This window comes from Pelodiscus sinensis, chromosome 2 (genome assembly GCF_052426305.1).
Source record: "Pelodiscus sinensis isolate ZL-2025 chromosome 2, ASM5242630v1, whole genome shotgun sequence".
NCBI classification, from domain to species: Eukaryota; Metazoa; Chordata; order Testudines; family Trionychidae; genus Pelodiscus; species Pelodiscus sinensis.
Window position 1 is genome coordinate 25,449,846 of NC_143053.1, and position 72,089 is coordinate 25,521,934.

Sequence of the window (72,089 nt, forward strand, 5' to 3'; positions counted from 1 at the left end):
AGGAAATGCAAATGAGAACACTGCATATGCAAATGAGCACTCCATTTGCATTTGTTCTTCCGCAAGAGGCTTGCAGTATAGACAAAGCCCTGGTGTCTCTGAGGGTGCGTCTAGACTACAGGGACTATACCTGCATTTGCACCGCCGAGTTCTGTCAACATAATGCTGACATAACTTGGCAGTTTTGTCGACAGCGGTAAACCTCATTCTACAAGGAATAACACCTTTTGTCAACAAAGTTCTGTTGACAGAAGGCATTATTGTATCTACACTGTCCTTTGCGTCTACACTCTCATGTCAACAAAGCGACTTGCTTTGTCAACAGAACTGGTTGTAGTCTAGACGCTCTTAGTCGACAGAAGCTTTGTTGACAGTATGTCGACAAAGCCTCTGTCAACAAAAGCCTGTAGTCTAGACGTACCCTGAGAGCCCTGCTGCCATGCACAAAAAAATACCTACTGCACTTTGATATATTCTTAGAATCATAGAATCATAGAACTGGAAGAGACCTCAGAAGGTCATCAAGTCCAGCCCCCTGCTCTAGGCAGGGCCAATTCCAACTAAATCAACTCGGCCAGGGCTTTGTCAAGCTGAGACTTAAACACCTCTAGGGATGGAGACTCCACTACTTCCCTAGGTAACACATTCCAGTGCTTCACCACCCTCCTAGTGAAATAGTTTTTCCTAATATCCAGCCTGGACCTCTCCCACCACAACTTGAGACCATTGCTCCTTGTTCTGCCATCTGTCACTACTGAGAACAGCCTCTGTCCATCCTCTTTGGAACCTCCCTTCAGGAAGTTGAAGGCTGCTATCAAATCCCCCCTCACTCTTCGCTTCTGCAGACTAAACAGACCCAAGTCCCTCAGCCTCTCCTCATAAGTCATATGCTCCAGCCCCCTAATCATTTTGGTTGCCCTCCGCTGGACCCTCTCCAATGCGTCCACATCCTTTTTGTAGTGGGGGGCCCAGAACTGGACACAGTACTCCAGATGCGGCCTCACCAAAGCCGAATAAAGGGGAATGATGACATCTCTGGATCTGCTGGCAATGCTCCTCTCAATGCAACCTAATATGCCATTAGCCTTCTTGGCTACAAGGACACACTGTTGACTCATATCTAGCTTCTCATCCACTGTAACCCCCAGGTCCTTTTCTGCAGAACTACTACTTATCCGGTTGGTCCCCAGCTTGTAACTATGCTTAGGATTCTTCCGTCCCAAGTGCAGGACTCTACACCTGTCCTTGTTGAACCTCATCAGATTTCTTGTGGCCCAATCCTCCAATTTGTCTAAGTCATTCTGTACCCTATCTGTGCCCTTAAGCGTATCTACCTCTCCCCCCAGCTTAGTGTCATCCGCAAACTTGCTGAGGGTGCAATCCATCCCCTCATCCAGATGATTAATAAAGATATTGAACAAAACCGGTCCTAGAACCGAACCTTGGGGCACTCCGCTAGAAACTGACCGCCATCCTGACATCGAGCCATTGATCACTACCCGCTGGGCCTGGCCTTCTAGTCATCTTTCTATCCATCTTACTGTCCATTTATCCAATCCACAATCTCTTAACTTGCTGGCAAGAATATTGTGGGAGACTGTATCAAAAGCCTTGCTAAAGTCAAGGTATATCACATCCACTGCCTTCCCCATGTCCACCAAGCCAGTTACCTCATCATAGAAGCTAATCAGATTGGTCAGGCACGACTTGCCCTTTGTGAATCCATGCTGACTATTCCTAATCATTTTCCTCTCATCCAAGTGCCTCAATACGGATTCCTTAAGGATCCCTTCCATGATTTTTCCAGGAACCGAGGTAAGACTGACCGGCCTATAGTTCCCTGGATCATCCTTCTTCCCTTTTTTGAAGATGGGCACTACATTTGCCTTTTTCCAGTCATCCGGGATTTCTCCCGATCTCCATGACTTTTCAAAGGCTCCACAATGACATTTGCCAACTCCCTCAGTACCCTCGGATGCACTAAATCCGGACCCATGGATTTATGTACGTTTAGCTTTTCTAAATAGTTCCTAACCTGTTCTTTACCCACCACGGGCTGTCCATCTTCATCCCATCTTGCGTCACTTGGCGCAGAAGTCCAGGAGCCGACCTTGTCCGTGAATACAGAGGCAAAGAAAGCATTGAGTACTTCAGCTTTCCCCACATCATCTGTCACTAGGTTACCTCCTTCATCCATTAGGGGCCACACACCCTCTCTGATCACCTTCTTCTTGTTAACATGCCTGTAGAAACCTTTCTTGTTATCCTTCACATCCTTAGCCAGTCGCAATTCCATTTGCGCTTTTGCCTTCCTGATAACCCCCCGGCATTCTCGAGCTATACCTTTAAACTCCTCCCTGGTCATTTGTCCAAGTTTCCACTCTTTGTAAGCTTCCTTTTTGTGCTTAAGTTCACCAAGGATTTCCCCTGTAAGCCAGTCCGGTCTCCTACCATGTTTGCCTCTCTTGCTACGCGTCGGGATGGTTTCTTTCTGTGCCTTCGATAAGGCTTCTTTAAAATACTGCCAGCTGTCCTGGACTCCTTTCCCCCTCATGTTAACATCCCAGGGGACTCTGCCCATCAGATCTCGGAGGGAGTCAAAATCTGCTTTTTTGAAGTCCAAGGTGTGTATTTTACTACTCTCTTTTCTTCCTTTGGTCAGGATCCTGAAATCTACCATCTCATGATCACTGCTTCCCAGGTTGTCACCCACCTCCACTTCCCCTATTAGTTCCTCCCTGTTTGTGAGCAGAAGGTCAAGCTGCGCACGGCCCCTGGTCGGATCCTTCAGCACCTGTGTCAAGAAGTTATCCCCAACATTCTCCAAAAACTTCCTGGATTGCCCGTGTACTGCCATATAGGTTTCCCAGCAGATGTCAGGGTGATTAAAGTCCCCCACGAGAACCAGGGCCTGCGATCTGGAAACTTCGCTCAGTTGTCCGAAGAAAGCCTCATCTACCTCATCCACCTGATTCGATGGCCTGTAGCAAACACCAACCACAACATCAATGCTGTTGTTTGCTCCTTTAAACTTCTTCTTAAATGGGAGTAGTTTAAAATGCATTAGGGAACTTTTAGTCCATAAAAGTAGGATCCAAATAGGCACTTAATGTGTGGCAGGCTAGTGCAGGATAGATTTAGACCCCTGGCTTCCTGCAAACTGAGTGTTCATGTAGACAATCCCAAGTAAATGGGAACCATTCACAGGGGAAGCTGCTACTAAAGATGGTAAGGACATCTAAATCTGTCCCTCACAGAACCTTGAAGAGCTGTGCATATCAAAAATAGAGAGAATAATAGTAACTTAATTGAAAAGCATAGATTTAATTAATTTTTGTAAATGCAAGAATAAGTTTAACAACATAGAGAAATAGTGAGAGTGCTCTGGCACTTATGCTATGTCTACACAGCTTCCCTGTTATGCAAAAGCCTATGCAAATGAAGCACGGATTAGCATATTGCCACGCTTCATTTGCATAATTAATTAGGAGCCATTTTGCGCAAAACCCCCTCTTGCGCAAGAGCCATTCTTCTTCATTTTTCAGAAAGAACAATTCTTGTGCAAGAGGGGGGTTTTGCGCAAGAAGGTGCTGTGTAGACGGTGCCTTTTTGCGCAAAAACCTCTTGTGCAAAACCGGCTCCTAATTAATTATGCAAATGAAGCATGGCAATGTGCTAATCTGCACTTCATTTGCATAAGCTTTTGTGGAACAGGGAAGCTGTATAGATGTATCCTTAGTAACTACTTACCTTTTCAGATAAATTGCCTTTGCATTCACTACCTCATCCCCTTACATGCACCAAAACTGTAGCATAGTCCTCTAAATTAGTTGAATTAGCAGCTATCCCGATCCTCTGAAAGCATCTCTACTGCTGGTGGAAAAGAAATAGCATAGAAACTGTATGGCACATAGCTGCTGACTAAAGCCCAGAACCTCAAAAATGAGTGAGATGCCTAAATACCTTTGAGAATCTGAACCTAGATTATTAAAATGTATGCCTTGGATAGAAGAAAACAAAAAGTCTACACTCCTGATTCTCAAAGAGATCTGTGATGTAATTGGGAAGAGACCATCTAGTCCAGTGGTCACCAACCAGTAGATCGAGATCTATTGGTAGATCTTGGAGCCTCTGACAGGTGATCCTGACTGGTTTGGCCAAGAGGCTACCAAGTGCCGCCACTTCAGCTGCCCCTCCTCCCATTGCTGTGTACCTCCTGCCCTTTGTCTTGGAGCTGACCCTACACCTGAGGAGTCTTCTGCTTTCTGTCTAGGGCAGAGGAGGAAGAAGAGGGTGCTGATGTCAAGATGCCTCCTCCCACTGTGTATCCTATCTCCACAAAGCAGAGAGGGGGCAAACAGGACTTGGGATGGAGTTTGCTGGCTACTTTAGGGAGTGGTGCAGGGCCAGGGCAGGGCTGAGCCTGCCTTAACCCCGTTGCACCACCAACCAAGAGCCACCTGAGGTAAGAAATGCCCACTGGAGCCTACATCCCAAACACCTATCCCAGTCATGAACCCCCTTCTACATCCTTACTGCCTTATCCAAGAGCAGCTCAAAGCCCCTCTCACACTTCAGATCCCTTAATCCAAGACCAGAGCCTGCACCCCAACCCTCTGCCCCAGCCTGATGAAAGTGAGTGAGGATGGGCAAGAGAGGGAGGACGGAGTGAGCAGGGGTAAGGCCTTGGAGGGGGAGGGAAGAAGGCGGGGCAAGGATATCTATATTTGAGGTAGATCTTGGATTGCATTTACATTCAAAAAGTGATCTCGTGCTTAAAAAGCTTGGAGACCACTGATCTACTCAGATCCTTTTGCAGGATCAGGGCCCTACTCATGACTATTAAGATAGCACAACTTTAAATAAGTATGTTTCACTGCACAACCAGGTAAGCTATAAGTCTATGTACAATACAGCCTTCCTGTCATGTGTCATTTGAAGGCTTAAGTCCAGATCAAAATCCCATTAAATTCATTGGGAGTCTTTCTATGGACATCAGAGGGCTTTGGATCAATCCCTTGCAGAGTGTAATTTTTCATAATATGATCAAATCAAAAGTGATTTTCTCTGGCACCATTGAAGGCACTTCCACTAAATGAGAGCTATTTTCTTGCCTAATATTAACTTTCTACTCCCAGTTGTTTTGGAACTAGAGCTGTTAAAAAAAAGAATCAGAGGATTTTTTCTTTAATGGGGAAAAGTGTATTTTTCTTTCCACATCACTAATTTTCAAGAACAGTTGAATTGATTTTCCCCAGATTTCTCAGTGTGAATCATTTTTAGGAAGAGAGCAAGCTCTGAAGATTTCATCCTGAGAAGTGAGAAACTTTTCAAAAGTTTAAAGCACTGAAAAGAGGATAGAAGATGGAAAGGCTTGTAAGACCCAAATGTGAGCAAATGGTGCTATAATATTGATAATTATACTGTAAGTATGTGTGTCCTTGCCTCATAGTAGTAAAGCAAGATGGCAGAGACTCTGCTGTACACCAAATCTGATAATGTCTTTGGGTACATCCACACAACAGTGTTATTTTGGAATAATTGACGTTATTCTGAAATAACGTAGTCCGCATCTACACTACAAGCAGTTATTTCGACATAATGTCAAAATAATGTCGAGCTGGAGGACATCTTACTCCGACTCCTGTAACTCTCATTTTAAAAGGAGTGAGGGAGAGTTCTCTTCCTCAGACATCCTGCAGTGTAGACAGCACCAAAAGCTGAAATAAGCTATTTCGACTTAAGCTATGCAATTGACGTAGCTCAAGTTGTGTAGCTTATTTCGGCTTCAGCCCTGCTGTGTAGACGTGCCCTTAGAGAGTAGGTCAATAACCCAAGGCATTACTGTATTTGGGAATATAAGATCGGTATCCTTGTTGGATTATGTTTCTTTCAGCTTCATGCCATTTTGTAAAAGTTTTCAGGAGAATGGAATTGATCCCTAACTATTCACAATAATTGAATCTTTTTTTAGTGTGTCTATTTTTATCAATATCTATATTTCTTGGTAATAAAAAGCAGTTTGGCCAACCAAAGCAGAAACAACATTTCCTGCTGCTTAACTGAAAACACAGTTAAGTCAGAAACAAATAGAATATGGAATTTATTTGGATACAGCTTTTTCCTTTTGGGGGCGGGGGGAACGGTGTTCTGAAGGCCCAGCAGTTACAAAACCAAGCATGTGTATTTATAGCAAATAAAGTTATGATATCTTGAGTATCAAACACTCTGATTATGATGTTTCATGAGATGAGAGACATGGAAATACTGAAAAAGGGAAAAAAAGTGGGCATAGATCCAAACTTAACTTGATTTTATTGGAATATTCTTCACTTTTTATACTGAACTGTGGCATGCTACTATAGAAATATAGAATCATAGAATCATAAAAGTGGAAGGAACCCCAGGAAGTCATCAAGTCCAGTCCTCTGCACTCATGGTCAGGTTCTCAAGCACCAGAGACTATCCCTGACAGGTGTTTGTCTAACCTGCTCTTAAAAATCTGATGTGATGGAGATTCCACAGCCTCCTCTAGGCAATTTATTCCAGTGCTTCACCATTCTGACAGTTTAGGAAGTTTTTCCTTATGTCCAACCTGCACCTCTCTTGCTGCAATTTAAGGTGAAAGTTTCTTATACTTGAGGTTAAGGAGAATAATTTTTCTCCCTCCTCCTTGTAACACCCTTTTGAAAGCTGTTATCATGACTTGAAAGCTGTTATCATAATTATTAGATAGCTATTGCATTATTATTAGATTATAAGAAAGCTATTGCACTCTACCCCAAAAGCTAATATATTTCAGAGGTGGGTGAAAGTTAATACGTGTTGAAAAAAATCTGTCAAAACTTTTTTTTCAGTTGGAAAATTGGGTTTTTAACAAAATGGGAGCTTTCATGGGAATTGTGTATATTTTCTTTGGAAATGTTTCATTTATCAAAACCCCCTAATTGAGAAATTTTCATTTATAAAACACAAAAATGGGGTTTTACTTTTTTAATAAAATGCCAACATTTTCCAAGGTAATTTCCTCCCCCCAAAATATCTCAGCTGTAATTAAAGTGATTGCTGAATATGTACTGTGTGGACATGACACGCCTCTTATTCTGCTGGAAAGCTGTTGGCCTGGCTTTAGTGAAATTGTTTGTGATTGACACTGCCATGTATATACACACACCGTCTAAGTGTTAGATAGTGTTCCACAAAAGTGCCAGCCTCATTCCTGTTTAGTGACAGCATGCCAGAACTAGACATTCTTACTTCAGCAGCACCTGTCATTATAAAACTATTGCTGCTTCCTGCCGTATCCTATTATTTTCTTGCTGTCATTGGCAGTCAAAAGCTCATCCATCAGTGTTTCATTTGATGATTGCTAGAGTTCCTGCACCAAGACCATACTGTCAGCTTGTCATCCTGAATGTGGAATAATATGTCACCTTCCACTGTGGTTGGGATTTCTAGAAGCTCAAGACCTGTAGAGTTAGTGCTGAAACTGATAATCATACAGAGGTAAACAGCCCTTATCTCTTCCAGTTTCTATTTATTTAATTGTCCATTTGGTCATTGTCTCTTCTGGCCCATTCTTCTGTTGCCCACTTGATAGAATCTCTTATTGAGGGATTCCTTTTGCAAGAATTTAACATTATTATATTTATCCCTATTGTCTATAATTAGCAGCAAAACATCATCCTATTTGCATCTGTTCTATTTGCTAAGTTAATGCCAGCAAAATAATGGTGTGCATATCCAACACATTGGAGTTTTCTTTAACTTGCCTTTTAGACAGTATTTGCCTCAGTCCTTCTCTATTTTTATCAGCATGTTTTGAAGGAGTGTTTTGTGTACACATAAGTGGATGCTGATATCTAACAAAAAATATACATGTCAAATATATTAATCATTGTCAAATATGCTAATCACACCATGGTGATTGATGTATCACAGCTACTTGGATCAAATATAGCACCCGCCGGTGCACCAGGATACATCTCTGTCTCTGAACCTAGATAAGGAATAATGGATTCAGGGACTGGATGAGTTTAATTTGCAGACATCAAATTAATTTAGAAACAACATGCCACAATATCCCTTCGGTAATCAGCATCCCTTCTCAGGTGTACTAACAGGGGCAAAGGATCAATTTTTAGGGCAGGGGTGTTAGGCTGCACTCCCCTCCCCCACCTTACTACATCTGTGCCCTAACCACCACAGGGCCAACAGTGGAACCTGCACGGCCGGTGGCAGGGCTGGCAGCTGGGATCCCCTGGAGTTGGTGTCTGGGATTCCAGACAGCAGCAAGGCCTCCAGGCATGGGCTGGCAGCTATGACATTGACAAGGGGCACAAAATCTGGGAAGTGCTGCAGTACCTCCTTGAGCCCCTACTCTTTGTGCCTATGCATATTATTTAAGGATAGACTCTATTTGGGCTTGGGACTCTATTTGGGCATAATGAGTAGGGTCCTGAAGGGATCAGATCAGGATCCAGTTCTGCTTAATACCTTCACCAGTGATTTAGATAATGACTTAGTTCGAATTAACTGTTACTCCTCACTCCTCATGATATTTAAATCCCGGGCTTCCTTTGCAACTCCGGTTGCCCTCATTTACCTACCAAGCTCGAACTAATGAACTAGTGTAGACATACCCTTAGAGAGTACACTTACAAAGTTTGCAGATCATATCAAGCTTGGAGGTGTTGTAAGTGGTTTGGAGGATAAGGGGTAAAGTTCAAAGTGATCTGGACAAACTGGAGAAATGATCTGAAGTAAATAGGATGAAATTCAATACTGAGAAATGCAAAGTACTCTATTTAGGAAGGAAAAATCAGTTTCACACATAGGGTATGTCTACACTACCCCGCTAGTTCGAACTAGCGGGGTAATGTATGCATACCGTACTTGCTAATGAAGCCCGGGATTTGAATTTCCCGGGCTTCATTAGCATAAGCGGGGAGCCGCCATTTTTAAATCCCCGCTGCTTCGAACCCCGTGCAGCGCGGCTACACGGGGCTCGAACTAGGTAGTTCGGACTAGGTTCCTATTCTGAACTACCGTTACTCCTCGTGAAACGAGGTGTACCGGTAGTTCGGAATAGGCACCCTAGTCCGAACTACCTAGTTCGAGCCCCGTGTAGCCGCGCTGCACGGGGTTCGAAGCAGCGGGGATTTAAAAATGGCGGCTCCCCGCTTATGCTAATGAAGCCCGGGAAATTCAAATCCCGGGCTTCATTAGCAAGTGCGGTATGCATACATTACCCTGCTAGTTCGAACTAGCGGGGTAGTGTAGACATACCCATACAGAATAGGAAGTGACTGTCTAGGAAGGAGTACGATAGAAAGGAATCTAGGGGTCGTAGTAGACCACATGCTAAATATTAATTCCTAATTGCTAAAGGAATTTAAGGGCCCAGTAGCGTTAGTTTTATTATTATTTTCTCTGTTTTGTTGAGTAGCTTCAGCAACTCTTTACGTTTCTCAAGGGGTAAAATACAATGGCTACAAACATTGTTAGTTTTAGTGACTAGTTTTCTCCAGAGAATTTGACATTCTGCAGAAGCATTCTTTGGCTGATATAATGCCATAGAAGTTCAACCTTAGGACAGGAGTTTGTCATTTCACAGCCACTGGGGCAGGAAACTGCACCATTAGAAAAATACCCATCTCCAGTCTCATTATGTTTCTGTTCGCTGAGCCACATTCTGCTTTCATTTATAGTTGTGAAAATGTTGAATAATTTCACTGACGTTCATGGACTCATCACAATGAGAACAGAATTTAACTATCTTTTGGATAATTTTTTACTCTTTCTTTCATTTTTGGGGGGGTCTTTTCTGTTTTATGTTGTAATCCATTGTTTCTTCCCCTCCCACACCCATGTTTACCATCAACAGCCCTTCCATTCTTTCACCTCTTCACTGTAGCACCAGTTTCTTCTGAACTAATTTTGAGATTTGAGCTATTGCTTGTGCTGGTTATTAATGACCAGTTGGTTGCCAGCCAATCTGACAGTGGGATTCTGCATACTGATAAAGGGGTCAATCAAAGGGTGCAGGGCTTAGCAAAAAGGTTTATTAAAATTTAAGTGACCTCAGTGCCATGAAAATGCCTTTTATTTGTTCTGACATCTTCACCATCAGCAAGAAAGTCAATGTGTTCATCATTTAATTATTTTCTGTGTTTCTTATGGGAACAGTACAAATTTAGCTGAGGACAGAGTATAATCATAGAATCATAGGGCTGGAAGAGACCTCCGGAGATCATCAAATCCAGCCCCCTGCCCAAAGCAGGACCAACCCCAACTAAATCATTCCAGCCAGCCCTTTGTCAAGACGGGACTTAAAAACCTCTAGGGATGGAGTTTCCACCACCTCCCTAGGTAACTTATTCCAGTAGGTCACCACCCTCCTAGTGAAATAGGGTATGTCTACACTACCCCCCTAGTTCGAACTAGGGGGGGTAATGTAGTCATACGGAGTTGCAAATGAAGCCCGGGCTTCGAATTTCCCGGGCTTCATTTGCATAAAAGCCAGCCGGCGCCATTTTTAAATGCCAGCTAGGTCGGAGCCCGTGCCGCGCGGCTACATGTGGCATGGACTAGCTAGTTCGGATTAGGCTTCCTAATCCAAACTAGCTGTAGACCTTGTTCCATGAGGCATACAGCTAGTTCGGATAGGAAGCCTAATCCGAACTAGCTAGTCCGTGCCGCGTGTAGCCGCGCGGCACGGGGTCCGACCTAGCCGGCATTTAAAAATGGCACCGGCCGGCTTTATGCAAATGAAGCCTGGGAAATTCAAATCCCGGGCTTCATTTGCAACTCCGTATGACTACATTACCCCCCCTAGTTCGAACTAGGAGGATATTGTAGACATACCCATAGTTTTTCCTAATATCCAACCAGACCTCTCCCACTGTAACTTGAGCCCATTGCTCCTTGTTCTGCCATCTGTCACTACTGAGAACAGCCTCTCTCCATCTTCTTTGGAACCTCCCTTCAGAAAGTTGAAGGATGCTATCAAATCCCTCGCCCCCCACTCTTCTCTTCTGCAGACTAATAAGCCCAAACCCCTTAGACTCTCCTCATAGGTCATGTGCTCTAGCACCCTACTGATTTTAGTTGCCCTCTGCTGCACCCTCTCCACTGCGTCCACATCCTTTCTATAGTGGGGGCCCCAGAACTGGATGCAAGACTCCAGATGTAGCCTCACCAGAGCAGAATAAAGAGGAATAATCACTTCTGCTGGCAATGCTCCTCCTAATGCAACCTAATATTCCATTCGCCTTCTTGGCTACAAGGGCATACTGTTGACTCATATCCAGCTGCTCATTCACTGTAATCCCCCGGTCCTTTTCTGCTGAACTACTACTTAGCCATTTGGTCCCCAGTCTGTAACAATGCTTGGGATTCTTCCATCTCAAGGACAGGACTATACACTTGTCCCTGTTAAACCTCATCAGATTTCTTTTGGCCCAATCCCCTAATCTATGTAGGTCACTCAGGACCCTATCCCTGCCCTCCAACTTATCTACCTCTCCCCCTAGCTTAGTGTCATCTGCAAACTTGCTGAGGGTGCAATCTATCCCCTCATCCAAATCATTAATAAAGATGTTGAACAAAACCAGCCGTAGAACCAATCCTTGGGACACTCTGCTAGAAACCGACTGCCAACCTGACATCGAGCCATTAATCAGTACCCGTTGGGCCTCACATTCTAGCCAGCTTTCTATCCATCTTACAGTCCATTTGTCCAATCCATACTTCCTTAATTTGCTTAATCAATCATTAAGGTTACATCATGGTGCCCTTGGTCACTGTTGAATGACAGGCTACTGGACTGCATGAATTTTTTGATCTGAGCCAGTATGGTCATTCTTATGTTCCTATGTTATGTTCCTGTTCAGTGCTGAGGGCAGGAGGAGGCCTCATCTGCAGAAAAGTTATTTTACCAATATATGACACAGTTACTCAGAATACACTGTCCCCTCCACACACATTTCCTACCTCCCCAAACCAGTTCATAATAGGATTTTTTATGTTTGCATGATGTATACTTTTTTTACTAGCAACTAAAATTTTAAAATTAGAGTCAGTCTGGTATTGTTGGAGTCATAAAAGTAAATGCCATGCTTAGAGCTGTCCAGAGGCACTTCTCTGGGATCCAGCACCTCTGAGGAAATATTTTAAAATACACTTAAATAAGGAGAAAAACATTCCTAGGAAAGTGTCCAGCACAGCAGAGGCAAATTGAAACAGCTCAAATTCAGTGTACAAAGTAAAACAAAAAGTTAACTGAAACTAACTGTTGAACAACAGATGCACCAAGCTGAGTGTGAACAGAAGTCATGCTACTCTGTAAAATAGTCCAACCGCTAGCAGGCTCTTTGAAGATGTAACACACAGAGCAGTGACTTTGATGCTTACATAGAAGTTATATGCTGATGAAGCTATAGAGGACAACAACAAGTAAGGTAAACCTATTATACGATGAGAAGACGTCCTTCATAAAGGTGTTTGTCTCTGCAAGAAGTCTATGTTCTCATCTGTGAATAAATTATCTTGATTAAAAGTAAGAAGGATAAAGTCTAACGTCAGTCCCGGGCTAATTAGTTGAAACTATAGTAAATAATATAATTATCAGACACATGGATGAACATAATTTGTTGGAGGAAAGTCAACATGGATTCTGTAAAGGGAAATCATGCCTTACTAATCTGCTAGAGTTCTTTGAGGGGATCAACAAACATGTGGAAAAGGGGATCCAGTGGACATAGTGTACTTAGATTTCCAGAAAGCCTTTAACAGGTTCCTTACCAAAGGCTCTTAGGTAAAGTTAGTTGTCATGACCTAAGAGGGAAGGTCCTCTCATGGATTGATAACTGGTTAAAAGACAGAAAACAAAGGGTAGTTTTCTGAATGGAAAGAGGTAGGTTCCCTCAAGGGCCTGTCCTGGGATCAATCCTATTCAACTTATTTATAAATGATTTAGAGAAAGGTGTAAATAGTGAGGAGGCAAAATTTTCAGTTGATACTAAACTGCTGAACATAGCTAAAACCAGAGAAGACTGTGAAGAGCTTCAAAAAGATCTCACCAAAGTAAGAGATTGGGCAACAGAATGACAAATGAAATTTAATGTAGATAAATGTAAAGTAATGCACATTGAAAAAAATAATCCCAACTATACATACAATATGATGGGGACTAATTTAGCCATCACTACTCAAGAGAGAGCTCTTGGAGTCATTGTGGATAATTCTCTGAAAACATCCACTCAGGCTACGTCTACACTGACCCCTTTTCCGGAAGGGGCATGTTAATTTCACCTATCGTAGTAGGGAAATCCGCGGGGGATTTAAATATCCCCCGCGGCATTTAAATAAAAATGTCCGCCGCTTTTTTCCGGCTTTTAAAAAAGCCGGAAAAGAGCGTCTACACTGGCCCCGATCCTCCGGAAAAAGCACCCTTTTCCGGAGGCTCTTATTCCTACTTCAAAGTCTCATTGCCTCTATATAAAACCATGGTACGCCCACATCTTGAATACTGCATACAGATGTGGTCACCTCATCTCAAAAAAGATATATTGGCATTAGAAAAGGTTCAGAAAAGGGCAACAAAAATTATTAGGGGTTTGGAATGGGTCGCATATGAAGAGAGATTAGAAAGACTTGGACTTTTCAGTTTAGAAAAGAGAAGACTAAGCGGGGGATATGATAGAGGTCTATAAAATCATGACTGGTGTGGAAAAAGTGAATAAGGAAAAGTTATTTACTTATTCCCACAATATAAGTACTGTTGGTCACCAAATGAAATTAATAGGCAGTTTAAAACAAACAAAAGGAAGTTTTTCTTCACTCAGCACACAGTCAACCTGTGGAACTCCTTGCCAGAGGATGGGGTCACGGTTAGGAGTTTAACACAGTTCAAAAAAGAGCTAGATAGATTCATGGAGGTTAGGTACATTAATGGTTATTAGCCAGGATAGGTAGGAATGGTGTCCCTAGCCTCTGCTTCTCTGGAGGTGGGTGATTGGGGAGGGATCACATGAGGATTATCTGTTGTGTTCTCTCCCTCTGGGGCATCTGGTATTGGCCCCTGTCGGCAGACAGGATACTGGGATGGATGGACCATTGGTCTGACCAAGTATGGCTGTTCTTATGTTCTTAAAGATAATGCAGCCAATTGGTTCTCTGCCAGGTGTCCAGGGCCTATGGGTTGTAGTGGACAGGTTTTTAGGGGGTCTGCCAGGCAAGGCTGGCTTTAAGCTTGCTGGGGCCCAGGGAGAAATCTGAACCCCCTACCATCCAGGACTGAAGTCTGGGGCTCCAAGCCCAGGCACCCAGGGATTAAGCTAAAGCTTGAGCAATTTAGCTTCACAAGGCCCCATGTGGGGTGGGGCCCCAGGCAATTGATTTGCTTGCTACCTGTAACTCGGGCTCTGGCTTTTCTGTGCACACACACAAAAAACTTACACACATTATTGTGGCACAGGTGGACTGTGGAGTTTGTATAGCCTTTTGGGAGTAGCTCAGAGAGAAAAAGTTGACAACCCCTGATGTTGCCCAGTGTCTCAGCATGTGCTATGTCTCTTCTAGTGGCTTGTCCACATAAGAGAATAAGGCTATGTCTACATTGGCATGATTTTGCGCAAAAACTTGCTGCCTGTCTACACTGGCCGTGTGTTCTTGCGCAAGAATACTGACGTTCTAATGTGTGAAATCAGGGCTTCTTGCACAAGAACTATGATGCTCCTGCTCAGGAATAAGCCCTCTTGCGCAACTGTTCTTGCGCAAGAGGCCAGTGTAGACAGGCAACATGAATTTCTTGCACAAGAAAGCCTGATGGTTAAAATGGCCATCAGAGCTTTCTTGCACAAGAGAGTGTCTACACTGGCACGGATGTTCTTGTGCAAAAGCAAATCTTTTGCACAAAGGCACATGCCAGTGTAGACACTCTCTTGCGCAAATACTCTAACGCAAAAACTCTTGCGTTAAAGAGTATTTGCGCAAAATCTTTCCATAAGAGTTTACCACTGCTACCAACTAATGCAGTTACTATTTTAGCTCGGATTGCAGAGGCTCATGCTTTCAATGTTGAAGGTCCTGATTTCAGACATCAGTGAAAACTCACGGGCGGGGAGTCGTTCTGTTGTCCTAAAGACTCTATTCTCAGTTGTCCAAAAGTTCAAATTAACCCATAAATTACCCCCCACCACACCTTTCCCAGGTCCCTGGAGAGGCAGTGGGTTCCCCTGAGTTTCAGCAGTCGTTAATTAAAAGCCATGTCCCTGCTCTCTGCTTCATCCCTCCTCTTTGGGAATTATTCATATTTTAATGCAGAATGAAGTGGGCTGTGCCCACAAAAACTCATGATACCATCTACATGTTTTGTTAGTCTTTAAGGTGCTGCAAGACCATTAGTTGTTTTTTAAGTTTTTCCAGTTACAGACTAACTCAGCTACCCATCGGAAGCTAATATTTTAATGCATTTCTCTTTCATACTCAGCTTTCTTAGCCCTACATAATTCTTGTAGAGCCAAATCTTCTGGCTGTATTCACATGAATAGTCCCATTGGTATCATCTAGACCTGAGGTTCTCACACTAAGGGAAGCTGCGGAATGCATTCCAGGGTGAGGAAAAGGGCATGGGAAGCTTTAGGAAAAAAACTTACTGTGTACATTTTACCTACAGCAATGAATGACTAGCAAAGCTGATTCCTCCAGGAATATCAGGTCCCCAGATGGTGCTGTTTGTTTGATTCTAGGTAGCACTATGCATTTCAACAGATTTCCACATAGTTTGCATAGAAATATACAAATTCATTGCCCTCTGGATGCCACTCTGCTCATCTGAGGAAGTGGATGTCGCCCACTAAAGCTCATGATATTAGTCTGTAAGGGTATGTCTACACTACCCCGCTAGTTCGAACTAGCAGGGGTAATGTAGTCATCTACAATTGCAAATGAAGCCCGGGATTTGAATTTCCCGGGCTTCATTTGCATGAAGCCGGCCGGCGCCATTTTTAAATGCCGGCTAGTTCGAACCCCGTGCCGTGCGGCTACACGCGGCACGGAGTAGCTAGTTCAGATTAGGCTTCGTGGAATGAGGAGTACAGCTAGTTCGGATTAGGAAGCCTAATCCGAACTAGCTACTCCGTGCCGCGTATAGCCGCGCGGCACGGGGTTCGAACTAGCCGGCATTTAAAAATGGCGCTGGCCGGCTTCATGCAAATGAAGCCCGGGAAATTCAAATCCCGGGCTTCATTTGCAATTGCGGATGACTACATTACCCCCGCTAGTTCGAACTAGCGGGGTAGTGTAGACATACCCTAAGGTACTACAGGACTACTTGTTTCTTTAAAGACCTAGCACAGTGCCTTCAGTTCCCCTAGCCTGCAGTGCAAGGAGTCATTTATAGGCTGGAATAGAATGCTCGCATCACAGAAGTCTCTACGCAGCATGTTAACTAGCAGTCTGATTACATACTTGGTGACAAACAAAATCTCACTGTCACTGTTTTGCCTCGCATCTGCATTCAAGGAACTAATGTGTACATCCTTCCCTATTCCCCTCGGAGAGCCCAGTGTCCCAGGCAGGAGGGGTGTGGGGTGGAGGGAGCGAAGCCAGAATACACACCTACTCCAGTGTATGCTTAGCAGTGGTCTCACTGATGTTGCAAGCATTCTGCTCAAGGAGCCAGAATGCCTGAGTGGAAAGAACACCTTGCAGTGCTGCTACTAGAGCAGCACAGAACACTCTTCCATACTGTTCTGTTCTGCATCATTTCAATGCATTACTTACCATAGCACAGAATTTGTGCTGCACTACCACAGTCACTGTGGCATGAGGTATAAATGCTAAGTACCAAGGGCAGCAAAATACAGGCTGTGTCACATAACATCAGTGAATGCAAGCAATTTCACCTCCCTGAAATTCTATTATAGACCTGAATGACTTTTAGAGCAACCGAAAGCTTACGCCTGACTTTACAGATCTGGGCAATCACAAGAAAAGTAAAGTAGATTTTCCAGATTCTTTGTGACTGAAAATTGAAAGGTAGCTTGCCACTTGCTTGAAGCTGCTACACCAGCAAAAACAGAGGCGGCCGAAGCATTACTCTGAGCAGGCTGAAGTGATAACAACGAGCTCTCTTATCATCTGCAGTTTCAGTTACCATTGAATAGTCTCATTGGGAGGATATTCATAGCACTTCTGAATGTTCAGCTTTAGCAATCAGAAACAGAGCTGGGCAAAGTTCATCAAATGCTGACATTTCAGTGAAAATTTAAAATGTCAACATTTAAATAAAAATCAGAAAAAAATCACAAATTTAATGAATGTTTTGCCTTTTAATCTAATAAGAATATGAGATTTACAAGAATTGTATAATAAAAAGATTTCCCAGTACCCCATAGGACAACATTCTTTACATCCAGATATGTGCCAGAACTGAAGTATGTATTTGTTTTGCATAAGAAATACCAGGAATATCAAGTTTTGTCTTCTGATGTAGGTTTTCTTGAAACACCAGGAAGCCTCAGCCTATGACTGAAGATACAGAGTTATTGCATCTTTTCATTAAAGCTGGTGTGGGCAATAAGTGGCCCACAGAGCCGGATGTGGTTCACCATAGTTTACTACTGAAAGGCCACCAGATGCTTTGTTGCTCTTACTGTCCGCAGGTATGGCTGCTTGCAGCTCCCTTTGCCGAGGAACAGTCAACTGCAGTATCTGACGGCCTACTGGGGCAAATCCCTGGCAAGCTGTGTCCCACCTGTGGGCCACGTATTGCTCTCCTCTTCATTAGACGATCCTTTCTCACAGCTGTTAACTAGCTATTTGAGTTCCATTAGTGGTAATAAAACAAAAGCAACATTTTAAAGAGCCAGAAGAAAAATATTTTTCCTGCTCAGTTGATCTAGTGTCCCTTCACTTGCACCTGTGATGTCATAATCCTATCCATCCTCCAGTGGCCCATAGATTTCTGGACCATCAATGATCATTTTCAGTAAGTACCTTGGATGTTTCAGAAAACTAGAAGGCCATGTCTACACTGGCGGCTTCTTGTGTAAGAAATCTTGCACAAGAGCACATCCACAATGCCATGTGCGAGGTGTGCTTTTGCGCAAGAGTGCCCATGACAATGGCTCTTTTGCGCAAGAAACTTCTGATGGCCATTTTAGCCATAGGGCTTTCTTGTTCAAGAAACCCCTGCCACGCATCTACACTGCCATCTTGCGCAAGAGCTGTTGCGCAAGAGAGTTTACACCTGTTTGAAAAGAGCGTAGCTCTTCCACAAGAAGCCCTCTCTTACAACCCTTTATTGTAACTCTTCTTGCGCAAGAGCGGGTGGGCAGTGTGGACACTCTGCAGAAGAACAGACGTTCTTGCACAATAACTGGCCGGTGTAGACATAGCCGAAGAAAGCTAATGTTTTGCCAGCATTTAACAAGAGTAAATGGCATGACCTGAGTGATTATAGGACTATCAATCTGACATCAATCCTGGGCAATATAATAGACCTGCTGATAGAGGAGTCAATTAATAAAGAATTAAAGGAGGTTAACATAATTAATGCCAGTTAACTGGGTTTATGGAGAACTGATCCTGCACTAATTTGGTATTTTATGAAGAGTTTAGAGGTTGGTTGATTAAAGCAATACTGTTGATGGAATACAGTTACACTTCTGTAAAGCATTTGACTTGGTACTGCATGACATTTTGATTGAGAAATTAGAATGATATAAAAGCAACAGGGCACATATTAAGTGAATTTAAAGCTGACTAACTGTTAGGTCTTAACATTGTAATTGTAAATGGCTGTGTTTGTAGTGGGGTATGGGCCCTATGTTATTTAAGATTTTCACTAATGATCTGGAAGAAATAACTGAAAGTTTGCAGATGAGACAAACACTGGGAGAATGATAAATAATGAAGGGAACAGGTCACCCTGGGGTGGAAGAGACTTTCCCTTCAGCATTTCTGTGCATGCCTTTTTTTGGCCAAAGCTGCCTGCAGAGTAAGTTGCATTTTGGCAATGAGGGCACTGAAGTTAAACAGAAGAAGAACGGCTACTTTTAAATCCAGGGTTGAGTATCCAGAAGGTTAAAATGTTCCCCTACACCAGGTTACGTGTGATACCATTCCTGATGTCTGATTTGTGTCCATTTATCCTTTGTCATAGAGACTGCCCAGTATGGCCACCATACATGGCAGAGGGGCACTGTTGGCAATTGGTGGGATATATCACATTAGGGGATGGGCAGTTGTATGAGCCCCTGATGTTGTGGCTTATGGGGTTAGGTCCTGTGATGGTGTCACTTGTATACATGTGTGGACAGAGTTGGCAATGGGGTGTGTTGCCAGGGTAGGGTCCTGGGTGAGTGTATCTGAGGTGTGGTGTGTGGCTGCTGGTGAGTACTTGCTTCAGGTTGAGGGGTTGTCTGTAGGCGAGGACTGGCCTGTTTGCCAAGGCCTGTCAGTGTGCGGGATCTTTTTCCAGCAGAGATTGTAGAATGTTAATGATGCGCTGGAGGTTTTTAAACTGGGGGCTATAGGTGATGATCAGTGCTGTTCTGCTATTTTCCTTTTTGGGCCTATGTTGAAGTAGTTGACTTCTGGGAACTTAGTTCAAGCTCTTCCTACGTCCTTGCATGAACTAAGCTATCATGCAAGAAACTATTGACCATGATACAGGGCTCATAGTAGCATCTTTTCCCCCTCCCATCAGCCCTCCTATAGAACCAGAAAGACACACATCCCATCACTTTCCAAAACCCATCCTTGCAAGCATATGCTTTGCCCATACCGGAAGGGTGACTTTCCTTATTCCTCCTTATCTAGTTTAGAAACGTTGGCTACGTCTAGACTACAAGCCTCTTTCGAAAGAGAGCATCTATAGTGCAAGCACTTCTTTCGAAAAAGCGAGCCGATTTTTCGAAACAGAGCACCCAGGCAGTCTGGATGCTCTCTTTCAAAAAAGCCCTGTTTGCAGTCAAGAATGCCTTTTTTTGAAAGAGCACTTTCGAAAAAAGACGTTCTTCCTCATAAAATGGGGTCGAAAAAACCTGCCGCGTTCTTTCAATTTAATTTCGAAAGAACACAGCAGCAGTCTAGATGCAGGGGAAGTTTTTTTGAAAAAAAGGCCACCTTTTTTTGAAAAAACCCTGTAGTCTGGACACAGCCTTTGTGTCGGATTTTCACAGGTACTGAGCACTTGCTACTCCAATGCAAATCAATGAAAGCTATGGGTACTCAGGAATTCTGAAAAGAAGGCCCTTAATAAATACCAAACACTTTTGAGACAGACCTTTTCTTTTTTATAAGGTATCAGACAGTCCCTCTGAGATCAACCATGAACAATTTACAGGGTTTTTCTCTTCCATCTCCCAGTAGTGAAAGAGCCCTTTGAATACAAACTACACCCGTAAGAGATCTCAGGAATTATGAGGTGGGATAGGGTAGTGTGGAGGGAGCTGGCTTCGGAGTTAGGGGATTTAGTTTTTATTCCTGGCTCTGTCACTAACCTGCTGTAGGACCTTAGGAAAAACAAATCACCTCTCTGTACCTTGTTTTCTTTCCAATGCATTGTTGGTCTGTAGGACAAGGACTGTCTCTCAGGGTATGTCTACACAGCAAAGTTATTTTGAGATACCAGAGCTATCCCGAAATAGCTACCCCGTGTCTTTTGAATGCATCTGCTATTTCAAAATATAGCGGACGTGCTATTTTGCCATCATCCCTGCAAACCTCATTCTACAAGGAGTAAGGGATGGCTCAAAATAGTGCTCTATTTTGAATTTGGCACTTTGTAGACAGCGCCAAATGACAAAATAAGCTATTTCAAAATAGACTCGAAATAAGCTATGCAATTTGCGTAGCACAAATGGTGTATCTTATTTTAAGTTTTGGGTGCTGTGTAGACTCACCCTCAGAGTGTTTGTCTAGCACAAATCTTGATCTGCTATGTAATACAAATAATACATCCAGTCCCCGAGTTGCGAACAGTTGACTTACGACCGTTCGCATTTATGACCGAAGTGGTCGTAAATGGCGAAACCCCGAGTTACGAACACGATCCACACTTACGAACAGCACGGTTGCATGTAACTCTATGGAGTCCGACTTACGAACAAACCAAGTTACGATCAATTGCTTGGTCCGTAACCGGTTCGTAAGTCAGGAAGAGGCTGTAATATTTAAAGACCAAATTGGCTCACAAGTTTAGTCCAGCATGAGAATCTATCCATTCAGTAAGAGTTATTTGTCACATTCAGTGTTGCCCTTGAGTCAGACTCCTGCTGTTTAAACTCAGCAGGTGATTAAGGGTGACTAGCTGATGTCTGTTAAAATAATAGCTTCAATAAATGTGTGTGGTGGATCAATTTTAAAAGCTCTTACAGTAAGACAAAGAAAAAAGATAAAGCCCAAACCTTGTTCCTTTTAATAGAACATATTTTGTAATCCCCGATACTGTATTTAATTGGTAAATGCGGTTTAATTGGACAAGGGAACTCGTTAACTTTCATTTCACTTTCAGCACGACACTCCAGTGTAATTCCTATTGGATGATACATATGCACATCCATAGGTGAGAAGACCCCTCTGTATTAGTTTATACTTTTTCAGTTCATTTCTAGGCATTTTCCTGATGCTAATCACCATAGTATCTGAGCCTCCTAAAGATATCTCTACATACTACAAGGGAAATCCTACGATGCCAAGTCTCAACACTTAGGTCAATTGACTTGGTTTCATGGTGATCAAGCTACAGGGATAAAAATAGCAGTAACGAGGTTTCCAGTGGGGATGGACCCCAGGCTCTGAAACCCAGCAAGTGTACCATAGGAGAAGAAGGCCAGCCCAGAGAGAAGAATACAAGCAGAAGGCAACCAATTAACAGTTCCCATGAGGCACTGCAGTAATATTTCAGATTCAAAATATTTGTTTTAGGTCATTCGATTTTTTTTTTTACAAAAAATCAAGATTTCCCATAGAAAGCACACACTGTTCATGGAAAATGCTGTTTTAGTCAAATACTTAGTTTTCCAATGAAAAACAGTTCTGACAGAAATTTTTTGACCAGCCCTAATTTTAAAAACCCAGTTAGGAGAAAACGGGGATTGGAACAAATTTGAAAGATTCTGTATAATGATTGCTGTAAACCTGAATATAACTGTAAAAAAGTAGTGGGTATAAAAATGTCCCCATATCAGAATTCTTCCGTCACATTACTGACATTAATATCCACTTTGAAACTCTCTGAATAAGGTAAGCTATTATTCAAGGTGCAAGACAACAGAGAAATCATAAACCGGGGTGCAGGAAAGATATTTGTGGGGATACAGAAAGTTAAGGAATCGAATGGGAAAAACTGAGATGTAAAATTGCCATGGAGAGCCAGATTCTAATCTTCATCCACAGAAATGACAAAGAAATCCAAGGCTCTAATTTGGATTTACTCCTGGCCTACCGATGGGGGGGAGTGGGAAAGGGGCAATTTGCTATTTATTTTTTCATCTCAGATTTCATCTATTTTGCAGATTATTGATTATAGTTATTCAATTTATTGATTTCATTAGGACAGGATTCATAGCTGTGTTTTAAAAACATAGTTCACATTGGTCTCTGAGTGCTCACAGCATCTATATAAAACCTGTGCTAGGTTTCCATTTGAAAAGAATAGTGCTTTTCTAGCACACTTGCTAGGATATTCAGCTGATCTCCAAATACCTCTCTGCCTGTGATACATTCTTGCTAGACACTGCCCTTCTGACACAAAGGATTTTGAAGGAATCCACATATTTACTGAGTCAACTGCCCTTTAATATTTCTCTCCTTTCTGTAAGCATTAAATACCGACACACGAGATCCTCTGTGTAATGAGAAGTAATGTAGTGTTGAATAACCTCTTACTCCTCAAGAATGGTGATAAGGCAGTTAGGCAAGCGAGTGCCTCCAATTCTTTGTTGCTTACTGAGGTGGGAAGAGGATGCTATTTTTCTTAGCTGAAAGAAAACATCAACAGGCATTAGCACCCTGAACAGCTGCTTTTGTTGAAACTGAACAATTCTTGCCTGCTGGAACACATCAGTAGGCAATTCTGAGCATTCTCAACTGGCTTTGTCTACACTTACAATTTTAAAGTACTTTAATGGGGCAGTGTGGCCATGGCAGGAACGCTAAGAGGGAGCTCTCCCAGCCCTCTAGGTCAGTGTTTCCCGTTCCGCGGAGCAAAACGAGGGGTTCCGCGAGGAGCCGGCGCTCCCCCACCCCCTCTGAAAAAGAGAGAGAGAACCGGCTAGCCAGCATGGAGCTGGTCCCGACCCCGCACGTGCGCACGTCCTCCCAGCCCGGCCCCAGAGTATCTCTCCCCCGGACCTGTCCCTGCCATGTGCGACCTTCCCTGAAGGTGAGCGCTGGCCCTGGGAGCGCCGCAGATTGGCCGCTCGCGCTCTGTGGGGGGGGGGGGAGGGCGCCGGCCCCGGGCACGTGGCACTTGGGGGGGGCACATACAGAACAGACGGGCAGCTCAGCTGGGCTGTGAGGGGCTGCAGGGAACTGGTGCTGCACTCCCTTGGATTGTGAGGGATGGTTTTGAGGGAAGTGCAGGGAACCAGTAGGGGTGGGCAGCTTAGTTCAGTTGCAGGGGATAGAGGTGCAAAGAAGCCTAGTGGGGAAGGGGGGGGGGGGACCAAAAATTCCTCATCTGGCACCAGTCAGGTCTAGAGGGTGCCAGATCAGGGAGGTCGAACTCCTACTCAAGTCCCCTCCTCGCACCCTCCCTCGTAGCCAGACACCCTACATCCAGCCTGCTTCTGCACCCTACCTATCTGGTCTGCACCCTACCCAGACCTTGTCCCCTTCCGCCCCCCAGCTCCCTCCCAGATCCTGCACCCCATCCCTATCCCGCTCTTTGGCAGCCCTGCCATCCACCCTAGCACCGCCCTGGCCCCAGCACCTTGCCTCATACCCCAGGTCTCAGCACCACCCTGGCCCTGGCCCTGGCCCCAGGCCCAGCACCCTGCCATCCACGCTAGCTCCCAGCAGCACCCTGTTCCTTGTCCCAGCACCCTGCCAGTCACCCTAGTGCCCAGCAGGACCATGTCCCTGACCCCAGCACCCTGCCACCTGCCTGTCCCAGCTCCTTGCCCCAGAACCCTGCAACCTGAGCCAGCATCCTTCCACCCAGCAGCACCCTCTCCCCAGCCCCAGCCCCAGCACCCACTAGCACTCTGTCCCCTTCCCCCACCAGCACATTTGGGACCACATTAGTGAGGCGTGGGGTTTTTGGAGGAGCTTTTTTTTTTTTTTTTTGCATCTCACTTGTGTGGCCCCAACTGACTTTTCTGTGGGTCAGTGACCTTTGACTCAAAACAGGTTCCTCACCCCTCTCACATATAAAGACAGTGCTAAAACCTTTTGAGTTTGACATAATATTTTATTTAAAAATGAAGCCTGGCCAACAAGCCCCCAATTGGGACCAAACCCCCATTTCACTGCAACATCATAACACTCCTGCACCACCTGACCCCAAATCTGAGCCTATCATACACTGGGACCCCCGTCCTGAGCCTCTTATATCCCCACACTCCTGCATCCCCACATCCTCAGTCTTCTGCCACAACATTCCTCCACCATCCACACATCACAAATCTGTGTCCTGAGCCCATCATACTCACAACCTTCTTGCCCTGAGTCCCTCACATATCCAGCCCAAACTCCTGCACCCTCATATCCACAAGCCCTGGCTTGCTCAGCACCCCAACCTTCCACCTGAGCTCAACCCTCCCCAGCCTAGAGCCCCCTCCCTGAGTCAACAGCCCTTTCTCCTGCATCCAAATTCCCTCCCAGAGCTTGTACTTCTCACCCCTTCCCACACCCAAATCCCTCATTCCCACCCCACATCTCACTCACTAGGTTGAGACAAGTATAAGGGCTGGGTATAGCAAGTGATGGAGAGGAGGGGAACAGAGCGGATGAGGCCTCACAGAAAGGAGATGGGGGGGGTGTCTTGGGTCATTAATTGGTGGTTCCCTCTCTCCTCCCCCACCCCCCCTTTTTTTTGCTTGACAAACCTAGGGGTTCCTTGAAATTTTGAAAAGCTGAAAAGGGTTCCTCAGCCAAATAAAATTGGGAAACACTGATCTAGGTAAACCACCTCCGTGAAGGATGTAGCTAACTGTGCACAGCTCCCAGTGCTGTAGTCTTGTTTAAGTTCTTTACAGCACTATAACTTGCTATACTTGGAGAAGAGGTAATGTGTTTTTTCACATGCCTGATCCAGAAAGTTGCAGTGCAGTAAAGTGGCAATGTAAACTTAATCTTAGCTTCCTAAAGTTTTAAATAATTTCTATGCAAATTAAATGTGTAGTCTGTGCTAGAAGTGGGCTAATCATATAGAATGGCATATTGTCCATCTTAAAGCCACATTAGTATTATTATGTTATTGCCTTGGAGCCAACTGAACTCCCATGGTGCTGAGCATGGTACAAATATTGTGGGAAACAGTCTTTGCCCTAAAGATCTTACAATCCAAAGAAGTATGGAAGTCAGGAAAGGGATGGAGATAGAGTGACAGTTGGCAAATATCACAGTAGTGCCATGATGAAAAAAATTGGGTGAGAGGAAATTAGCTGGATGGAAAGAGAAAAGAATGAAGGAACAAGGAAAAAAAGGAGGGGAGCACAGTGGAGTGAGATGAAGAAAATGTGAGGAAGAGTAGGTGGGGCTTGGAGCAAGCTGCCAATTAGAGGAGGGGAGAGAACATACAGAGTCAAAACTATAGAATGTACTCTGATGACAGTAGTGAAAATGATATTCCAGATAGAAATATTGCTTAATATTTAAGCTGCCACTCGCTTCCACTGGGGAAAAGGGCCTATGATGTGGTCTGTTCTCAAAGATTAGCAATATAGAAATTGCTATACCGGATGAGGCTGATTGGTTCATCTAGTCTAGTGTCATCTCTAATACGTTCTAGTACCAGATGCTTCCGAGGAATGTGAAAGAAGCTGCCCTTACATACCATAATGGACAGTTACGGACTAATCTACTTATAGGGGAAGTTTTTTCTTACCCTCAGGGTACATCGACACTATAAGTTTTCTTGGCAAAAAATATGGTAATGAGGGACTCATTTTCATGAGTCTCAATCTCATTTGCATGTTTTCTGGAGATCTGTTTTTGCGCTGGGGTTTTTGTGCAAAAACAAGCAGTGTGTATATTTTCTTTTTGCGTAAAAAACCTTTTCCGCAAGATCCTGCTGATCTTGCAAAAAAGGGGTTTTTGCGCAAAAAGAAAACGTCCACACTGCTTGTTTTTTAGGATCTTGCAGAATAAGTGGGTTTTGCGCAAACATAAAACATCCACACTGCTTGTTTTTGCACAAAAAACCCAGCGCAAAAACAGATCGGCAGAAAATATGCAAATGAGATCACGACTCATGCACATGAGTCCCTCATTAGCATATTTTTTGCCGAGAAAACTCGTAGTGTAGACGCAGCCTCAGATATTAGTGGTAGACATTAGTTTGATCAACCTTGCCACCTTTACCTCAGGCCCTGCAGAGAGTGTTAAATTTCAAACCTGAATTTTCTGTAGTAAGTGAAAGATAGCCATTCAGTCTTTATATAATATATAAGCTGTAAAAAGTGAAAGTGCCCCTTCAATTGCCAAGACTTTTTCTGTAGCATCTATGGTTCCAACTCCTAGTGAGGCTACATCTATACTATAGGCTTTTTTCGGAAGAAGCTTTTTTCGGAAGTTTTTTTCGAAAGAGATCTTCCGAAAAAACTTCTTCCGAAAGAGAATGTCCACACTGCAAAAGTACATCGAAAAAGCCATCTGCTTTTTCGAAAGCAGATGGCTTTTTCGAAAGATAGCATCCAGATTGAATGGATGCTCTCTCTCACATGTAAGCTGTGATTGCTATGGACAGAATGGCCACCAGAGCACCTGTGCTTTTTCCTCTTTCCTCTTCTTCTGAAAAAACTCCCTCTTCCCCATCCACACATGTCTTTTTCAGTGGGAGGTTTGTCTGACTAAGATCTTCATGCAAAGCAGAATACTGTTTCCATCTCATCTAAGCAAGAAATGGCAGAGTAATTTATCAATCTGTACTTTGCAATTACATACTCTTTATGTTACCACAACTGAAAAAAAATCTTATAATGGCAAGAACATTGTGTTGTGCTCTCTTTAGGCCGATCCAATTGAAATTTTACTTTAACCTAAAGCAAATCTTGTCCATATTCCATAAAAACAAACAAACATTCAGGGCCAAGTTCTATCCTCATTGAACTTTAATAGCACAATGCTCTTTCCAGTCATCAGCTCTGGAACACAGTTACACTGAACATCAGAAAGCTTGTTCTCCATTAACAAGCCTGTTCATAGAAAGAGGCTGTGATGATAGCAGCTGTGGAATGTGCAAATGTTAGATCAGTTATGCACTGAGATATGTAAGGGCAAAATTGGGACTGTTTATGTAGAAGCACATGGGCATTTATTTGCAACCACACCACACTTTTTTGGCAGGGCTGGTAACAGACATTGTTGGGCCCTGGGCAATGCGTGTGGGGGCTCGGCTCCAGGCCCATCTTGGGCAGAAGGGGCGGGGCTAGTAGAAGCAAGCCCTCAGTGCCACTCGGCCAGCCCTCAGCACCACAGGGACTGCATCACACAGGGCTCTGGTGGCAATTTAAAGGCCCTGGAGCCCTGGGCCCTTTTAAGTCGCTGGGCCCTATGGCAAGTGCCCTCTTTGCCCTGCCCCACATCAGTGGCCTTGAATTTTGGTGAGGGGTTGAGAGTCTGAATAAGTAGGTGTAGCTGGAACATGGGGATTGCCAAATGGGATAATCCATCCAGTCTGATGATACCCAGATCCTAACAATGCCCATTACCAGAGGTGTGACTGGAAGGTGAAAGAAACCCATTTGGGAGACAGTTATGAAATAACCTGCCCACAGAAGAGGTATCTTTCTAAACCTCATTCAGACTGCAGTTGGTGTCCCTTAATAACAATCTAGGCTCAGGCTGGCCTGTGACCTAGCAACCCCAGAGCTGAGAATGTAGGAAGCTAGTACGGGCCAGGAGCAGCAGGAGATTGCTGCAGGAGACAGCCAGAGCCAGTTTAGGGTGCTCTCGAGTTGTGCAATCTGTCAATCTTTCAAGGAGCATGACTCTAAAAGGGAGAGAGTAGGGGAACGGCCAGAAAGGCTGAGATTTTGTGTTTAGCTGTTATGACCCAAGAACGCCTTAATGCCAGCTAACAGGGGGGTTCGAAGGAGTAAAGGTACATCCTGATTCTGGTACGTACATTCCAGTTCACCAAAGAGTCTCCTGTGAGCTCTGAAGCTAAAGCTGGTGTTGTGCTAGTCATTAATATTGTTGTAAAACATATGTCCGGAGGTGATGCAAGGAATATGTGTAAATAAGAAAATATGTTTTAAAGACAGAGGTGGAAAACATAAGTTTTCCTCCAGACAGGAGGCAATATTTGTAGGCCTGTCAGGATGGAAAGGGGCTGTGGGTGCCCATTTACATACAAAGCGGAGGAAGAGATCTGAAGTAAACAGGGCAGCAGCACATAGGAAAAACAAGTCGCAGGGGTAATCCTATCTGGGTACAGACAATGAACTTTAGAGAGATAAGTAGAAGCCAAAGTAGACATCCCACTCATCCTGTATCTGGGAAGCAGATTTATTGACATTCATGAAAGTGGGAGCTCAGCCAGCCTTGATGCTGCAGTCAATTTAGGGTGAGATATTCTCTTGTCTAAAGAATCTTAACTGCTTGTTAAGTTTAGTATCTAGAAAACCTGTTATGATTTGTTTCATATGTAACTACTTGTTTCCAAGCTCTGGACTCACTATCTCTCGTCTTCCACAATTAACTTACTCGTGCTTTCACTATAAATACCTTAGTGCTGTGATATTAAACGAGAAGTTAAATTTGAGCTGAATCATACAAGCAGATGTGTGCTATTCCTTTGGTAAAAAAAAAAAACAGCCTGGGTAATTTGGTGTGTAGCCGGTGATATCACAGGGGAATGATCAAAGGGACTCTGGAACTAGATGCAGCTATTACCTTGCATGGCAAAGTAAAGGATGTCTTTGTCCACAGGAGAATGTTAGACTGGTTAACAGGCAGCTGGTGGCCAGGAGCTGACACTCAACCAAGCGCAAGCAGAAGGTGATAGGGTGAATCACAGTCATACAAACAGTCAGAACCAGGGACAGTGGAAGACAGACTTCACAAGCAAGGAGGTGGTAGATGGGGGGGACATCTACACAGCAGGGCTAACATCGAATTAAGTTCCGCAACTTGAGCTATGTCAATTGCATAGCTTAAGTCGAAATAGCTTAACTTGGCTTTTGGCACTGTCTATACAACAGGAAGTCAAAGGAAGTGTTCTTTCCTTTAACTTCCCTTATGCTTCATAAAATGAGGGTTTCAGGAGTTGGAGTATGAAGTCCTCTGGCTTGCCATTATTTCAAAATAATGGCTTGCAGTGTAGACACACTCTTTGTTATTTTGGAATAACATCAGTTATTTCAAAATAACACTGCTGTGTAAACGTACCCTGGGTGAGAGCCTTTAAAGCAGCCAGACTTCAGCAAGGAAGAAACTGTGCCACCAGTGAGAGGCTGAGATGAAAGAGGCCTTTTAAATAGGGCTGTTTATTAATCACAGTTGACTTGTGATTAATTAAAAAATTGATCATAATGTAAAATATTAAGTGTGATTAATCACAGTTTAAACATACAGCTAAACAATAAAATAACAATTGAAATGTATTAAATATTTTGGATTTTTTTTACATTTTCAAATATATTGACTTCAGTTATAACATAGAATACAAAGTGCACTTTATAATATTATTTTTATATAAATATTTGCTCTGTGAAAATGATAAACAGTTTTTCACTTCACCACATGCAAGTATTGTAGTGCTATCCAAGTACTGTAGTGAAACCTTTTTATCATGAAAGTGCAACTTATAAATGTAGATTTTTTTTGTTACATAATTACATTAAAAAACAAAACAATGCAAAACTTTAGAACCTCCAAGTTCACTCAGTCCTACTTCTTGTTCATCCAATTGCTAAGATAAACAACTTTTATCTAGTGTTGCTCTCTTCCTATTTACAATGTCATCTGAAAGTGAGAACTAGTGGTTGTATGGGATTTTTCTAGCTGGCATTACAATTTGTCCAATATGCTAAATATGTGTATGACCCTTCATACTTCTACAACCATTCCAGAGGACAAGGTTCCATGTGGATGACCTTGCTTTAAAAAGTGTTAATTACATTTGTGACTGAACTCCTTGGGAGGGAATTGTATGTCTCTTGCTCTGTTTCCCCACATTCTGCCATATCTTTCATTTTATATCAATATCCACTAATGACTGAGCACATGTTCATTTTAAGAACATTTTCACTGCAGATATGATAAAACTCAAAGCAGGTACCAATGTTAGATTACAAAAAATAGCTACAGAACTCCACCCAAAGTTAAACATCTGAAATGCCTTCCAATATCTGTGAGGGATAAGATGTGAAGCTTGTTTTCAGAAGTCTTACTAGAGCAACATTCTGATGTGAAAACTATAGAACCTGAATCTGTAATTTGCATGCATCAGTCCACACTGCTTTGGATCATTATCAAGAACTCATCATCAGCATGGACGCATGCCCTCTGAAATGGCAGTTGAAGCATGAAGGGACAAATGATTTTTTAGCGAATCTGGCATATAAACATCTTGCAAATACCCATTACAATAGTGCCGTGCGAATGCCTGTTCTCACTGCAGGTGAACAAGAAGTGGGCAGGATTATCTCCTGCAAATTGTCAGAGCAATTGGCTGAACAATAAAATAGACTGACTGAACATGGAGGCTGTAAAGTTTTACGTTGCTTTATTTTTGAATGCAGTTATTTTTTATTTGTAGTTCTACATTTGTTAGTGCAACTTTCATGGCAGAGATTTCCCTAAAGTACTTGTATTAGGCTATTTGAAAAATACTATTTCATTTGTTTTTTACAGTGCAGATATTTCTAATAAAGTATATTAAAGTATAACTTTTGTATTCCTTGTTGTAATGTTGAAATCAATATATTTGACAATGCAGAAAGCATCCAAGAATAAATGATATTCTATTAACAGTGTAATTAATAGTGTGATTAATTGTGATTAATTTCAATTACATGATTAAACACTATTAATCACTATTAATGTTGAATAGCTGGACAGCCCTATTTTTAAAATATTGTACACTTATAAAGTAGCCCCCAAAGGGGGTGCCATTATATGATTCAGTCATTGGTCATGTACTGTGAAGTTCAGTGGAGAATGGAAACTGAGGAAAAGTGCTGCAGAGCTACCCAAGACCAGTAGGGCATCTTGCATATCCACAGCAGAGTTACATAGTGAAACTATATTCTATACACTCTAACATAATTTTACATTGAGGTTCAATGTCTTTCCAAAAGACATGAAGAAACTCAGTCAAGAGTCATGGATTGGCTGTAAAAATCACTGTATGAAATAATATGGCCTGTGTTACACAGGAGCTCAGAATACGTGAATCTAATAGTCCCCTTTGGCATTAATCTGTGAAAAAATTAATGTTCTTTTTATTTGTATAAATGTCCAATCTTTCATGACCTCATTGATATCTTGTGGCAATAAATTTCCACGGGTCAGTTATGCATAGTGCCTTCAACCCTGCCCCTTAATGGGTTATTTACTGAAGATTGAGCCTTTCTAGTCCAGCACCCTCAGGACCTAACCAGTGCCAAACCACGCTACCAATGCTTCCACTGATGTTAGAAGACATTTAGAGATAAATTAGAGCTAAATAATAGCACAGAACATTGAGAGGCAGGATTGTTGTTGATATACAAACTTTATTGGACCGCAAGAAACTTGGCCACACCCAAAATAAGTGGACATCTGACTAACTAAAACCATGCCGAACTGTGGATGTTGCTGGACCGCAGTTGCCGGATTAGAGAGAATCGACTGTTTTTCTATGCAACAACTATGGAGGATACGCTTCTAATCTCACACAAAAAAAAAAACCCCAACAAAAAAACCTTTAGTTGCTGTAGGCTAACTGACAATTACACAAATTCACCTGATATGTATAGAATTAGACATTTTTGGTTACTGTTATAGAATGTGCCACATCTGTTACTTGTCTTAGCAGGCAACATGCAGGATATCCATTAGGCACTGATCTTTTTTATTCTTTGTGCTTCTTTCTCCTGAGTAGTGGTATTGAGTTTTGCTGTGACAATTGTCAGATTTCAACCAATCATGGAGGGATAATTCATCTGAGAATAATTTGAAGGCTGCATAATTTTTGTGACCTTTCTTTACAAACAGATATTCTTAAATGTTATTTTAACTCCAGCCAGTTGTCTTTAGTCAAGAATAATTTAGATACACGTTCTTGTAATTGAATGTAACCACTGGCTCACATATCATCCAACTGACAAATGGCCTGAAGGCTTGGTCTCTTCATGGTAAATGGCACCAAAGAACAAGTGAAAGTGTGTACTGCACTCTGTGACAGATCCTGTCAGTTCAATTAATTATGGTTTGTTGCCTAGCTGAGTATGTGCAACCAGCACACCGCACCCTTTGACCTATTAAATGTGTAATTAATAGTTCAACAAGCTGCACTGGCTGCTTTAATCCTTTGGATCTTGACAAAAGATGCAGTCAGGCTTCTGATTTGCTTGTGATTCAGTCTGAATGGTGATGGAGTGGAAGGTGAAAGTGTCAAAGAGAACTTGAGTAACTTCTTTCAGGATCTGGTGATTGTCCACTGTGTCTTCTGTAGAAGAGGAACAAAAAATTGCCACACTGGAATGCTTTTAAGACTGGGTGATTAGTGAAACTATTTGCAAACATTTGGGTGATTTACTTCTGTTTCCAACTTACATTTTAACAACTATATTAAAACTCACACAAACAAAGAATCCGGTGGCACCTTAAAGACGAAAAATGTGTTGTTTTTGCTGAAACAGACTAACACAGCTACCCCTCTGAAACTATATTACAACAGTCTGAACAGCAAGCTTGTGCCCTATGTTGTTGTAGACAATCCAAATATTTTAACAATAATATTTGATAAAAATATTAGGAGGGTTGTTGTTGCTTTTATTTCTTTTAAAATGATAACATTTGTTTCAACAAACACTAGATACAGACAAGCAGTTGTATCGTAATCAGGAGAGACTAACCTGTCTTGGCTTCAGCTGAATTATTATTGCCTGTTTACAGAAATTTACTGACCTGTAACAACATGAGCAGACAGAATAACTTGATTCATTGTTAGAGACCAGAGATGAAGGTTGTGGATAGACTCTACTTTGTTGACAGCTAGAATTCTCTCTCTCACCGCATCATAATTAAATCCCTTGGGTGTTCCTATAGAGGATGAAATATGCCTTTTGATTAAATAAGAACTATATTTAACTAGAAAACACACAGATAGGCCCCTGAATTTTTACTGAATTAGGTTTGTTTTTTCTTATAAAAACAACAGGGACCATAGAGGGCTCTATTTTTGTGTGTAATATGAAGTTAAATTTTGTCTGTGGTTACATGTAACCCTTTAGAATATAGCTTGATGGAGCAATAAATGCAAATAGATTTTAGAGTTAGGCTTATGAAAGTCTGCTTTATTTACAGGAGTAGAGTGTTTATTAATCATTCCATTCATCTACTTTGACACCTTCCAGGGTATTTATACCATAGTAACTGAGCAACTCGCAAGCATTGGTGTCTTTTTATCTTCACTAACCCTTATTTTACAAATAAGAAGTAACAGGTCAGATTAAGGCCATGTCTACACTAAATGGAAGATCGCTGCTGCCACCATGATTAATCTTTTAGAGTTCAATTAGCAAGTCTAGTTAAGACTCTCTAAATCGAACTCAGATGGCACACCTGCTGGTGGCTGGCACTCCTGCTTGTGTAGGAGTAAGGAGAGCCAACAGGAGCAAATGCTCCTGTCAGTCTCCCACTGTGGGGATGGCAGGAAACACAAAATAAGGTACTTCAACTCCAGCTACATAATGTACTTGGTGTTGTGTATCTTATTTGATGTTCCCTATGATTGTAGACCTGGCCTAAGTGACATGCCCAAGGTCACATGGATTTAGAGTGGCATTGTGATATTTTGTTTTTCCCTTTCCTGATGGCTCCTAGTATTGCTAAAACTGCCACTGCACATTGAACAGATGTTCAGAGAAGTATCAAAACCTTCTGTGAATGGTAAAAGCCAATTTAGAATTGTTGTATTAATTTAGATGGAATATATGGGCTCCAAGTTTTAGCATAAGTCAGTCAATGTCCAAATTAAACAGTGTTAAAATGCAGGGCCAAATTATTTTCTCCAATATGTTCACATAACTCACACTGCAGAACTATATGTAAACATTTGAGAAATTGAAATTGAAAAAGGGAGTCACATGAAAAGCAGAATTAGCAAACTATTTTCTAAGTACTTTCACAGATATGCTTTGTCTTGTTCCCTTGTCCAGCACCCTCAGGACTTAAGTGGTCCTGAACCATGGAGTTTGTTGGAAAAGGGGAGGTCAAGGCTTCCTACCCCACTGTAGGCTCTACTTCCAGCTGGGGCTGTGCTCCCTCCTGCTTGCCGCTGCCTCCAGCCCCTGAACCATGCCATTCCTAACCGGGGCTGCATCCCCCAGTGCGCCAGCCCTGGATAAGGACTGGCCCCATTGACTCCAGTCTTGGCTGGGACTCTTCTCTCTGCATCCAGTCCTGGCCAGGACTATGCTCCTGGCTGCCAGCCCTGCTACCTCCAGCTCTGACTGGGACTGCGCTCCCCACCACCAGCCCTACCTGGGGCTTTGCCAGCCCTGAACGAGGCTGTTTCCCCCACTGCGGCAGCCCTGGGCGGGGATGTGTTCCCCCACCTCACCAGCCTCAGGAGGGCTGCACTTCTGGCCACTGGCTGCTGACCCTGTTGCCTCCAACCCCGACTGGGGCTGCGCTTCTTGCTATCAGCCCTGGGCAGGGCTGTGCTCCCCACTGCCAGCCCAGCCCAGGCTTCCCTTCTGAACCTGGCCAGCTGAGTCTCTCTGGTCCAGCAATATCCGTGGTCTTCCCGGACCACAGATGTTGCTGGATCAGAGAATCCCAGATTTTAGAGGTTCAGCCTGTAGAATAATTTACCATCTAGTATCCATTAAGTTCTCTAAACATTTATTTTAAAATAGAGTTCAATTCAGATTTTCGTGTTCACCATCTAATGCACTAAAGGTCCAATTTTTAAAAAAGTCAAATATCCAGTTGCACTTCTAATTTTCATGCACAGTTGCCAGGAATATATGTATTGACTGGCTATTTGAGCACCTAGATGACCAGATAAATGTGAAAATGGCCACTTTAAACATATGAATACCCAATTTATGCATACAATTTAGTAACTTTCTGTACAAATTAAGATTGTAATTTAGGGCTTGAAATTCAAAAATTCAGTGCACTTATAATTTCATACAATTTCAATAACTAACATTTTTGAGATTTTCAACACAATGTACATATAGAAAAAATGTATTTCTTCCATGAAGAGTGGTGAAGATTTTCTTAAATAACGAGTGCCTAAAGTTGGTTTTCTGAATGCATTTTTAGGTACCTGGGCAGAAATCAATGGGAAATGTTCTCTGTCCAACATTTTTCAAATTAAGGCCAAGTATTTAGAGGACTAAACCTAGATTTAAGAGCCCAACTTATCTATTTTTTAAATCCTTGGCTGTGTTTATAAGTATTAGAGAGAAAGACACAGAATAATATTTATTCTAGAAATAACTAGTGTGCATATAAAAGTTCTTACCTTCCATTAACACAAGCAAAATGTCCCTTAAAATTGTGATGGTTGTTGCCAGAACAAAGATAGAGAACACAAATGTGCAGATTGGGTCAGCTATTTTATATTCTGGCTAAAAAAATATAAGTACATCACTTGATTAAAATTTCAGTTTCTGGCTGACAGTTTAAAAGAACTAATCAAAATCTAATATAATCCATTTATCTAACACAATAACCATTGCTAATATTCTCAACCAGTACAGACCCAGCACAGCTGAGTTAACAGACAGTTTTCTGATTGAATTATTCTTTAAGATCTCAGGCCGCTAAAGATGAAGGAGGAAAAACACACAATATGTTCCTTCTGGCTTAACCCCAGGAAAAAAATGTTGTGCTCTCAACAGCCATTTTATTCCCAGAAATGAACATAACTTGATTAAATTACAATATATATCAAGATAGAGAAATATATATATCATTAAGACAGAGAAATAATGACAGTGTTTTGAAAATAACTGCATCCTTAATTGCTATGAAGGTGAGTAAACCCAATAAAACTGACCTTAAAGAATATTATAAGTGCACTAATTAGCACACTAATGCTCTGAAATAGATCTCCGATGGCATGCACAAAAGCTGCCCTCACACTGGCATTGGCCAAAGCTGGCTTCTGTTGAGAAGCTGAAATATGTTCATTGGCTTGTGTTGTGTGACTATGTCCGTGCTCAGTCTGGTGCAAAATCAGACTTAATCTGAAAGAGAAACAATACAATGCTCCAAACATCAGTGAGATCAGACTGTCTGATAGAACAGCAACAAACACTTCGGTATCACATTCTTTAGAGAAAAAGGTAAGCGGTTGCCACCTTACGTGTAAATATATGTATATATTGCCAGGAAATCTCAGAATGGTTAAGTATTTTGTATACAAAAAAGACAACTTACATGATATTGGCTATCACTGCACAACCAGAAGTAATGAGCATCACTGTAGCTTCAATCTCATAATTTGGGTGCAGCAGTCTCATGCTAGCCAAATATGTCAACACACCAGTCACCACCCAAACGATTAGCATCGACATCAAAGCACCCAGAATTTCTAGGGATTAAAATAATTGAATTTCAAAGGCATATAAAATAAAATGCAAGAATTTAGCTAACGGATTAGTGCTACCACTTTCAGGCTACCTCCAGACCTCCGGCTTCTTTCAGTAAAAGCTTTTCTGGAAGAGATCATCCGAAAAAACTTCTTCCGAAAGAGAGCGTCCACACTGCCAAAGCACATCGAAAAAGCGATCTGCTTTTTTGAAAGATAGCGTCCATACTGAATGAATCTCGCATTTAAGCTGTGATTACTATGGATAGAATGGCCACCAGAGCACCTATGCTTTTTCTTCTTTCCTCGTCTTTCGAAAGAACTCCCTCTTCCCCATCCACACATCCAGCCTTTCGGAAAAAGGCTTCTTCCTCATAGAAAGAGGTTTACCAGCGTCGGAAAAAACCCTGTGTTCTTTTGATTTTTTTCTGAAAGAACGCGATTGCAGTCTGGACATAAATGAAGTCTTTTCTGAAAAACTGCCATTTTTTTCGAAAAAAATTCTGCAATGTAGACATAGCCTCAGAGTCACAATTTTTTCACCATTAGAAGTAATGCTGATGTGTTTGCAGGTCCCAACCCATGTTGGTTTCAAATAAATCCAGTTTCCTCTGGGTCGACTCTTGTTGCAGGCATGGTTTGGGAATTATGGATTTGTAATGGGCTGGCAGAATGTCTGCTGGTTCACAAAACAGGATAATGTGCAGTGCACATTGGGTTTTCTGCCCAATTGCCCCAAAAACACCATGTGAAATTAAAATGCAGTATAGAATTGAAAGCTCGAGTTTGCAGATATCAAATGGAGCGCACAATTGCACAAACCCTTAGACTGTTCCTGAATGCAAGTCAAACTCAGATAAGGCTGGTTTTGAGGGATTTTTTAAAATGTTATACTCTTTGCACAGCTCTACTTGTTAAATACATGTGGCAACAAATGTGTACTAAATGCTATCATATATACAGTTGCTATGACCTAAAGAAAATTTGTGTGGCTATTTAATTTACACGTGTGTTATATGCGTGAATAGTGTGTTTGTAAATTAAATACATGCGCAAATTGTGTATGTATTTCCAAATACATATAGCTGGAGCTTATACCTTCAATTCGCCAAGATATAGGGGAAAATCAGAACCCTAATAAAATCAGTGGGAGTTTTGCTATTGACATCTGTAGAGCCGGGATTTCATCCATAGTGGGTTTGGGGTTTTTTTGTTTGTTTTTTATGGTCTCGACTCTCCTTTGTTTCCATTTTTATGATTCCATGAAAACGGAGGGAAATAGAGAAAAGTCAAGATGATTAACTCGACTTGAGAGGAAATGTATGCTAGTATGATATACATAAGTCTTGATTTTGCAAATCTTAAGTATGTACTGAACTTTAAGCAATTGCATAGTCTGGTTAATTTGTATGGGAACATTCATAAGAACATAAGTAAAGCCATACTGGGTTTGACCAAAGATCCATATATCCTAGTATCCTGTACTCCAAGCTGAAAAGTCCCAATTTTATTAATCTCTCCTTATATGGCAACCAGTTAATACCTCTAGTCATTTTTTTGCCCTTTTCCAAACCCTTTTCAATTCTGATATATCTTTTTTGAGATGAGGTGGCCATGTCACATGCAGTATTTAAGATATGAGTAGCAAGTCCTAAATAGTGCTTTTTGTCCGTAATGTTCTCCAGTGTTATACTCTACTCTTCTCTGAAATTCCATAATGTGCTGTTTTAAATTTCTGATGCATCTTTGGAGCTTTCAGAATATTAATGGATTAGCTTCATGAGCCCTGTGGGCTTGTGCCTGATCTCAGAATACTTTCCAGTGTATTTGTTATGATGAATTGCCTTTTCTGTTTTACATGGTCATATGACAGTACATTTGGTACCTGCTCTGTGCCATCCAAAAGTTAACCGTTTAGTGGACGGTTTAGAGGATAACCACAATGAGAAAAGGCTGATCAGGAAACTTGTCAAGTCAACCAAGATATGTGCTGCATCAGTTATCACGGCAAGACTTCCAGCAATTTGTCCACCTGCATAAAACAAAAACGTGCTTATAATAGGCCATATATCCAAGATCTTATTTGCTGTAAAGCTAAGGAAAACTTCATTTATGATGTTAATGTATGGCATAACAGTATGTAAGCAGAGTCTGAACCACTGCTTTCAATGCAGCCAGCTGAAAGGGGAAAGGAGTCCCGGGTGTGGTTATGCTCACTTAGTTGTCTAGCCCAGCAAGGTATTCAACTGTTGATATGCTCATGCTGGAATGGGAAAGAAATCCTGGCTGTGGTTATGTAAATCCAGTTCAGCCACTGCCATAGGCCTGAAGAATGGTCAATTGTTAGAATGGCATTTTGCCTATTGTATCTAATTTGGCTGTTGTAAGGTCACAAACCGTGTTAACCCTAAATGTAGGGATTGTAAAATATGACCACCAGTGCTTGCAGGAGAAACACTGTCATTGTAAAGAGTCTAGGATGGACAAGCTTTTCCCTTTCAGACTCAAGTGGATTGGATTGGGGGGAAGGATCTTGGACAGGCAGGCTACATGCACTCCAGGTGTGAGCTATAAGACTGGTTCAACCTGTCTCTCTTCCTCCCACCCCTGTTCTAAGGATAGAACTAAAACAGATTCCATAGGGGGGGGATCTTTTTATTATTTTAAATAAATAATCTTAAATAAATAAGTGGCAGGAATCTTTTGGCTAGCCTATGTGGTGGGCCAAGAGCTGAAGTCACTGAGAGCTGAAAGCACTAGGGCTAGGTCTACACTGCCCCCTCTTGCGCAAAAAAATGCAAATGAGGCAAAGCGTGGAATATCACCACATCTCATTTGCATAATTAATTAGGCTCCATTTTTGCGCAAGATGCTTTTCCACAAAAATCCCCTCTTGTGCAAGAGCCGTTCTTCCTGAAAAAAAGAGGAAGAGCAGCTCTCGTGCAAGAGGGGTTTTTTACGCAAAAAGGAGCCATGTAGACGGCTCTTTTTGCACAAAAGCTTCTTGCCCAAAAGCGGAACCTCATTCATTATGTAAATGAGATGTAGTGATATTCCACGTTTTGCCTCATTTACATATTTTTTTGCACAAGAGGAGGCACTGTAGACATAGCCTAGGTTTAGCCCAGAGCCAGACCCATCATGGAAGAAGCAGCAGGATGGCTGGCAGGAGCAGGTGCCAGCAGTTGTGAGAGCAACAGCAGGCAGCCAGCAGCACAGCTGGCAGGAGCACATGGCCAGCAGGCAGCCAGAGGGAGCAGAAGCAGGTGGTCAGCAGGGAGGATGTCAGCACACAGCCAGCAGGCGGCCGGAGGGAATGGCAGCAGGAGGCCAGCAGGGTAGTTGGCAGGAGGAAGCAGCCGGCAGGTGACCAGTGGGAGCAGCTGGAAGGAGCAGTGGTGAGTGACCAATGGAGTGGGTGAGATGTCTCCTATTGCCACCCCCCCCCCAAGGGTGGGAGGTGAGCTCTGAAAATCACCTCTGAGCTCTGGTCTGCCCTGACCAAGGGCCGCAACTAGGAGTGGGGTACGGAGAAAGGTTGTGAATGGGACACTTATAGTGCTGGATTTGTGAGCCTGAGAGGCACAGCACATTGCTCAATCCACTTGAGCTGGGACATGTACTTGTGGTTTGGTTATGAACTCTGTTTGTGGTGTTTTCCCAAGTTAATGTCATGTTACTTCTCCCTCTTTTTCATTAAAAGTTTCTTTCCTACACTCAGACTCTGTGTGTGCGAGTGGGGAAACATTGCCTCTCAGAGGTGCCCAGAGATGTGTGAATTTCCCAGGCTACTGAAGCAAAATGCAGGACAATGTAGCACTTTAAAGACTAACAAGATGGTTTATTAGATGATGAGCTTTCGTGGGCCAGACCCACTTGCTCAGATCAAATAGTGGAAGAAAGTAGTCACAACCATATATACCAAAGGATACAATTAAAAAAAATGAACAAATATGAAAAGGACAAATCACATTGCAGAACAGAAGGGGGATTCGGGGGGGTGGGAAGGGGGAGGAAGGAAGGTAAGTGTCTGTGAATTGCTGATATTAAAGGTAGGGAGAGTGGGATGTTTGTGAGTTAATGGTATTACAGGTGATAATTGGGGAAACTGTCTTGGTAATGGGTGAGAAAGTTCAAATTCTTGTTAAGTCCTTGTTGGCAAGTGTCGAATTTTAACATGAATGACAGTTCAGAGGATTCCCTTTCAAGTGCAGATGTAAAAGGTCTTTGTAGCAGAATGCAGGTGACTAAGTCATTGAGAGAGTGTCCTTTCTGGTTAAAGTGGCAAGAAACTGTTTTCTCTTTGTGATCTTGTCTGATATCTGTTTTGTGGGCATTAATCCTTTGGCGAAGTGTCTGAGATGTTTGTCCATGGGTTGACTGGGTGCCAGGTTTGTTCTCTGGCATAATTTAGAGCAATTCAAAGACAGTGAACAATGGTAAATAGGAAGGATCCAAAAGAAAGATAGTAAATTCTGAGCCCTATTTATGTGATAAACAGTATAGTATTTTTGATAGGGGAAGGGAGTTTTACATTTGTCACATTACACTTATTATTAAACTTATTAAAACTTTAATTAAACTTATTTTATTTCAGTAGGACTTGCTTTCAGTGTGTGACACCTATGGGCTATAGCAGGAGTCGCTGGATCTGGCCAGCCACCCTAGAGCCTCAATCAGGCTCCCTGCCTGCCTCACCTCCGCACACTGCTCAGAGAAGCCACTGCAATGGCCATGTGTTTCTGTAAGACCCCGGCACAGTCCCACAGCTCCCACTGACTGGAAACTGGACAATGGGAGATGCTTGGACCAGTATGCAGGGGCATGGAAGTCAGGGAGCCTGGTTGAGGAACTTGCTGGGCTGCAGGCCAGGAGCTGCCTAGGTAAGTGACTCCTGGCCAAAGCCTACTTATGGCACCTCGGTCCCTCCCTCCCCTGGCCCTCCTCTCCCACAAGTTTTCAGTTGTGATACATCACCCAAAGATACACTATAGACATTTTCTAGGTAAACGTCTATTTAACACAATGACATGCCACATCTTCATGCAACATGTTGCAACCACAAGAAGCTGGAATATGAGATGTTTTTCTCTTAACCTGTCATACAGACCTCAAAATGCTGCAACATCCTTTTACACCCTATTTTCCTCCAGGGCATGCCAGAAACTGCAGGTGCTGTGAATCCTCCAGCTCCTCCTCCCATTCCTCCCTGGCAGTGTCTTCTATTTGCAAACTGGACTCTGCAATCTCCAGCAGCCCCTAGTGGTGGCCAGCAGCTTTGCAGTCCATTTCAAGGGGTGGAAGAAAAATTCCATGCAGAACATTAATTTCTGCACAGACTCTGTATTTTACAGTGGTGCAGTATTCCCCCACAAGTAATCCCCTTTTTAGCTGCTTACATCAGTTTTGCCTAGAGGAGTATTTTCCTCTTTCACTGGCATAGGTGATGAAGCTGTCCCAGGATTTACAAAAATAAATGCATCCACACCTCTGAGATGCATATCTATGATATGGAGAAAGATGAGATTTGCTTTACTGGGGAATATTCTAAGCAGCCTCATAAAACTATTTAAGGGCTGGAAAAACTGATTTCTAAGGAAATACTGAAGAAAATATATATAATTTGGCTAACCCAGTGATTCCCAAAGTTTTCAAGCATTCGGATCCCTTTTCAATCTATTCAAATTCCACAGACCCCTCTCAAAGATCCATTTTTGCTAGCCCAACTAAACCCTTCCCACCACTCTAATAGCTTTTGAAAGATTAGAGGGGGGTGACATCAAAAAGGAGAAAAAATGATAAAAAGTGACTGACGTTAATAAGCCAACTCCAATGTACAGTCACAGCTTGTCAGCAGGACAAGCGTGGGCTGAGGGTTGCTTGCGCAGACTGCAGGGCATGGAGCTTCTCACGTCCCATTGATTGCTATTCACCTGCACTGCTTCCTCAGCTCCTGTCTCTTCTGTTCACTGCTCATCCATGGAGCAAGGAAGTTCTCATTGCCAAAAGGAGCTTTGGAGCTACCAGCTCCTCAAGGGTGAAATATTGGGAGGCTAAGGGGCAAGGGCGGAACTTCAGAGGTGTGTGGTTGGGGGGAGAGGAGGAGGAGGGGAGAGCCATGCCCACCAGAACATGGCTTGATCCTATTCCCCGGATGCTAAGGGAGTGAAGGGAAAGTACGTGCATCCTGTGCATGCCTCTCACACACTAGCCAGGTGTGAGAGGCATGCATGGCATACAAGTACTTTCTGCATGCTCCCTTAGCTTCCAGAGAACAGGATCAAAATCAAGCCACATCCCGGTGCACATAGCTACTGCCTCTCCCTGCCCTGGTGCTGCGTGGGGGAGGGGGAGCAGGGAGAAGAAAAGGAAAAGAAAAATAAGGATTGGGCCCAATGTGGTGGTCTTGATCCTTACTTTTAAAACTTTTCGTGGACCCCCTATTGGGGGGGTCCATAGACCACAGGTTGTAAACCACTTGGCTAAACGAACAGTTAAAAAGAGGTAAAGAGAGGATGGGAAGATAAAATGTTCTTTACTTTCAAAAGGAAGTCTTGTACTATAGTTATGCAGTTTATTTATTTGTGGTAATACTCCCAGCAAATGGCTTTGTGACTGATTAGTACTCACAGTGGTTGTTTATTGCTTTGTATACTACAAAGCAATATAAATTTTCAGTCATTTAGTGGTCAATATTATAGCACAGGCTGTCTAGCCTAACGATTAAAAAAATTAAATGTATGGTTCATAATTGCCATAATCCCCATAGACTGCTGTCTGTAACTGCAGTTAATAACTGGTTTGTCAGAGTTTAATGTTCTGAAACAAGCCTGTTACTTAGCTGTCACTGCAAAAATCTGAACAATTCATTAAGAAAAAGGAAACATTTTGTTAACATATCATCTGTCCTTCCAATTATCCTCTAGCATTGCTGTATTCACCAAACTTAAGCCAACTGCTTAAATGGCTTTGTTAACAAAGCATTACTTCTGTGTCTGGATATTATTGCATGGAGACAAATAGCATGCACCAATTTTCACCTGCTGAAATACACCTGACCCACAAGAAATTTATTCACGTAAAGTGTATGTGTGGGAAGACGGTAAAAAAGTTGGGGAAGATAATTCACCCTTTAATGGACAACAAAGACAGAAGACAATACAAGTTGAACCTCTCTAATCCAGCACTCTCAGGGCCTGACTGATGCCAAACCAGAGAATTTGCCGAACCACAGAAGGAGGTCAATACCGTCTAGCAGCATTACCCACATTTCCACTCCTTTCTGTGCCCATCGAAGACATTTAGGTGTAAATTAGAGCTAAATAACAGCACAAAATACTGAGAGCCAGGGCGGGTGGCTGTAAACAAACTGTATCGGACTGCAGGAAACTTGGCCACACCCAAGATAAATGGATATCTGGCTAACTAAAATCATGCTGGACCTTGGCTGTTGCAGGACCAGAGAGTCCTGGAGTTCAACCTGTAGTTCAGTTTCTCAATACCCACAGCTCCAGACAGTACTGTAGTCAGAGGTAAACAGAGCTAACCACCTTTTCATTTTGGGAATACAAAGTGTGGTTTAGGCTAAAAGTCATAGAGGGGTAACTGTGTTTAGGTTAGTTTATCTACTTTTTTTTAATAATTAAACCATTGGCTTCATCCTAAAGACATGAGGGCTAGAATAGCAGACAATCCCTGTAATTTCATGGGGTTTCAAGGGGTACTAGATCTATGTAAGCATGGATTCCATAGTCCTTCCCTAACTGTCCCCTACTATACTATGTGGGACAGGTGTGGAAAAAACCCTTTCAAGTGCACAGGTTTCTAAGCATGCTTCCTCATGCTACCACAAGATATTGCTGATATGGCATGCACCTTGTGCTCACCTCACACACAGCATCATCAGTGCACCCTACCACATCTCCAAAATCTCTCACTGGCATAGGCGATGAAGCTTTCCCTGGATTTATAAAAATAAATGCATCCGCACCTCTCAGATATCTTTATTATGGTATGGAGAAAGTTGGGATTTGTTTTATTGGGGAAAAGTCAAAGCAGCCCCATAAAACAATTTAAGGGCTGGAAGGACTGATTTCTGAGGAAATACTGAAGTAAATAAATATATATAACTTAGCTATACAAACAGCTAAAAAGGAGAAGGTAAAGAAGGGATGAAAACATAACTGCACACAAGTATCAGTGGGATATAAATATTAAGGAGGGAGAGAACTTGTTTAGAGTGACTCCAGGGGACATAGTTGCTATGGGAGATAGCTAAGGAAAAATTAGTATGACTATCAGGGGACAGGTCCTATGAACAAGGCCTCTTTAATTGTGGAATAAAATACTGCCAGCTGGACTCACTTTAGAGCTGGCTGGAACATTTTTGACAAAATTAAACTTTGCCAGAAAATGCTGCTTCATCAAAACTGCAGACATACCAATTTAGACAATGTTTCCATTGAAAGAGTGCTATTGATTCTCCCATTCTATGTCCTGGTATTTAAGGGCTAGTGATTGGGAGGTGTGAGACCAAGTTCCAGCTCTCTGGTCTGTTTGATTTAGAGTAAACTGATTCTCACAGGCCTGTGTTCTAACAAGCATGCCCCTTTCCACATTGAAAAGCTTAGGTTTTAGTCTGAAGGTGGACATTTCAACCCAATTCTGTGTTCATGAAAACCTTCACAGGGGGTTGCTTTATTTTTAATGCAGAACAAATACAATATTTTAAAACTTTCAAAAGTTATTGCTAAACATAATTGTCATCCTCAAGCCACCTCCAATCCACTCATCCAACAACAAACCAGCAGTCAAATCTGATGCTTAAATCCATCCTGATATAATTATTGACTTCTGTGGAGTGACACAAATGATGAATATGACCCTAGAGACTGTTACCTTGCATCTGTTTTATATAAAATCTTACTGGTGGGTGATCCTCAAATGTTTGCAGGCCTGCCAAGCTTGGATAAACATCAAATTCTGAATCTGATCCAGAGGTGATAAGATTTGGAAATAGGATAGGAGACTGTCTCATAAAAATTCTACAACTCTCCTGGTTTGAGACAGGCTTAAACTATCAAACCAGTGCAGTATTCGGATTGTTCCCTCCATTTCCAGATCCCACCTTAATCCTTAAAACACAGTCACACCTAAGTTTTGAAAAATTCACTAAAAAAGTTAACCCTTTTTTTTTAACTTGGAGATGATGAGATGTCTGGGATTAGTTATTTTTTTCCCAGCTGGTTCACCCTTCTATAATGAAGAAAGGGCTCAACATCACTGACCTTGAGAACAATATGAAATTTCCTTGATGGCAAAACACAGAGTTGTACTCACCTATAATTTCAGCAATCATGAAGATGAGGCAAATTATTGATGCTGCATAAAGCTTCCGCTTGGCTTGACATTGTTCTATTTTTCTGTTCTCATAGGCCGTAGAGTGGCTATGGCAGTGGTACAGGGGATTATCTTCAATATCCTCTGATTCTTCCTGGCATTCCCCTTTATTTAAATTATTCTGCTGCAGTGCTATCCTAAGAAATTGAAAGAACCAGAAGATGACAAAGCTATTACTATTCAGGGGTATACTCCTGCAATCCCATCGCTATGTGCTAATCACTGAAGCCCAACGCCTCATTGAATCTCAGTTGGACAACTCACATGAAAGTTTTACTCACATGAGTAAGGGCTATGCAGGGAGAGGGTCTAAGAAATTATGAACTTCAGTTTGTTCTGCATGAGATTTCCATTTTTATGTCCTGCTTCAGTGCACTTTTCATTACACACATAAATGAGCCACGCACAGTGCCGCCTTTCTAAGATGTGCACATTACAAGCTAAGCAAAAAAACAAAACAAAAGGCTCCATGCAAATGTACAGCATGACTTGCAGAAAGTCTGGCAAATGCAGACCAAATCAAATAGCATGTCTCCTCAGCGAGGGCTAGATCCATGGAAAAATTTAGTTTTCTATTTCCAGCAATTTTGGTAGGATCGTTTTTTAAAGGGGCCGCAGTTCCTTTTTTATAATGGAAAAACTTAATTTAATCCACTCGTTTCATACTCAAACATTGCTAAAACAATGAGGAGTACTGTGGCACTTTAAAGACTAATAAATGTGTATGGGCATAAGCTTTCATGGGCTGGAACCCACTTCATCAGACCCCGAAGTGGAGCCTTCAGTTTGGCAGGGATATATACACATGCAAAGATGGATTTGTTACATTACTACATGGAAGACCAGTGCTAACGAGGTCAATTCAATCAGGGTGGCCATGGCCCATTCCCAACAATTGATGAGAACGATGTGAATAAAAAAAAAGGAAAATTACATTTTTTAGTGTGCTAGCCACTCCCAGTCTCTATTCAGACTCTGTCTGATATTGTCAAGTTTGCCTCTGAATCCCAGCTCTGTAATTTCATGCTGACATCTGTTTTTGAAGGTTTAAATTTTTTTGTTTATTTGTTTGTTTGCTAAAGTATGGCAACGTTCAAGTCTGTTACTGAGTACTCAGGGAGATTGAAGTGCTCTCCTACTGGTTTTGAATGTTACCATTCTTGATGGCTGATTTGTATTCATTTATTCTTTTGTATAGAGACAAATTGGCTTGGCCAACGTACCTAGCAGTGGGGCATTGTTGGCATATAATGGTACATATCACTTTAGAAGATGGGCAGGTGCATGAACCCCTGATGGTATGGCTAATGTGGGTAGGATCGATGATGGTATCACTAAAGCAGATCTGTGGACAGAAATGGCAGCATGGTTTGTTGCAGTGATTGGTTTCTGACTTAGTGTTTCTGTTGTGTGCTATGTAGTTGCCGGTGAATATTTGCCTCAGCTTAGGGAGCTGTTTGTAAGGTAGGACTGGCCTGCCTCCCAAGTCCTATGTTAAAAGGCATATTCTTCCAGGATATGTTGTAGATCCTTGATGATGTGTTGGAGAGGTTTTAGCTAAGGCCTGTAGGTAATGGTCAGGAATGTTCTGTTACTTTTCTTCTTGGGCCTGTCCTACAATAAGTGACTTCTGGATACCTGTCTGGCTCTATCAATTTGTTTCTTCACTTCCCCAGGTGGGTACTGTAGTTTTAATAATGCTTGATAAAGATCCTGTAGATGTTTGTCACTGTCTGATGGATTGGAGTAAAAGCTGTTGTAATTTTAGGGGTTGGCTATAGACAATGGATTGTGTGATGTATTCGGGATGAAAGCTGGGGGCATGCAAGTAAGAATAGCAGGCAGCAGATTTCTAGTATAGTGCGGTGTTTATGTGACTATCATTTATTTGTACTGTAGTGTCAAGGAAGTGGATCTCTTGTGTGGACCGGTGCAAGCTGAGGTTGATGATGGGGTGGAAATTGTTGAAATGCCAGTGGAATTCTTCAAGTGTTCTCCTTCCTGTGAGTCCAGATGGTGGAGATCTCATCAAGATAGTGTTAGTAGAGGAGGGACACTTAGGGATGAAACCTGAGGAAGCATTCTACTGCGACAACTATAAAAATGTTGGCATAATGTGGAGCTGTGCTGGTACCTGTGGCCGGGCCATGTGGGTACTCATGGCACTGTCACTGACTTGAAGGTATAAATCATCCCCAAATCAGAAACTATTGTGGGTGAGGACAAAGTCACAAATCTCAGCCACCAGGAGTGACATCATTGTGGATACTGTTCCTGATGGCCTGTTGTCCATCTTTGTGTGGAATATTGGTATAGAGAGCATCTATCGCTATAGTGGCCAGGACGGTGTTTTCTGGAAGATCACCAATGGATTGTAGCATGGCTCCAAAATAGTTTTGTAAGTGTCTTTGTTCTCTTCTCCTTTTCCTGCAATGAGCAGGGCTAGGATGGACTAGACACTGGCCAAGAGGGGTTAGAATAGAAATCACTATGCATCTTCAGCTCCACCTATTGCAGCAACTATTTACTGCTGCAGCAGCTGCTTCTGGTATCATAGAATCATAGAATCATAGAATAATAGGACTGGAAGGGACCTCAAGAGGTCATCGAGTCCAGCCCCCCGCCCTCAAGGCAGGACCAAGCTCCGTCTACACCATCCCTGACAGATGTCTATCTAACCTGTTCTTAAATATCTCCAGAGAGAGAGATTCCACCACCTCCCTTGGCAATTTATTCCAATATTTGACCACCCTGACAGTTAGGAATTTTTTCCTAATGTCCAATCTAAACCTCCCCTGCTGCACTTTAAGCCCATTACTCCTTGTCCTGTCCTCAGAAACCAAGAGGAACAAATTTTCTCCTTCCTCCTTGTGACACCCTTTTAGATATTTGAAAACCGCTATCATGTCCCCCCTTAATCTTCTTTTTTCCAAACTAAACAAGCCCAGTTCATGAAGCCTGGCTTCATAGGTCATGTTCTCTAAACCTTTAATCATTCTTGTCGCTCTTCTCTGTACCCTTTCCAATTTCTCCACATCTTTCTTGAAATGTGGCGCCCAGAACTGGACACAGTACTCCAGCTGAGGCCTAACTAGTGCAGAGTAGAGCGGCAGAATGACTTCACGAGTTTTGCTTACAACACACCTGTTGATACAACCTAGAATCATATTTGCTTTTTTTGCAACAGCATCACACTGTTGACTCATATTCAACTTGGGGTCCACTATGACCCCTAGATCCCTTTCTGCCATGCTCCTTCCTAGACAGTCGCTTCCCATCTTGTATGTATGGAACTGATTGTTCCTTCCTAAGTGGAGCACTTTGCATTTCTCTTTATTAAACCTCATCCTGTTTACCTCTGACCATTTCTCTAACTTGCTAAGGTCATTTTGAATTATGTCCCTATCCTCCAAAGAAGTCGCAACCCCACCCAGTTTGGTATCATCTGCAAACTTAATAAGCGTACTCTCTATCCCAATATCTACATCATTGATGAAGATATTGAACAGTACGGGTCCCAAAACAGACCCTTGCGCAACTCCACTTGTTATCCCTTTCCAGCAGGATTTAGCACCGTTAACAACAACTCTCTGACTACGGTTATCCAGCCAATTATGCACCCACCTTATCGTGGCCCTATCTAAGTTATATTTGCCTAGTTTATCAATAAGAATATCATGCGAGACCGTATCAAATGCCTTACTAAAGTCTAGGTATATGACATCCACCGCTTCTCCCTTATCCACAAGGCTCGTTATCTTATCAAAGAAAGCTAGCAGCTTAGTTTGGCATGACTTGTTCTTCACAAACCCATGCTGGCTATTACCTATCACTTTATTACCTTCCAAGTGTTTGCATAGGATTTCCTTAATTACCTGCTCCATTATCTTCCCTGGGACAGACATTAAACTGACCGGTCTGTAGTTTCCTGGTTTGTTCTTATTCCCCTTTTTATAGATGGGCACAATATTTGCCCTTTTCCAGTCTTCTGGAATCTCCCCTGTCTGCCATGATTTTTCAAAGATCATAGCTAAAGGCTCAGGTACCTCCTCTATCAGCTCCTTGAGTATCCTGGGATGCATTTCATCAGGACCTGGTGACTTGCTGACATCTAACTTTCCTAAGTGATTTTTAACTTGTTCTTTGTGTATCCTATCTTCTAAACTTACCCTCTCTCTGCTTGTATTCACTACGTTAGGCACACCTCCAGACTTCTCGGTGAAGACCGAAACAAAGAAGTCTTTGAGCATCTCCGCCATTTCCAAGTTCCCTGTTATTGCTTCTCCCTCCTCACTAAGCAGTGGGCCTTCCCTGTCCTTGGTCTTCCTCTTGCTTTTAATGTATTTATAAAAGGTCTTCTTGTTTCCCTTTATGCCTGTAGCTAGTTTGATCTCATTTTGTGCCTTTGCCTTTCTAATCTTGCCCCTGCATTCCCCTGTTGCTTGCCTATATTCATCCTTTGTTAGTTGTCCTAGTTTCCATTTTTTATATGACTCCTTTTTTATTTTGAGATCATGCAAGATCTCCTTGTTAAGCCAAGCTGGTCTTTTGCCATATTTTCTATCTTTCTTACACAGCGGAATTGTTTGTTTTTGGGCCCTTAACAACGTCCCTTTGAAATACTTCCAACTCTCCTCAGTTGTTTTTCCCTTCAGTCTTGCTTCCCATGGGACCTTACCTACAAATTCTCTGAGCTTATCAAAATCTGCCTTCCTGAAATCCATTACCTCAATTGTGCTGGTCTCCCTTCTACCTTTCCTTAAGATCATGAACTCTATTATTTCGTGATCACTGTCCCCTATACTGTCTTCCACTTACAAGTTCTCAACTAGTTCCTCCCTATATGTTAAAACCAAATCCAGAACAGCTTCTCCTCTGGTAGCTTTTTCAACCTTCTGAAACAGAAAGTTGTCTCCAATGCAGTCCAGAAACTTATTGGATAGCCTGTGCCTCGCTGTGTTAGTTTCCCAACATATGTCTGGATAGTTGAAGTCCCCCATCACCACCAAATCTTGGGCTTTGGATAGTTTTGTTAATTGTTTAAAAAAGGCCTCATCCACCTCTTCCACCTGGCTAGGTGGTCTGTAGTAGACTCCTAGCATGATATCACCCTCGTTTTTTACCCCTTTTAGCTTAACCCAGAGACTCTCTACACAGCTATCTCCTACGTTCATCTCCACTTCAGTCCAAGTGTGTACATTTTTAATATACAAGGCAACCCCTCCTCCCTTTTTTCCCTGTCTGTCCTTCCTGAGCAAGCCGTATCCTTCCATACCAACATTCCAATCATGCGTTCCATCCCACCAGGTTTCTGTAATACCAATGATATCATAGTTGTATTTATTGGTTAGCAATTCCAGTTCTTCCTGCTTATTACCCATACTGCTAAATAAATCCAACAATATAATAGTATAATATTATAACAGTATAATAAATCCAACAATAAAACTCCCCTGCCATACAGCCTGAATTGCTACTGGCAGGCATGTACTATGATAGCCAGCTATTTCTTCCCAATGCTACATATGTAAAATGTATAAAATCATATACTCCATATTTGTCATCTGAAGAAGTGGGATGTGCTCACGAAAGCTCATGATACTATTTATATATTTTTGTTAGTCTCTAAGGGTATGTCTACACTACCCTCCTAGTTCGAACTAGGAGGGTAATGTAGGCATACCCTATGATGCTACAGGGCCACTGTTGTTTTTTTAATTACAGACTACATGGCTACCCCTCTGAGACCTCTGCAGTCTGTGAATGTTGACGTGCCACATTACTGTCTTGGAATTTAATGTAATGAAAGTCTTGAAATGTAATAAACTCCCCTATTGTTTTGAGTCTGAAATTAGCTCAGAGACATGATGCAGACCTGGATTTAACTACATTCTGGTAATAACAGACTGTTTTCACATTCCCTGCACTGAAGGATTTGTAGCTGGGATTAACGGGCATCTTGTAGATTGAGTTAAAAGGCCCATAATTTCAGGAGGCACATTGATCTTACTGGCTTTATGCAGCATTTCCTGTGCTATTTTTGAAATAGTAAGATCGCTAGAATCTCTCAAGACCAAATTTTGAAAATAATTTTATGCCTCGCCATGGATTGTTTGATCAAATAGCTTTCCCAGTAACAAGTGATCAAGGCAGAGTGACAGATTCTTTGCTCTGGTTTCACCCCTTTATGCTAGCTGGTTGGTGCGGAGGGGCTGGAAAATGGTCATATTTAGCCAAGAGAGAATTTCTCAGTGGTGTAAAGCCAGTGGTACCTATACTCAGTGACTGCACACACACCCCAGCACAAAGGGCATGTCAGGGTATGTCTACTCTACAGAGTTTTGTCCGAAAAACAGCCATTTTTTCAACAAAACGTGAGGAAAGTCCACACTTCAATTACGTTTTTCCGCAAGAAAATTGAAAGAACAGAGGGGTTTTTCTGGCATTGGTAATCCTCATTCTACGAGGAAGAAGCCTTTTTGTATCCCTGAAAACTTCCCTCTCCCCTTCCTTCACCAAGTGGATTTAGACAAAGAAGAGGCAAATCTAGAGTACAATATCTGTCAGCCCATTTACCAGGAATTTCCCTTGTTCTCTAAGCCTAGCAATTATCAGCATGGGTTTGGTTTTCTATGTATTCTGTGTTTCTCAGAGTCAGTTTCTTTTCCTAGTCAAACTTTCTGAGGTGGGCATGTACCAAGTCTACCAGTCTCTTAGCTTGCCTAGCCTAGACAACCTATTCCCTGTACATATTTCCACAGAACTTATCTGGAAGAGCAGCTGGTTAAATTTATAGCTCTCTTAGTGGAGCTACTTCTTCCTTGTTTTCTTCCTCCTCTTTGCTATTTTCCCATAGCAACAAATAAATTGTGGGTAAGCCATCTCGGAACAGGAATCACATCTGGCATTATGTTGTCCTGCCAACCAGCACCCTGAGGGCCAGCCCTCTACAAGAATCTGCCATTGTTTTGTGTTTATATTCATCTGCTTTCTCATGTTCAACGGTGTCACTCAAAACATACTGTTTTGCTGATGAATTAGACCCAGAAGGTACCAGAAATTGATTAATTCCAGATGGCTGAGTTAAACAGTTTACTTACTTTCCCCTAGAGCTCACAGCATGCAAGTTTCTCTCTCTCTCTCTTTCTCTCTGGAGTTAAATCCCAGCATTCCTCTGTATTTTGTGTGGAAAAGAAATTAATTTTCCCCTAATCTGATTTTCATTGGTTGGCACTGAAAGTTAAAAATATCTCGAGGACTTGAGTTGCAATTTGCTTGGCAGTATGCTAGAGTGGGGTGCCAAAATTACCTCTGCAGATTTCTCAGCCAACAAACCCTTCTTCTGCTGTCAAGAACTGAGTCATTCTTTGGGGGGGGGGTCCTTTTAAATCTTCAAAGCACATTACAAACATCAGCTAATGCAAACGCAGAAAATCACTATCAGGTTGGTAAGCAGTTTGTTGTAGACCCCATTGAACAGATTGGTAAACTGAGGCAAAAAAGTAAAGCCAAACATTGACACATTTATGTCTCTTAAATTAGACCTCTAAATTAATGGTCTGGTTTTGAGAGGCACTGAGTATCTTCCAATCCTATTGAAGTCAGCCAGAGTAAGAGAGAACATAATCTGGCCAAATGTATTCCGAAGACCCCTGCCAATTGCAGTGAATACAGGTTCTTCAGTAGCAGCTCCCTACTAATTAAAATAATCTAACAGGCCGATTTTTAGATGTAGAGAACTAGAACTAACAGTGCACAGATCAGTTCAGGCAAACCATAAACCTATGTGTTAGAGTGAGACACAGCCTTTGAGCTTTAGCTCTCTGCACAGATACATTACACACAGAATCCAAAATTAAAACAATCTTTTTTTCCATTTCATCTTCTTTTTTGCTTGGTAGGAAAGGCAATCGGAGTACAAGCCATGGAGGGGCACCTACTGAGTTACGCCTGGAAAGAGTGAATAAGAATTATATTAATACATTAATACATAGTGCAGAACCAACACAAGTCATTAATAAGTGTGATTACAGTTTCCTTTTCTTAGTTTTTATTTGATGTGTGCAGTGGCTTGATCTACAAGCTGGTGGGTTCAGCTGCCTTCCTCACAGGCCTGTATTAGAACTCCAGTGAGAGAAATGAAACCAGAACCAGTAATCTGCCTACAGAGGCAACACCTCCCCCACAAAGGAAAATCATATTTACCTATGTCTGAAATAGTAATGGAACTACCTTTAGAAATAATTCATCAAAACTATGTTCACCTTCTTTATGCAGGTTCCATGCTGATTTTAATTGATGTCATTCTAAACTTGGATGGTTTTTAAAGAGATGAGGTGGGTAAGGTAATATCTCTTCTCTCTAATATCTTGGGACCAAGATGGCTACAACTACATTGCATATAACATTGGATGTTTTAAAGTCATTCAGGGACATATTATTAGTCTGCCTATCTACAGGTCTCCTCTTACTTCCTCAGTAGTGTAGGTGCAAAAGGAAGCATTGTATAAATCAACTGCAGGGGCTGCCAGAATTGTTGGGGCTCTGGGCAAGAGGGGGAGGTAGCTCTGTGCTCCCAGAAGGAGCGAGGCCATGGGTGGAAGAGTGAGGTGGAAGGCTCCAGAGGCAATTTCAAGGCACAGAGCTCCAGCTGCCACTGCTGCCACAATAGCAGTGGCCAGGAGCCCTGAGCCCTACAATCACTGGGCCCCAGGGCAATTGCCCCCTTTGCCCTCACCCTCATCAGCAGGCCTGACCAGCTGGCTAACACTTGTACTAGATATGTACAGTAAAACTCCATTGGCCCGGCATCCAATATTCCGGCACTCCTGATGGTCCGGCACCATCGGGAACCCGGAAGTGCTCCAGGCAGCCGGACAACTGGAGCTGCTCTGGACCCGGCTTCCCTGATTCAGCTGCTGCTGAAACTGACCAGCAGCTGAATCGGGGAAGCCGAGGGCAGAGCAGCTGTGGTGCTGCCGGGTTGGTCCCGTAGTGCTGCACCTCGAGGCTGCGGGACCAACCCGGCAGCACCCCAGCTGCTCTTGGGGATGCCTCGGGCAGAGCAGTTGGAGTGCTGCTGGGTTGGTCCCACAGTGCTGAGGGGCGGCACTACAGAACCAACCTGGCAGCACCCCAGCTGCTCTGCCCCAGGTGTCCCTGATTCAGCCGCTGCTGAAACTGACCAATGGCTGATTCCAGGAAGCCTAGGGCAGAGCAGCTGGGGTGCTGCCAGGTTGGTCCTGTAGCGCCGCCCCTCGGCGCTACAGGACCAACCCAGCAGTATCCCAGCTGCTCTGCCCCAGGCGTCCCGATTCAGCCGGTGCTGAAACTGACCAGTGGCGGCTGAATCGGGGACGCCTGTGGCAGAGCCGGACTATCATATGGTGGGGACTATGAGGGGTCTGGGGTGGCATCCCCCCCCACCACATCCCAGACCCCTCATAGCCCCCACTGCTGATAGTCCAGCATATCTGATAATCTGGCATCCCCTGAGTCCTAAAGGTGCCAGATTATCAGAAGTTTACTATAATTGGCAGTCATTTTGCCTGCAGTTGTTTTGTTCAGTTAGATTTTGTGGGCTGGCTGCATGTGAAACTTTACTCCTCAGCTCATAAAATCCACCTACTCATGGACCAAGATCCTATTGTGCTAGGCACAGTGCAAAGACAGACCAAAAAATGTTTCTGCTCCCACAAGCTTACAGTCTCAATGTAAACCAAGAGATAACAGCTGCATAAAGACTTGAACTTTTCTGTTCTGGCTGCACAATTTAAACGGCCCTACATCAGCCTCCCAAGACCAAATGCTTTGGCTCCATCCCCAAAATGCTCCTCCCACCCCCAGTCCTGTCCTGCCCTGTCCTGGCACAGCACCTAGTACCAGGACTTGTGAAAGAGTGCTTGGAAGGCAGTCTTATGGTTGTCTCTAGCAGTCCCCCAATCAGACCCAGGGCTTTTAGAGTCCAGATGCAAAGTAGCCAGAGTAAGGATGAAGATCTCTTCTAAACTGCTTTAGTTCAATGATAAATCACCATTGAGATTCCTCGGTAACTGGTACAAGTTACACAACATATGGAGAATGGGGTTCAACAAAATATTATTGCTGTAGGATTTTTTGGACAGTGTCGTATATATTTATGCAACCATGTAAATAATATTAAAGCAACAATCAGATATTTAAAGCATTAATATATGGTGGTGGTGGCCACAATGGAAAGACACAGGGAAAGATTTTCATTAGAACTGACAGATTCCCTACCAAGTTTCTGCCCAACACATTTTAAGAGACCCAAGCAATAAATAACGTGAAAGGCAATGAGATAATGAAAATGCCAAGAAGTGCTAAACTGGAGCAGTGCTGCTATTTTATTCAAAATATTTGCTGCTCCTAAGCAGAAGGAAGGATAAAAATCAGTTTGAAGTTAAAGCTATTTTCTGGTAGACATTTATACTCATGTTTAAAATCCCAAACTAAAAAGTATTACCATTTAATTCACAAATTAAATGCATTTAAGAATAAATACCCATCAATTCTCAATTAATATATAATCCAATCCTTCATTCCTTGCCCATCAGAGCTTTGGGAGTGCAGAGAATACAGGATAAGGCCTTCATTCTATTTATAAGGATTACAAAATACTTGTTCAAATAAACCCATATCCCCCACGAGGAAACCACAATCACATGAGTAGGTTCATTGACTTCAAGTCCAATCAGCTAATAATATGAGTAAGATTTTGCAGGATCAATCCCTTAATTATTTAGACATTGACGCATGAAAGATCCTGGACTCAACAAAGTGTCAATAACACTATTATGAGTCAGCCTAAAAGCACATTATAATCAATGGGATTTTTCATACTACCATAAATATACTAAGCATATAAAATATTGTAGGAGACACTGGGTTCAACAGTAGAGAGAGCTAAATCATTGCAGATGCAGATCTATTAAACTAATCTCTAATGTCTTAATCAAATATTTAATGAGAAAGTTTGGAGATGGGTGGACACCAAACAATACCATTTTAAAAATAATGCAATAGCATCCTTATATATAGTCCGAGATTCAGAGTAATGAATACTTTAAATTCAGTAGTAATATCTGCAGATTAACTGGCTCGTATTTTCAAAGGCAAAGAAATATAAAGTGAAATAGACATAGAGGGTTGTGTTACCTGTCTAGAGCTAAGGAGTACTTCTTGGTGCCTCTGTCTGCCACAAGACAAGTTCTTTCAAGACCCTTTGTGGTGGCCATGATAAAAACTTTTCCTCAAATGTTCCTTCCCTTTTTGGAAATGACAAAAATGCTCTCAATTAAGGAGAAATCTCTGCCAAAGATTTAAAAATAACACGTTAAAATAATATCTTGTTGATAAATCCACAACAAGAGGAACTACTGTCTTATGGCTGGTGGCATTGTTAATTCATCCAACAGTGGCTTGCTGGGTTTCTGATATTGGAAGTTTTATGGCACTATTTTCTCCCGATGAAATGATGCAATCCTTATTGCACACATCAGAAGCCGACCACTTTGCCTTAGGTTGCTGACTCAGTCAGGGAAAGCAAACACACACGTGTACAGAAGAAAAGGGATTAAAACAGCCTGATTTGCTTGAAACAATCAAACCACTGTTTACCTCCCTGCTAACTCAGCCGGGAAAGAAAGAAAACTCTCCTTTTACCCAGGTTGGCGCTAGCGGCTGCTGTAAAGAACTCTTTCTTCCTATCCCCCAATAGAATGTTGCTGCAAATGTTTCAGAAAAGTAGGGGACAAGAACAATTAATTATTGCAGTTAATCTGAAACAGGTTACTGAGATCTATGTGGGTATGTCTACTCTACCCACCTAGTTCGAACTAGGGGGGTAATGTATGCATACCGAACTTGCTAATGAAGCCCGGGATTTGAATTTCCCGGGCTTCATTAGCATAAAGCCGGCGCCGCCATTTTTAAAAGCCGGCTAGTGCGAACCCCGTGCCGCGCGGCTACACGCGGCACGGACTAGATAGTTCGGAACGAGGCGTACAGATAGTTCGGATTAGGAAGCCTAATCCGAACTATCTAGTCCATGCCGCGTGTAGCCGCGCGGCACGGGGTTCGCACTAGCCGGCTTTTAAAAATGGCGGCGCCGGCTTTATGCTAATGAAGCCCGGGAAATTCAAATCCCGGGCTTCATTAGCAAGTTCGATATGCATACATTACCCCCCTAGTTCGAACTAGGGGGGTAGTGTAGACATACCCTATGTGAACAGTACATAGCTGCATTCCCTTTCCCCTTATGATTTATTTCTTTTACAGGAGTGCCAACAGGCCTCAACCAGGCGTTAGGGGACCATTTTACTAGTCACTGTATACAGGCAGTCCCCGGGTTACGTACAAGATAGGGACTGTAGGTTTGTTCTTAAGTTGAATCTGTATGTAAGTCAGAACTGGTGTTCAGATTCAGCCGCTGCTGAAACTGACCAGTGGCTGACTACAGGAAGCCCGAGGCAGAGTTGCTCTGCCCCGGGCTTCCTGGAATCAGCCTCTGATCAGTTTCAACAGGCTGAATCTGGATGCCAGTTCCTACTTACATACAGATTCAACTTAAGAACCCCAGGCATCCCCAAGTCAGCTGCTGCTGAAACTGATCAGCAGCTGATTCCAGGAAGCCCGGGGCAGAGCAACTCTGCCTCGGGCTTCCTGTAGTCAGCGCTGGTCAGTTTCAGCAGCGGCTGACTTGGGGACGCCTGGGGCAGAGCAGCTGGGGTGCTGCTGGGTTGCTCCAGTAGCGCCGCTCCTCAGCGCTACTGGACCAATCCACCAGCACCCCAGCTGCTCTGCCCCAGGCGTCCTGATTCAGCCGCTGCTGAAACTGACCAGCAGCGGCTGAATCAGGACGCCCGGGGCAGAGCAGCTGGGGTGCTGCCGGGTTGGTCCAGTAGCGCCCAGAGCGGCGCTGCGGGACCAACCGGCAGTGCCCCAGCTGCTCTACCACAGGCGTCCAGAGAAAAGCCTGGACTGCTGGGGGAGGGGGCATACTAGCTGCGCCCCCCTCCCCCAGCAGACCAAGGAGACGCGGGCGGGGGACCGAGACGCACCGCGGTCCCGCCGCCCGGGTCCTCCGTGGCTTTGCTCCGTGTCTCCCCGATCTGCTGGAGACCAGCAGACCAGGGAGATAGGGAGCAAAGCGGAGCAAAGCCACGGAGCACACCGGCGGCGGGACAGCCGCGGTGCATCTGGGCTGTCCGCTGCCCGCGTGCTCCGCGGCTTTGCTCCGCTTTGCTCCCAGTCTCCCTGGTCTGTTGGTCTCCAGCAGACCAGGGAGACGGGAAGCAAAGCCGCAGAACATGCTGGCAGCGGGACAGCCGCGGCACGTCTGGGCTGTCCGCTGCCCGCGTGCTCCGCAGCTTTGCTCCCCGTGGGTATGTCTACACTACCACCCTAGTTCGAACTAGGGTGGTAATGTAGGCATACCGCACTTGCAAATGAAGCCCGGGATTTGAATGTCCCGGGCTTCATTTGCATAAGCCGGCCGGCGCCATTTTTAAATGCCGGCTTGTTCGAACCCCGTGCCGTGCGGCTACACGCAGCACGGGGTTCGAACAAGCCGGCATTTAAAAATGGCGCCGGCCGGCTTATGCAAATGAAGCCCGGGAAATTCAAATCCCGGGCTTCATTTTCAAGTGCGGTATGCCTACATTACCCCGCTAGTTCAAACTAGCGGGGTAGTGTAGACATACCCCGTCTCCCTGGTCTGGGGAGACATGGAGCAAAGCTGCGGAGCACGCGGGCAGTGGACAGCCCAGACGCGCCGCGGCTGTCCCGCTGCCGGTGTCCTCACAGGCTTTGCTTCCCGTCTCCCTGGTCTGCTGGTCTCCAGCAGACCAGGGAGACGGGCAGCAAACCCCATTCGTAACTGCGGATCCGACGTAAGTCGCATCTGCGTAACTCGAGGACTGCCTGTATATAAGACAGTCCTTTGCCCCTAAGAGATTCCTTCTTTCCTTGGTGACTTCCACAGCTATAATGCAACTTACAATGCCATATTTAGGTGTTATCAAGTGTCCAGCATATCTGACTACAGCAGATTTTTCTTTAAAAAAGACAAAATTTGTATCATCTAGAGCAGGGCTACTCAACTTTGGAAGTCTCGAGAGCCACAATGATGCTCACAGGACATGCCGAGGGCTGCAACTAAAGTGTGGTTGTAAATACATGCAAATATATATGCAAATATATGCAAATAGATTCTTTCACACTGATGGACATGAATACAAAGCACTTCCCACAATGCCCTGGCCCTCCCGGCACCTCCTCCTTGGGGGCTAGAAATGCCAACACCCTCTACCCATCTGTTCCAGCCAGCCCGTTTGCTTGCATCTTTCAGTGCTCACTCTGCCTGGGAGATGTCTCACTTTTGTGGAGCATTTTCCCAGTGAAGGCCATGTTCAAAGGGTCCCACCAGTGGGCCGCGTGTTGAGCCCCACGTAAACCCAAACTGCACCATGGGCCACAAACAAATGGGCCGAATGTTGAGTAGCCCAGATCTAGATAGCTATCTGATCCCCCAACCTGTGACCCCTGCAATAATAATGTCCCTTTTCTCTACCTGCAAAACAGTGTCCAGAGCAGGAGAAAATGTTTTGAAAAGCAACAAGAAACTTTGCCTCTGGGGTTGTCAGTCTTATGTTTTTACACATGCACTAATTCACATACATTTAGAGAGAGAAAATGAGTGCCTACCAGATGCTCTCTTTCAGAATAAGAGAAGCACAGCTCCTCATTTCCAGCCGAACTGCCATGCCTCACACTGGGATTTCTGTGGAATGCTGGTGACTTGCATGCTGTAGAAGCTTCAATTGATTTTTATGGAGCTAGAGATCCACAAATTACCTCTAAACATATTTGTACAGTCAACTTTCCCAGTGTGTCCCCAATAAATAAGACAGCACTTGAGCCTGAGAACAAGGAAATCTAGTTAATAATGGCTTGGCCGGGTTTCTTTACACCTGCTGGCAAATAGAGTGAATAAAGGAATATTGCACCATGCCAGCCCCCTCCTGCAAATATATTCTTCTTCCAAGTCCCTTTCCCCAGACAAACTCTCCCTGACTGGTCCACTGCCAATACTACATGTGCATGGACTTCCGATGCTGATTGACTGCCAGGACCTTCTCAAGTAGCCGGCTCCAGATGTTAAGAATACACATCTACCCCAGGGCTACGTCTAGACTGGCATGATTTTCCACAAATGCTTTTAATGGAAAAGTTTTCCATTAAAAGCATTTGCGGAAAAGAGCGTCTAGATTGGCATGGACGCTTTTCTGCAAAAGCACTTTTTGTGGAAAAGTGTCTGTACCAATCTAGACGCGCTTTTGTGCAAAAAAGCCGCAATCGACATTTTCGCAATTGGGGCTTTTTTGCACAAAACAAATCTGAGCTGTCTACACTGGCCCTTTTGCTCAAAAGCTTTTGCGCAAAACGACTTTTGCCCGAACAGGAGCAGCATAGTATTTCCGCAAGAAGCACTGATTTCTTACATGAGATCGTCAGTGTTCTTGCGGAAATTCAAGCGGCCAGTGTAGACAACTGGCAAGTTTTTCCGCAAAAGCACTTGCTTTTGCGGAAAAACTTGCCAGTCTAGACACAGCCCATGTGTATTACAAAGCAGATACAGTGACAGATCAGTGTTGTGCCTTCTTTATTTGGCCCTTCAGATGATAAATCTTCTAAACTAAGAATACATTGTCTTATCTATGGGGAATAATCCTTTTATAGCCCCCATTTGGTTCTTGCTTGGAACTGACCAAGCACAAAATCTAAGCACTTGTGTAATTCACCAGTCAGTGCATAATCACTTCAAGAGAAACACAAGCATCTCTTATTCTGAAGTGGTGCGCTTCCTCCACACGAGGTCTAGCCCCTGATAACACCAATGGGGAGAACTGCATATAAATATTTTAAGGCATTACTAGAATAATGTCCAGTGGTAACTGTATAAATGCAGCTCAGTATGTGTGACATTTTATTTCATTACCACCATGTGCAATGAGCATTCACCTGCCGTTACAGATGGTGGGCTACAGGCTGCAAATCAAGCATCTTGCTGAGTCTCAGAAGTATATTTTCCTTTATGTAGAGAGAACCACAGAGGAAAATGACATCAAAGATCAGGGGTGTCTGAAGTTTAATTCTGGATCAGTACCCCACAACCATCTCTTATATCCATAAAGGACTGAATCAAAATGTGAGAGCCAAGCCCCCCCATTTAAAGCAAATTTAAAAATCATGTTTCAGTTTTACAGCTCAGGCCCATTTTTGTTTAAAAGCACTAGATGCCTGTACCTTTTGTTGCAAAGAGCCTCAGGCCTGAGTTGGATGCTGGGAAAACAGCTATAGGTTATTCATTCTTTTTAATCTAGACCTTTGTTTTGTGTCTATTGTTGTCTGAGCTGATGGCCATACCCCTTTAGAAGTAGGTTGAAAAGCATCTTGTAAAGAAATCTTTTCAGGGTTTTTTTTTTAAAGGGAGGGAAGTTTATACAAAACCCACAACTCATCAAGAAACAGACAGCAAGCTGCCTGTGGAATTTCTGCTTCACAGAAATTATTCAGATCATCTCAATAAATTCATCTCTTCCTTTGTGTAATAATGCATTTTGTTTTCTGAGTCTATATTAAAAGTGTCACAAATCCAATCAGAGCAATACTAATGACCCCAGTCAAGGACATTTCTCCAAATTTGCATGCAACGGAGATAAGTGAGACTGCATTGGCTTTTGCAAATGAAAGTCTCCTATCATTATTATCATCATCCAAAATCTCAGTCAGTAAAAGAAGCATATCCTTGATTCCATTTCAACTCCAATCAAGCATGCTTTAAAATACAAAACTTTCATCCTCTCATCATGGGAGAGATATACTGACAGCTTAAATATACAGTGGGAAATTCAGTGCATGTATTAAGAGAAAATGGCAAGAAAATCAGTCAGTTTTGCCACACACCAGACATTTTACAAATCATTTGCAAGATTGTCTTTGCCTTTCTGTCAGCAATTCACAGGGCTCTGTTCAGGATTGCCTTTAGTGTGGTGATCCAGACCTTTTCCAGCTTGATTACTGAGATTGTTTTCACCGATTGTAAGTATGTATGGAAGTAACTATTAACCTACCTGGAGTTCTAGTGACTTCCACTGTCTCTCCATGAAGTGGTCATTATAAGACTGAGGTCCTAGACAGGACAAATCAATAGAAATAGGGGTAACATTTTTGTGAGGCATTGGCAACATAGGGGCCCAAGTATGAGACCATCAGAGAAAGTCTCTATCCTGATTTAGTGCCAATTTAGACATAATTCAGAGGATGCTAATCTACTATATATTTGAGAGAATTTGTCTCAGATATCTTTGTCAATGTATCTGTCTGTCTGTTTGTTCAAGAACTCTTCCTACGTGGTAAGAGCTAGGACCGCCACATTCAGTATACAGCTTCCTCTTACCATAACTTAAAGCAAGGTGAGGGGTTGGTTGTGCCAGGAAAATGGGATGTGCCTGGAATGGGATTGCTTCTCATAAAACCATACAGAAAAGAGATAGAATCATTAGGCAGCTGAAAGAGGCTAGCTGGAAGTATGCCCTCCACCCATCCAGGACTGCCCCATCCTCAACCTCCTACCACCTCCCAGATGCCCTTTAGGGAGTGCAGGGAGGCTGAAGCTTCCCCCCCACAAAAATTCATTCAGAGACATTCCTGGCTGTTCCCCTTTGTTAGAGAGCAAGGGGAAAGTGCACAATTAGCTACATTCCTCACTCTGGCTGGGGAGTGCAGGGGATAGACAAACATGGACCTGCCCCAGCCAGGGGACATACACCCCGCTCTCAACTGTGCCTGCTGGAGCTGCAGCAGCCATCCATTGAGAGGTGCTTCTCACCTGGCCCCAAGCTGATATGGTGAGAGGGGACTGGGGTAGTCCTCTCTCCCCAGGGCGGCCTGCACTGACCCCCTCATCCCCAAATCCACCCTACAGTAATATTGAAATGAAGCGTGTACATTTTCATTTTATTTTCAAAAAGAAACCCAAAATGTATTGCGTTAAGGACCCAAGCAACACCAGGTACTTTAATTAATAGTTTAAAATACTGAATTTATAAACATTTTTTTCTGAATTTTTCTAGTCAGTTTTCAGAGAATAGAAAATTCTGATAGGCTCTTCCACTGAATTCCCACCTTGCCAGGGCCACCAATGATGCCTTGTTTCCACCAAGGCGACTGCCATCATCAGAAAGCTACGACATGCCTATTTTAATTAAAATGAAAGATTGGCTTGAATCACAAAGTTGAGACACATTGCGGAGCTTTGTCCCAGCTGGATTTCAGGTTCTACAGATAAGTTATCACAAGCAGCTGTCTTTTGCCTTTCAGATAGTGGGCTGAGAACATGGTGTTTTTAATTGTGACCAGCATCTGGCACCATTATGGCATGTTACCACAGCAAAGTATTGCTGTATATAGATATCATGGTAGTCGGTGACCTGACACCTTAAGCACCAAGCACATACTCCTAAAGAAGCAACTTTGTTGGCAGTTTGTAAGAAGCAGGCTCTTAAGTCTGACAGGGTGAGAGAATGTCATCAGATACAACCACATACATGGCTGCTGGAGACTTGGGTTTGGGAGCCAAGATTGCTGAAGGGAATTTTCAAGAGATCAACTTTCATTTAGACAGCTAAATAGACACCTGATTTTCAGAAGTGCTTAGTAGTACCAAGTTGTTACCACTGTGATACCGATTCCCAGAAAAGCCTCAATGTGCTCAGCCCTTTTGACAATAGGGCCAGTTATTGTAGTGCCTAAATGCAAGCAGAGAGGTTTTGAATATGTGGTCATTATGCAGGTGTGCCATCACTTCCAGCCTGGAGGAAGTCATGTATTCCAGGCTGTTGGCTGGAAGAAAGAGACAGAATTATGGCTGAAAAGTAAACGATAATGGTTTTGTTAAATGCTGTGGCCATCATGTATGACAGCATTTCTTATTAAAAATATTTTTTCTAAACAATCAGTCTTTCTCTCTCTCCCACCCCCCACCCCCCTTCATTATGCATTGTTATTGCAATGTCTTTTTTTCCTTTCTTTTGTTTTTATTGTGTCTGGAGTTAGTTGGGGGAATTGAGCCTGTAATTGCATTGTTAGCAAGTATTTCTTATATACATTTATTTTTCCTTGGGGAAAGGGACTGTTAGGAAAAGAGTACACATGTTTTGGCAGCAAAAGAGATAATTATGGCATTTGGTTGATAAGTTATTACCTGGATCTTATTTTAATTGTTTTCTTCTTCTAATAAAATACAGAAACTTTATTGCATCATTTCTTTTATTATCACTTGCAGAATATATTTTTGTTCTCATGCTACTTAAATTTGTAAATACATTTGGGTAGTAAAGATGTATTTTACATTAGATGTGGAGAACAAGCTTGTTAAAAGGCACAGAGAGCTGTGCATTTCTCACTGGTGCAAAACTAATTGGCTTTTCCCAGCCATTGCACAAATATTTATTTTCCATTTTATCATCCTTATAATTGCTATTTGAATTGGGAAAGGACATGGCAACCTGGCAAAAGCCTACACAGGTGGCATTATACTTCAAGGCTTCCCAGCAACCAGGGTTCCTCAAGCCAGTCAAGCTGATGTTGATTTTAAACAGAGTCCATTTCACACTTATCCACACAATTCACACTGCCCATTTTCCAAAGCATGTTTCAATTTACATTAAACTTTCTTTGTAAATTTTCCTTTTCAGTAATACCTAATACATGAGGCACACGACTGCTTTCCGTGTAAGTTGAGGAATATCTCTACTGAAATCAGTGACATTTACCATAGCATAACTGAGCAGAATTTGGCTTCCAAGCAGTAAAGCCATGATCCACTGGAGAACTTAGAACCAGATTATTACTGGTCATAAGCCAATAATAAAGGAGCTAACCTAAATTGCTATGGGACTCAGAGAGACTATTCCGAGCTAGCTTTAGGCACTGGTTTCACCCTTCTTAGGGTGGCTACCTTCAGAAGCCTCTTCCTGTAATCCTATAACATTTCAACAACATAGCTACAGTATTAAGTGAGTGAGGTAGTGGTCCCATAGCAATAATAGCATAGGTTGACACACTGAAAGACATTGATGCATTGTATATATACAAGGAGGCAGCATCATGCATAAAGAGGTGACTTTAAACTCTGCTTTTCCTGATTTTTGAGTGCTTCATTTTCCAAAATTAACATTCATTTATCAAAAAACTTAAAAAACAATGTGCAGTCCTTCAGCACCTTAACGACTAACAAAACATGTAGATGATACCAAGAACTTTCATTTGAAGAAGTAAGTTGTGCCCATGAAAGCTCATGATATCATCAATATTTTTATTAGTCTCTAAGGCGCTGCAAAACTATTCATGGTTGTTGTTTTTTTTAAGATTTTTCAGATACAGACTAATATTGGCTACACCTCTGAGACTTTTATTCATTTATCACCATTTTTTTTATTTGAATTTTTTAGGTTTCTCTAAAAGGAACAATTGTAGACAAAATACATTTCATTCTGTGGAACTATTTACTATAGACAGTGCGAGAACACCCTGTCCGACCTGAAATGCGCATACTGGTCCCAGTGAAAAGCTTACTGACCTCAAGCAAGGTGTTCCATATTGATTCCAATGGGCTTTGAAATAGGCTCTCATAGAGGCAGTGACTTGTTTCACTGAATGCCCACTTTGTGCACTGAATATATTCCTTTAAAAATTGGCTATTTACATCTTCACATGCTCACTCCACTGACCTTTTGCTTTGGCCCTACCCTGACAGCAGACAGAGTAAGATTATTATACCATTCTCATTAGTGTTATGGGACAGCAAGCTGCACCATCTTTGAGTCTTGGATTATGCCCTGAATAGTCAGGGTTTCTGATGATCCTCTTGATCCTTAGCCATAGGTCAGCAGCCAAACAGGCTGGGTTTCCAGCTTATTATTATAACCTATACACCTTCTGCGTGTAGTGTACTGAGCCTTAGCTAAGAACCAGCTGCCTTTTAGTTTATGAGTTAGAGGCCCATGACTTTTTTCCCCTTAAGGTCCCAGGTTTAAACCCAGTTACAATGCCGACAGGCCCTGGTTGTCAGCAGGTAAGACTGAATCTGTGCCCTCAGAAATGGAAGCCATGAGTCTCTACCACCTAAGCTAGAATGCAACTAGCTCTTAGCTAAAGCTTTAGAGCAGACTTCATTCTCCTGTCTCAGTGCTTCTGGGTTATACTATCATCTGGGAATGTCATTACCCCTGAAAGATCATTGCTTCATTGAATAATCATGCTCAGAATGGGAGAAGTGGTCTCAGGCAGGATGGAGAGCACTGAAAAGCAAGAAGAGAATTTTAAACTTGTCCCAAGATTCAACAGGTAATCAGTGCAATGATGGCAGAACCTAAATAACGTGTTTGTTCCATACCAGGGGAATTTTGATGACTATGAATTCATTCCCAGTAGTGTTTTAACCATTGAAGCTTGGAGGTCCTGTGCCAACCCCACCCACTGAATAATCATAAGATTTGTTTCAAATCAAAAAGCTTTATAAAATACATTTGTTTTGTTTGTTTTTTGGATTCTAAACCTTTCACAGTACACTCAGGTCACATTTATGATAAAGGTAGAAGAGAGGCGTTTAAATGAATGCTGAGGTTCTCACATATTCCGATGACTTCAGGAGCGGAGGTTTTAGGAAAACCACAAAATGGCATAATTGGCAACATTGGATACATGCACTGATGGAGCTAGGTCTGCATTCCAGGGGATGGGATGCAATTTCCTAGCCAGACAAAGGAACACTGCTGAGTTTTGCTTCTGCTATTGGATATTTAGCATGAAGGAGGGCACGTCCATGGTATGTTGCAGAGTACAAGTGATAGGCCTTGTTCACTTTGCCTTTCCTGTTGCTGGCATGTCTGGTTTTGGAGGCTCCTGGTAGGTAATGAGATTCCTGCCAGCGTGAAAGAAACAGTGAACTGTAAACTGAAGCTCCCAGGTAGTGACAAGAGTTAAGGAATTCTAGTTTGAAGAAGCCACTACACACACAGCATGCACGTTCTAATTTTAATGGCTTTTCCCACATGCGTATAAGTCAGCACTGCCTAATATGACTGTTTCTTGCCTGCGTTCTCTGGGCACCCATTACATTGTGCATATACAGCATCTGGAAATTAAACGAAGAATTAAATAATGGGTCTCTCATGGCTGGAGCATAGTAAAAATTATACAGTGAGTTTTTATATGTTTTTAATCTAGCAAAGTTAAAAGAGACTGAATGCTGGTCTTACAATAGGAGCATTTCAGATTGTTCCCAAGTTGGCAACAAGAGATTTATAATCCTTTGTTATAACATTGTTGTGATGATTGTAGTCAAGTCCCTCAGCTATCTGACACTACTGTGGATAATAAGAAACTGGTAAATTCTGCTATGTTTCTATTTAATATGACAGCTGAAGAACCTATCTAAAGCCTGTTGATAAATTTGGCACTATCTTCCTGTTTTCAATTAATTGAGATTTTGCAGTTATCACGATAGCATTGTCATTTGAACTGATTTAGTAAAATAAGAGTTCATGTCTCTGTAGCAAGGGGGCATGGGTACCGTTCAAGACTGACGGGGAAGAACTATCATCTGCTCCCTTGTGGGTGGAGCCAGGAAGGCCATGGTTGCCACACCAGAAGCTGAGGGATGGGACTGGAGTTGTAAAACAGGCAGGCCCTGTGGCTCAGTTGGGAAGGTGCTGTTGAGGGAGACAAATGCTCCCAACGAATGCATCAGGGGAACCTAAAGAGGAACTCTGCTGCATCAGGGATTGCCAGTCCTATGAGAGACACTGAGGAATTGCTTGGACTGTCACTGGGGATGTACCCCAGGGAGGTGGAGGACAACCTCAGGACCCAGGTATGTCCTGCAGGAAGAGAAGGGAGAATGTAGCCCAGGGACAGCTGATTCTCATCCAGCTGCACTGCTGCCTGAATCCAGGTCAGTGTGTTGTGGCTGACCCAGTGGTGGAAACCTCTGCCCCTGTCAGAGCCTTGGGTTGGGATCCAATAGAGCAGGACAGGCCTGGATCCTTTTACCCTGGCTGCCATCCCCTCCCTCGGGCTGTAGCTTCCCCTCTGTTGCCTGATTTTATGGGAGATTAATAATATTAGTTAGATAATATGGGTTATGGACTTGCCAATTAAGCTGAGCAGAGTATAATAAGGTTCTTGTCCCAGAATCAGGCTACATAGAATTTGCAGGGAGCCTTGGGATGTATGAGAAAGAAACTCACACTGAGAAGAAAAAGCAGCTTTAACCCTTTTATTGAGATGAAGGGAATAGTAATGGAGTCATACTTAAATAAGAATCAAATAATCAACCAATTACAAAAGCAATTATATTGTTCTAGCAGTACCTGTGGTATTATATATTATAAAAGATTATTGATTAATATACTCACAACATTCCTTGATAACCTGGTCATACGGGACAGGCCAAGCAAATAGGATGATCCAAGTCAGTCTTGTGTGAGAGGTGAAAAACATAGAAGAAGCTAGTGCTAAAAGCTATAGAAAGACTATAGAAGATAGCGTAAAGTTTGCTTAAAACAAATAATTAAGAACTAACAATGTCAACTAACAATGCACAAGCCGAACCTGCCCAACATAGTTGGTTGTTCTATTATAAGATCTGAGATCTAAGTGCCTTCCTTCCAGATCCAAACTTAATTTCCTTACCCACAAAATGTTATGACATTTTCATTCATATTAATAACCTATTTATAGCTATAGGTTATATTAGCAAATCCTCACTTCTCTTATTTCTGTCCTAACCAGTTATTTCCATGTTTTTGTGGTCCAAAAAAGACCATGAACTTCAGAATCCTTACCTACCAACTTGCTTTAACTTGCTCACTTATCTGTAGGAAGATCACAAAAATATATTGCATATGCTTTAGCTCACCTCCACCTATCTAGGGGAAAAGGCTCAAACAGATCTATGTTAACTTGCCATTTATTTTTCATGGGGAATTAAGCATAATTTCTTGTAATTCTTTTTTAGTTTTTTGACATTCATGAAACCCATATTCGGGAATGTTTGTTTTGTTTTGCTTTCCAAAAAAGCTTTCATTTTCCAGTGTTTGTCAAAAAACTGAAATATTTTAATATTTTAAAATTTTCTGTGAAAAGTTATGTTCAAGAAGCCATTTTTCATTGGGAAAAATGTTTTCATAACAAAATTGCACCCAGCTCTGATTACATCATCCACCAATGAAATGTAAACACCTCTGGAGTGACAGCTTTTGAACTGACACAGAAACATATAGACTGAGTTGGGAACTGTAACAGTATCAAATTTAGACATTCGTAATTTTTGGAAGGAAAAATGTTCTTATGTCAAATATAATAGACCATGGCAGTGCTATTAACTTCCACTATAAATTTACTAGTCTGTGTTGCTCTGAGTTATGAAGAATTTTTTCTGTTGTAATAATGTCAATAACAATATGGCTAAGCAGTCAACCAAGTCATCCTGCAACATTGAAAAGAATAATGATTCAAACATAGAATTAACATGCCTGCTATATTAATGGGCATCATGTAGCTCTTTTTAAGGATAAATCTGCAATTAGAATAGTTGTTGTCCTTTAATATGGCATTATATAAAGAACTGCCATAAAATATTAATTTTACGAACACCAAATTTGCAGTAGTTTTATGTTCTTATAAACTTTCAAGAGCAGTGAGAAATAATGTACATGATCTATATGATATAGTTAGAAAATTCAGTGATAAAAATGAGCTATTGAGCTCAGGAGATTCTAATTAAAGTTAGCTCACTTAAAAGTGTAATGAACTAAAACACTCTACAGAGCTCATATTTAGAATGAGTTATCAGGGAGTTAAAAAAAAACCAGCCACCTTTGCCAGCAATAACTAACTGTAATAATAAGCCACGTTCCATACTCTTGCTGAGACAGACTTTCACAAATAATTCAGGCAAATATTTAATAACTATTTTATTTTTATGTGTATTATGGTAGCGTCCAGAGACATCAGCTAGGATTGGACCCCATTGTAGTGTTCCTAACTCAGATACATAATAGAAGTGATTCTGAAGAAATCGGAATCAAATTGTAATGGTAGATTTGAATTATTAGTGTTTGGAAGGTTGCATCAAAGATGCACAGTAGAATTAGAAGACAGAACATTTCTTCTTTCAGTAGCATGCAGTGATAGACATTTAGAAACTGAAGGATCCCAAATGTTCCTAATGGAACAACATATTTGTATATAGCCAGGGCCAGCTCTAGGTTTTTTTGGCCCTCCCCCTTTTTTGTCCGAGGAGGGTGTGCATACAAATGCAGCTTGCATGGCTTGCTGTGGGTGCACGCGCAAATGCAGCTTGTGCGGCTTCCTGGGAGTGGGGCATACGCTTCAGGGGGAGCCCAAACCGCGGGGTATTTTCATCTCCTAGGAGAGCACCAGGGACTCCCCACATGAGGACAATGGGAGGGCAGGTTCATCCAAATCAAGTCAGCTAAAGACTTCCAAAGCACTCAGCTGTTCACATCACCTAGTGCTGGAGTCCCTGTCCCACTCCTTACTCTGCAAAGGGATTTTATTATTAGAAGCCTTATAATCACTCAGACTCCAACCCCCACACATAAGCTGTCCAACTCTTGGTGTCCATGGACAAGAATCA

At 42.6% G+C, this 72,089-nt stretch overlaps 1 protein-coding gene and 1 long non-coding RNA gene across 2 annotated transcripts in view; one reads left to right on the top strand and one right to left on the bottom strand.

The window, feature by feature from the left end:
• Positions 1-31,994: 31,994 nt before the first annotated feature.
• SLC30A8 (solute carrier family 30 member 8) lies at positions 31,995-57,863 on the bottom strand. Its single transcript, XM_089775979.1, has 8 exons — positions 57,518-57,863; positions 46,280-46,476; positions 38,826-38,972; positions 36,790-36,943; positions 36,407-36,596; positions 35,870-35,975; positions 33,298-33,432; positions 31,995-32,836 (listed from the first exon to the last, which is right to left on the bottom strand). Exons 1-8 carry the CDS (start codon positions 57,595-57,597, stop codon positions 32,691-32,693), a joined length of 1,155 nt encoding a protein of 384 aa, XP_089632105.1. The 5' UTR covers positions 57,598-57,863; the 3' UTR covers positions 31,995-32,690.
• Positions 57,864-69,003: 11,140 nt separating this feature from the next.
• The window catches only part of LOC142826958 (uncharacterized), a 17,924-nt gene continuing 14,838 nt past the window's right edge, over positions 69,004-72,089 (top strand). The window contains exon 1 of the long non-coding RNA XR_016348687.1: positions 69,004-69,299. This is a non-coding gene — a long non-coding RNA (uncharacterized LOC142826958). The remainder of the gene's footprint in view (positions 69,300-72,089) is intronic.

Bases quoted from the DNA above. Each gene is read 5' to 3' on its own strand.
- SLC30A8 (XM_089775979.1), bottom strand. From the start codon at position 57,597: ATGGCCACCACAAAGGGTCTTGAAAGAACTTGTCTTGTGGCAGACAGA. The intron at 46,477-57,517 runs GTAACACAACCC...TCAATTTCTTAG, and splicing joins TACTCCTTAGCTCTAGACAG to GATAGCACTGCAGCAGAATA. The intron at 32,837-33,297 runs GTCAGTAAATTT...CCTCTTCTACAG, and splicing joins GTCTGCTCATGTTGTTACAG to AAGACACAGTGGACAATCAC.